Source organism: Anopheles gambiae, chromosome X (assembly GCF_943734735.2).
Source record: "Anopheles gambiae chromosome X, idAnoGambNW_F1_1, whole genome shotgun sequence".
NCBI classification, from domain to species: domain Eukaryota; kingdom Metazoa; phylum Arthropoda; class Insecta; order Diptera; family Culicidae; genus Anopheles; species Anopheles gambiae.
In genome coordinates this window covers 15,601,672-15,672,474 of record NC_064600.1, presented here as the reverse complement: position 1 = coordinate 15,672,474, position 70,803 = coordinate 15,601,672, and the positions used below count along the sequence as shown (strand labels likewise).

General features: G+C 44.5%; 5 protein-coding genes and 1 long non-coding RNA gene across 8 annotated transcripts; 3 read left to right on the top strand and 3 right to left on the bottom strand.

Moving 5' to 3' along the window:
* The first annotated feature begins 421 nt into the window (after positions 1-421).
* LOC11175941 (uncharacterized) lies at positions 422-8,172 on the top strand. Its single transcript, XM_061653574.1, has 3 exons — positions 422-1,530; positions 1,603-1,740; positions 5,323-8,172. Exons 1-3 carry the CDS (start codon positions 1,201-1,203, stop codon positions 6,082-6,084), a joined length of 1,230 nt encoding a protein of 409 aa, XP_061509558.1. The 5' UTR covers positions 422-1,200; the 3' UTR covers positions 6,085-8,172.
* An 11,760-nt stretch (positions 8,173-19,932) lies between these two features.
* On the bottom strand, positions 19,933-28,019 carry LOC133391986 (uncharacterized). The gene is made up of 2 exons (XR_009765407.1): positions 26,944-28,019; positions 19,933-20,429 (listed from the first exon to the last, which is right to left on the bottom strand). It is a non-coding gene; the product is annotated as an uncharacterized LOC133391986 (long non-coding RNA).
* On the top strand, positions 24,146-26,561 carry LOC133391985 (putative mediator of RNA polymerase II transcription subunit 26). The gene is made up of 4 exons (XM_061649546.1): positions 24,146-24,475; positions 24,613-26,167; positions 26,239-26,366; positions 26,438-26,561. The coding sequence occupies exons 1-3, from the start codon at positions 24,416-24,418 to the stop codon at positions 26,271-26,273; spliced, it is 1,650 nt and encodes a 549-aa protein (XP_061505530.1). The 5' UTR covers positions 24,146-24,415; the 3' UTR covers positions 26,274-26,366; positions 26,438-26,561.
* A 139-nt stretch (positions 28,020-28,158) lies between the features above and the next one.
* LOC1277350 (uncharacterized) lies at positions 28,159-38,988 on the top strand. Its single transcript, XM_061649539.1, has 12 exons — positions 28,159-28,360; positions 28,445-28,743; positions 29,180-29,409; positions 30,023-30,288; positions 30,373-30,792; positions 30,893-31,423; positions 31,491-31,874; positions 31,960-32,205; positions 32,298-32,542; positions 35,759-35,976; positions 36,075-38,781; positions 38,857-38,988. The coding sequence occupies exons 1-12, from the start codon at positions 28,258-28,260 to the stop codon at positions 38,887-38,889; spliced, it is 5,682 nt and encodes a 1,893-aa protein (XP_061505523.1). The 5' UTR covers positions 28,159-28,257; the 3' UTR covers positions 38,890-38,988.
* A 3,396-nt stretch (positions 38,989-42,384) lies between these two features.
* On the bottom strand, positions 42,385-47,087 carry LOC1277347 (protein ovarian tumor locus). Of its 2 annotated transcripts, none has more exons than XM_061649529.1 (9): positions 46,386-47,087; positions 46,209-46,306; positions 45,949-46,103; positions 45,384-45,886; positions 45,142-45,223; positions 44,725-45,068; positions 43,188-43,521; positions 42,972-43,107; positions 42,385-42,891 (listed from the first exon to the last, which is right to left on the bottom strand). In XM_061649529.1, the coding sequence occupies exons 1-8, from the start codon at positions 46,617-46,619 to the stop codon at positions 43,016-43,018; spliced, it is 1,842 nt and encodes a 613-aa protein (XP_061505513.1). In that variant the 5' UTR covers positions 46,620-47,087; the 3' UTR covers positions 42,385-42,891; positions 42,972-43,015. The 2 variants fall into 2 exon arrangements, with proteins under 2 accessions (XP_061505513.1, XP_061505515.1); XM_061649531.1 differs by having other exon boundaries at positions 45,142-45,220; positions 46,386-47,066.
* A 5,940-nt stretch (positions 47,088-53,027) lies between these two features.
* Positions 53,028-62,722, bottom strand: LOC1277346 (UNC93-like protein). Of its 2 annotated transcripts, none has more exons than XM_316802.6 (9): positions 62,495-62,722; positions 55,646-55,711; positions 55,451-55,576; positions 54,966-55,371; positions 54,635-54,881; positions 54,265-54,566; positions 54,048-54,179; positions 53,796-53,992; positions 53,028-53,719 (listed from the first exon to the last, which is right to left on the bottom strand). In XM_316802.6, the coding sequence occupies exons 2-9, from the start codon at positions 55,673-55,675 to the stop codon at positions 53,594-53,596; spliced, it is 1,566 nt and encodes a 521-aa protein (XP_316802.5). In that variant the 5' UTR covers positions 55,676-55,711; positions 62,495-62,722; the 3' UTR covers positions 53,028-53,593. The 2 variants fall into 2 exon arrangements, with proteins under 2 accessions (XP_316802.5, XP_003437115.1); XM_003437067.2 differs by having other exon boundaries at positions 55,451-55,573.
* Between the last annotated feature and the right edge of the window lie 8,081 nt (positions 62,723-70,803).

Below are 70,803 nucleotides of genomic sequence, written 5' to 3'. Positions count from 1 at the left end.
GGACGGACCCGCCGCACGGTGACGATCGACCCGAACGACGACGCATCGTCTATCGGCAAGCATGAGAAAGCGCGTCCGGTTTTGCGGAAGCGTCCGGTACAGAGCGAGACGGCACAGTCACGGACCGCGCCTAATGGGTGGGAGCGAGCGAAAGCCCTGTACTGGTGCGCGCACACTCACCCGGCCGCCGGACCGAGACGGAATTACTGTGCCGCTGCCCCGTACGGCCAGTGCCGGAGCGGACACGAGCGAGCGAGCGAGCGAGCCGGGGCGCGAATGGACGCTGCGGTGCGAGCGAGACTGTAGCGATATCCATGAGAGAGGCAGCAGCAGCAGCAGCAGCGAGCAAAAAAGGGACCCGGAGAACCCCCGAGGGAAGCGGTGGAACGGGCACGGTCCATCAAGGGGCAGGTACCCCGGAGCTGTTCTGTTTTCAAAATATAAACTTTTCGAGTCAGTCGAATTCTGAACGCCGTCCGAGGACGATCGCAATCCCACGAAATCGGTGAGAGTGCGTTTGTGTCATACATCTATCGGTATCGATACATAACGGAAAAGGGTTTTTTAGTGTTGTTGTTGGTGGTATCGATACTTAATTCTTTAACACCAAGTGTCGGACGGTTGCCTTCACGCAATTCCGGGTCGTGCAGCATTTTCGCACCCAGAGATACCGGACTCAGTGGTTTTGATCTGTGTGTTACTACGTCGGTTTCGCAACCGAAAGCCTCTCGGTTCCAAAAGGACTTCTGGCGACGGCCGGATCCGCTGCTTTAGGATCCTGTCCCTCAGTTTTTCTAAGGAGTTCGCAGATGTAGTCATAGACATCCGAACCACATCCGAATCGAAGTGCATCCCAGTGGTAGATCGTTGGTAGTGGAAGTGTGTTCCGTGTGGTCGTCCCTGATCGTCCGCCAGTGGTGCAGTGGCAAGCTCCCAAAAAAAACGGTGCATCTCGGTCCTTGTGATCCTCGGCGGATCCTCGCGTGGACCTAAGTGATTGCTGAGCGTTGTGCAGTGGAATTGTGTTTGGCGTGTTGTGACCCTAACGTTGTGTTTCCAAAGTGAGTGCCTGTGTCCCTTCGTGTTCGTGAGATTTTGTTTTTGTTTCTTCCGTGCCAACAAACACCAACTCAATCCACCAAAAAAAAAACAAAACAAAAATCGCACAAGCGAGAGCCCTATCCTATCAGCCATTGCCGGATGCCAACACAAAACGAACGAAACAGCCCCACATCCCTCACAATGCAGCCGACGAGGGCAGCAACACTCAACCGCCGGCAAACCGGCAATGTCCGGCAGCACCAGCGACGGTGGCGGCATCCGTTGCTGCTCCCGCTGCTGGTCACCATGTGCTGGTCACTGTTCGGGCTGGCAACGACTGCGCCGGCCAAGCGGGCCAGCTCGCCGTTCCCGTTCAACGTCACGCAAGCGCTGGCCCGGGCGAGCGAAACCTGGCAGAGGCCGTGCGGCTCGAACCTCCAGAGCACCAATGCCGAGGTCGATTCCAGCTTCAACCGGACCGCGAGCTATGTAAGTCCGTCCGGTCAGCCAACTGCCCGCCACACCGGTACTAATATACCCCTCTCCTTTCGGTTTGCGCAGATTAACATCCAGATCCAGGTGAACATGACGCTGCTCGATCTGGAAAATTGGCGGTATCGATCCGGCACCAACAGCAGCGCCACCACCTGGAACGACAGCCTTCGCAAGCGCCAGTTCAAATTTCTGCAACCCTTTGTGGTAAGTGGCAACCGCCTCGATTTGGCAGCCTTTCAGGGCTGCAGGATGATGTGCGTTCATCAATCGATATTTCGAAGCGCACACAAGGGGCGCAAGCTTTTTCGTGCGTTTTTTTTTAACGAGCCTCGTGCCAGCGCCGGGAGAGTTCGCACCGGCGGCCGGGGGGAGATGATTCACGCCCGGATCATTACCCGCGCGGCGCGCTTGCGGTGTGCGAGCGGGCGAGCGCGCGCGCCCGCACGGGCATAAAGATGGGAAGCAAATTTCCCCAAAGTGCAAAACCACTGATCCACATGTCCTCCCCATCCCTCCCCCCCCCCCACACCCCCGGATTGCGGCGTGCATTCCCGTTTTTCTCCCTCGTGTCCAGCGCGGGTATAAAAGCGTGGGAACCGCGAAATCGGTGCCCCGTTGCTTGTCTGCCTCTGCGCGGGCCATCCTTTCAACGCCTTCGGCGGCCAGTCCCTTGCGGAACACGACAGCCGAGATTTTGGAACCTTACTGCCCCCCCCCCCCCCCCTCACTCCCCCCCTCTCGTCCGTCCTTTGCCTCTCGGTCACGGTTGGCCATCGTCCAGCATCTCTTTAATGATCCGTGTGCACCGTGCATAAGGCGGCCGGGGGAAACACGGTGCAAGTATGGTGGGCTCCCCCCTCGCCTCCACTCATTTAGCGATCTGTCTATTATTATTGTTCTTTTTTTGTTTTGTTACGATGCGTTTCGTTTTATTGTTTTGTTTGTGCCGAAACCGTACACCGCCGCCGTCTCGGGCCTGTTGCAGTCGCTGCATCAGGGCGTGTGACGCTGTGATTGATTCATCTTCCGTCCCAATGTCTCCCCCCCCCCCCCCCCCCCCCCAGACCGCCAAGCAAAGTGTGATGCACCCAAGCAAAGGAGAGGATGGGGGGACACATTGACGAAATACGAGCAGCTTACGCTGCAGTTACTACACAGCTAGTTGCTGTGCTTTCGCCTCGCTGCTGAAAACACACGCTTAGATGGTGCTAGCGGCTTCAATTGTCCCGCTCTGCTGCCAGCTTCCCATCCTGGCGGGTTGGCAAAAGTTTGGTGTTTGAAAATGGAACGATGAAACGGCACCCTTGGTGGTTCGTTCGTTGGGGCTGGAGTTGGGCCGCGCGCTGCAGTACAGTGTTTGGATTTTGGTGGCCCCGTCGCATCCCGCCTCCTCGCCGACGGATGGGCATCATTTTCATCACGCCGAACTGCTGACGGGGGCACAAAATATGCGCGGGCTCCGTTCGCGACCAGCAGAACCAATAAAAACAAAATGAGAGGGCAACACACTGTTAGCTAACTTGTTGCCCATTTTGTATCGGAATTGTGGGAGCAAACATTATACCAGCAGCTTCTGGTATGCCTGTGGGTGAGCGTGTGTATGAGAGTGGCTCGATTCTAATCAGAATCCAAGATTAAACCAATAGCAGTTTTATTACCGAGAACAGAAACCGATAAGCTTCCGCTGCCGACACTTCTGTGCAGTGTGTGGGGAGTCTTACACCCTTTTTGCAATGTTAATCATCAGCAAGCACGTGTGTGTGTGTAACGCACACGATTTTTTAGCAGACAATCCGCTCCGGGCACTTAACCGAGATGAATCAGCGCCGAGGAATGTCTGAACGATTTAATAGTTTACATGGCCATTCCCCGTTACTTCCTACCGCTCCACAACCACACACACACATATATATGGACACTCTTTTGTGTACACGTGTTTCGGCGCCATGTCCTACTCGCCATGGAAAAAGATTCTCATAAGCGTTGAGCGAAACAAAAAATAATAATAATATACACACAAAGAACATTAAAAAAAACACACACACACACTATTTGTGGCGCCTGCAACAAAGAGAGAGCTTACCGGGCGAGCTAAGTAATCAGCGATTTGAAAAAAAAGAACAAAAAAATCGTTACTTTCTACCCCAAAAAACGGTTCGATGATGGTTCGGGATTTTTCAGCACTGCAACCCGATAGCAGTAAAATAGGACCCACAGACAACACATTAGACTGCCACTCGCTTAGCGAAAAAAAAAATGAAAATTATGCTACCCCACAGCAGGAAGCGAGCGACGGATGCGGCGGGGGATTTATTGTGAATAAATCAACGCACGCGTACCCATACGTCTCACAGGATATGTGCTCGCGTCGGTCCAAAAAGTTTGATCTTTCCGCAAAAAGATGCACACACACACACACGCGCGCGCGGACGTGCATCTTATGGAAGGACCAGGAGCCTTCCTCTCGGGCCAAGGGAAACGGGCGGGGATGGCGCGCGCGGCCCCAAATAAGCGGGTTGGTGCAGTGTTGTGCAAATTGCGACCGATTTGTTCCGTTTTCTGGTAGTTAAAAGGCCGGGGCCCGATTTTTGAACCGTTGTCCAATTTTGCTCGTGTGTCTGTGGCCTTTTTCTTCTCTCCTATCTTTCTCTCTCTCTCTCTCTCTCTCTCTATATTTCTCCCTCTCTCCCTCTGTTAGTGGTTGCTGTTGTGTTGTTGTTCCGGGGGAGGAAATGGAGGAAACCGCCGCTTTAGCCTTGCCGCGCGGGCTCGTAAAACAAAAAAAAGAAAATACCTTTTTTTAAATAAGGCAGCCGAAACAAGAAGCTAGCAAAAAAAAGGAACAGCATCCCGACGGTGCATACAAAAACGCAACCCCAACCAAACGATCTGCAGCACCCCCTCTCCTCCACCTCTCCGCCTCCTCCAACAACAACAGCAACAATAAAAAAGGGATCAATCAAAGGAGGTAAATTAATACTAATCCAAAATTTACGCAGATATAATCATAATACCCCGCGTGTGTGTGTGTGCACGCGTCTGTGTGTGATGATGATGCCGGGCTGACCGAAAGGCCAAAACGCAGCGCCGTTTAGCTTTGGAGCGCTTTGGTTTGATGAGTTATGATTTTAATTACAGATCCAGCGCCGGCCCAAAAATACCAGCAAAGCAGCATCGTCGCGCATAGCACGGCTTGCGCTGGGGCTAGTTGCAACTTTTTTGCCTTTTTTACTGCCCTAACGATTGGTGGACTCCCCCCTCCCATCCCCCCCCCCCTTTCTCTGTGTGTTTCTGTGTGCCAAAATGGATGATTCTGAGGCACCTCCAAGGATTTTAGCAGTGCAGCGGGACCACATTTTGGCACACATTCTCGGATAATGCTTCCTGAACTTAACTGTTGATGGACTTTGTGTGTGTTTTGTATGTGTATGTGTGAAAATTGTTCTTTTCCACGCTCATACCTGCGATATGTGCATGTCTATAGTGGAATCGTTGGTGAAATTGGGGAACATAATTTCCCCCATGTCTATTCCGGCACACCACGTGGAGACGACGCGATCGTCTAAGATCTGGCAGGGGCTACTAGATCTGGTTCGGCGGGGAACAACAATGGTGATTCGTTTTGCGCCGAATATTGAATAAAGGTGCTTAGGATTTTTGAAGAATTTTTAATTCTATAAATAATACATTTTTATTTATTTATCTTGTACTCCAAAATTAACGCTCTTCGTTACACGTATACTAACGTCCTCACCAAACGTCTTTCCTTTCTCTTCCACTGAACAGAAGAATGAGTCAACCTGGGAGCGAAGGCTGTCCGTCTACTGGGCCTACCTGAAGCTGCTGCGCACGTTCCACGACAACTACTCCGAGAGCACCAACATCAACCGGGAGGAGGCGGTGGCGCTCGAGAGCGTCAACGGGGCAAACCTGCAGCTGCTGTGCTTCGTGCAGGAGCACCGGACGATGGCCAGCCAGCCAGCGATCGGTGGCAAGGCAGCAACGGCCAACCAGTCAGCGACCAGCAAGGGCAAGGCACCGGCCGGCCAGCCGGCGACGAGCAAGAGCAGGACAACGGCCATCCAGCCATTGCTGCCCGCCAGGAACAAGACGATCGATGCCGCGCACATGGAGCGCATGATCAAGTTCAACATTCAGGACGCGAGCGAAATTAAGATCCACATCTGGTACATCATGTGCCGGCTGGACTGCTTCCTCACCAACATGCGCCAGCACCTGGGGCAGCTCATCCAGAACGGGGGCAAGCGGGTGCACAAAGGCAAGCCGGTCAACATGAGCTGCCAGAAGTGCCCGTACTGCTCGCAGTTCAACAAACGGTGCAAACCGCTCAAGAAGAAACACCGACAGCAGCAGCAGCAGCAGCAGCAGCGTCAGCAGCATCCGCAGCCAAACAAGCACAACCGAGCGGGACACAACGGTCAGCAGAAGCAATCGAAGCACCAGCAGCAGCAGCAAACCAGCAGGCAGCCGAAAGGCCGCAAAGGAACCCGAACGCCGAACAATCACGCGCGAAACAAGCAGGTTTAACTGGGCAAAACCGCATCCTTCGCCCGTATGCAGCAGAAAATTGAAGCCTACATTCCACCCGGCAGTCTCTCTACAAGTCGGTCGGCTGCAAGTGCCTTCCGCGAACGCCATGACACGACTTGCCAACACGACGCACGTGGTCTTGCCTGACGTTGCGTCCTTAGGAAAATCGAAGGGGTGAGCGAGTGTAAAGCGTTATCCCCGGACAGTTCCGCAAGCAACGAAAATACAGCGAACAACAGGATTTGAGCCGCGTACAATAATAGCTAGGTATAGTGTTTAGTGATACTAAAATGTGGTCCACTCTTTGCCAGCGCGTGTAAAGATTAGCTAACATACGTTCGTCTGCAAACAAACAAAAAAAAAAAACTCCCCCGGGTGCCTTTCAAACTTGAACTGTGCCTTGCGCGCCTGTGTTGCGAACGTTTTTGGAGCAGTGAGATGAGCAGCATGAGAGAAAGAGAAAGTGAGGATAGCATTAAGCGTGGACGCGCACTACTTGCCAGTAACTTACGGATAGTTATTTATACACTATTTATTGACGTACAAACACAATCGGGAGGATTGGTTAGGGGCCGGCAGCGTGTGGCCCAAAGCGACGCTCTTTGTGGGGCTTTTAATTGATTGCATTTCAGCAGTTGGGAATCGACGAAGCGGAACGGGCTTCTCAGCAAATCTCTGAGTAAATCTCTGCGATCTATTCCTTCTCCCTGTAGTAAACACTTAACACTTTGACGATCTCGGAACGCGCAGCTAGAGTATACGCAGGTTTCACATAGCTACAGAGGCGTCAGCGCCCCCAAGCGAAACAAGTACTTAATATCCCAGTTAGTTAAGCAGTTAGGATAAGCGAATCTGGCTCCCCGCCCTTTTGGGGGGCTTACTAGCGTTTAGTTGAGGAATATTGATGAATTTGTTCAACATGTTTCTAGTTTTCTGCACTTTTGTTTCAAGCGGGATAGAAGGGAAGTTGCAGTGTAGTGCCAGTGGACTGTGTTTTACATTCTTAACAATATAGGTTTTATGGGGAATTCAACATTCCAAGCAATGAGCTAACACTCTGCTCCTCCTGCAAGAGCAGCACAGAGTCTGTCATTAGTGCAAAGAAAAACAATCCCGACAAATCGGGCTCTGTCAAAATTTGCGTTTCGAATGCTCTGCCAACCCACGCGATGCACACGCTGGACGGATGGGGAAATTGTAAAGACAACTAGCAACTACTAGACAGTAACGCTGTGATAGAGAGGCCGACTATAAGACTCGCTTTAACGTACGGCTGTCGTGGACGCACACCACTACACGCGTTTGCATTCAAAGCGCATATGAACAAACACATACACACATATAGACTTGGAATGACCCAAAAGTGACAGCAACAAACGAAACGGATTAGCCTTGCGCACTGCTCTTCCCAGTGTGGATTAGACGGATTGTAAATTGAAACAGCAGAAAACCAAAATACGCACAGTATTATAACGCAGCTTCGGCGATTTTTTTTTTGTTAGCATAAGCGAAAGCGAGAGGCATGACCGTACAGCATCAGACACTTTTATGGAGTTGCTGTTGTTAGGAACATAGGGAATATAGGTGGTAAAACTGTGAGTTTTGGTCGTCTTGAGGCAGAGCTACATTTGGTAATTAGAAACATGCGCTAAGCAGGGCGGCACCTGATATGGGAGGCTTGTTGGTTTGAAACTAGCACAAAATTACACTCCGGCATGCTCCTATAGGGAGATGTAAGGGGGTTGAAGAGATTGGGACAAGAGAGGGCGTGCAGCTTAACGTGACCCCCGTGCCTGTGTACTGGTGGTATAGTTTTTAGTATTTTATTTGCCAACGCACTATTTATTGTAATTAATTTCCTGTTTCAACTGTATCAATATTGTTCAGTAGTAAGTTATTTTATCGTTCCTATGTACAAAGATCACGTCTCATCCTTGCGTCATATTAGAGTATCTTTGCATCCCAGCGAAAGTGTGTGTGTGTGTGAGAGAGAGAGAGAAGTCGCTCAAAACAATGGCGGAAAAATTCGAATGAACGAGTGAATGGGAGAAAGAGTGGAAGTAAAAATCAGATAAATGACAAAAATCTAATGAAAACTGCACGTCTGTTCCATGAACTTGTATCACCACCGTCCGAAATCATTCGCCATCAATCAATCAATCAATCTTCTGTCGTCTGAAATGGTTGGTACCGTAATTTGTTCGGTAAGAAATGTTGCTGGTCCGCACACTACGGTAGTTCGCTGCGGGAAGGGTGAGTTTATGATATTTATTGTTGCATAACACATGATGTTTTCCATAGCGCAGATTCCATTGGAGCTTCACCAGAGCTCAGTGACAGATTAACGTTTTGAGTGCCAGGCCTTTGTTACGTTTATGTATCCCTAAGGGCCAAGCACGGTTTGTTTACATTTGTATATGGCTATCATATATGTGATAGCCATCGTCCCCAGGGAAGTGTAATTGAGTATAAACAAAGTAAAAAGTGGTGTAAAAGAAAGGTTTCTTATACTTTTTTAATTGTTTCCGTTTTCTCGTTTGATGTTCCGGTTTAATCATAAAATCGGGAACATAATAGATTTATGATGCGTATAGATTAGATTTCAACAAGATGTTTCATTGGAGAAAATGGAGATACGATCATGAAAAAAAAAACGTTGGATGACTATTTAGTAGACATTTTTGCTATACATTAGATGATTTGATAATATACAATATAACTAAAATACAGTATATAAATTTGACAGTTTCCGATTTGTTTATAATTAGTGATTGTCTTCACATATCAACACAACCGATACGTCAATCAAAAGCTAAGGTTGTATACTATCAGATAATTTTTTTCAATCGCACGAAAAATGTTTAACCTGCCGTTTTATCGAAACAGATCACGTGCATTGTGACCGCGCCAGAAGGCAGAAACCGTGACATCTTTGAGAAGATATTATTAATGAGAAGCAAACCTCCTTAAATATAAGGATTATCTCATCTTTTTTTTTTTTGAAGACATACATATTTTTATTCTACAATCCTTAGTTAAATCTGTACTGTAGCCATGGCATTCAAGGTGTTAATCGATTACGTTTACTATTTGAGATATAATCCATATATATATATATATAAGTAAATCCATTCAAATCCTTCTTTAGACACGTTTTAGTCATCCTGAAATGTGTCGAACGCTCAAAACATTCTTAATTCCTCAAATCTAAATGATATTCCATTTTATTAATTTTTTAGATGTACAATATTGAGACAAATAGAGATGTAGATCGACCAGGAATGAATGTTTCTTGCGTCGTGAGAGTTGATTGATTAATTCATTACAGATCTTTTGCGTTAGATTGTTATCGAAGTCTCTTTCAATCGTAACTCGTAACTTTCGTAACTCTTATCAGCGATTGCAATCCAGTAATTGTCTGAAAAGGTGCCACTTGCTCGCCACCATTTCATTACCAACCAAATCCGACCATAATGCCGACTAATTCTGTACGATAACCATACAGACTCAAAAGATACCGGCATCTTTTGGCATCCAGCCCGTGGGAAGATTGACTATGTGCTCTCCTCAACCAAACCTCAACACAAATACACCAAATATTTTGATCGCCCGTTGTCTAGCACGCACTGGCCAACACATTCCATCCGCATCATCCATTCTCAAACAAACCGCATCGTCGCGGCTGCATTGCATTGCGTTGCGTCTTATCCCACAATGCTCCACAGCGTCTCCCACCCCCTTCCCACTTTCGGTTTTTGTTACTTTCAAAGCGCAGGAAGCATCGATGCCATTCTCTCCCGACCACCAAAAACGTCACTTCCGGTTACGATCCACAAGGGCACTAGCGCCGTCAGTCGCACGTTGGCTGCATTAGTCCAAACCAGAGAGAAAAAAAGGGATCGCTTTCGGAAAATATTTGCCTTTTCCACACGCCATGTACACACCCTCTCCTACCAAATGAATCCTCCGGCTGATGCTGAAAAGCCGACCCACCCCACCATTCCCGGCACTACCTGGAGCCTGGTATGTATGTGTATGCTCTCTACGAAAGAAAAAAAGTAACGGCCGAAGGTTTGCGACGAGGCTATGGATGCTCACGCAGTAGGAACAGAGTGACGGGTTCACTCTTCCCGCGTTCCGCGTCCCAAAACGGCGACCGGCAGCCAGCCCGACCGCGCTGTACGATTTCTGTGCCGTATGCGTGCGTGTATTTTTTATTGTTTCCTTCCATAAAGTTATTGTTTTCTTCTGCATCTTGAACGAGGGCTTTATTTTTGTGGTTGTTGAAACTTCAGGATATTTACTTTTCGATTTCACCCCTTCTCCGCTACCGCTGTGTCAACTGCGTTCCGTCGTTCAGGGGTGCATGCTTTAAAAAAAACACGATCTTAATACTGGCAAGAGCTGTTGATTTTTATCTAAGTTGATTTATTTAGGAGCGTTCAGCACCGTTAAACTCGCAACAAGACAATCGTTCATCTCGTTAGCGATACCTTTTTTTTAAACTAACCCACATGGTTACGTGTGCATCGATCCCTTTTCCCCTCTATTCCTCTCTCACTCTATCTCTCTCTCTCTCTCTCTCTTTGTATATGTTTTTCTTTCTATCTGTCGCCTGCGTCCTGTATCAGGGTCAACCTACAGCAAAGTGCTCTTAGGCGCACCCCTAGAACCTGCTGTGATTTAACTGCGATAGAGTGTCGATGCCACCCGAGAGTTCCGTTCTGAACCAGAGCCACACTAAAGCTATAGGATTGAGATAACTGAGACAACTGAGACAAGTGGGGTGCCCTATAAATGGTAGCAATTTGTACAAAAACTAAAACTAGCTACTGGTCACCAGTAGCACATTAGATGCATCTATCTTCTTCTATTTGGCGTAAAATCGTACGCGGACATGCCGGCCCATACAGGTCTGCTTCTTCTTCTTTGCCACAGCAACCGTTGTCGGTCAAGACCTGCATTTACTACTAGTGGGCTTGGCTTTCAGTGACTTATTGATTACCCACAGCACGATAGTCAGTCCTACGTATGGGGGCACGGTCCATTCGGTGCTTGATCCCACGACGGACTTGTTGGTAAGTCGCACGAGTTGACGATTGTACTACAAGACCGGCCGCCTGTACAGAACATGCCGGCTTATTTTAAAAGTTTTCGTTGGCAATCGCTGTTTAGTGAAAGCATAGTGTTGATGCTCGGGTCCAGTTGGCATCTGGTTTTGAGTTCCGCAGTATATCCATAGCATTCGATAAAGATGTGAAACTGCATTGTAATTGGCCTTATTTTTGCGATAAAAAGGTGTAGAAGAGTCGGGAATGTCCTATCCGCAAACGTGCTGGCCCTCTCCGATGTTATTTTGTTTCCCTGAATACCTGTGTGACCACGAATCCAACAGAACGTATTGAGTAGGAGTCGGTGATGGAGAGCCTATGTTAACCTTCTAGAGGTTTCGAATCTGCCAACCACTGCCAGCTACACCATTGCCAATAGAACTACCATCTTCAGTTAGTCGACATCAACTAATACACTACCTCCGAATAGATTCCTTTGGCAGACCGTACCTCCCACAAGCAAGTTTTTTTTCTACGACGAATTGATTATTAAAACAATTATTATTTCATCACGTTTGAGTCTGATTGACACACCTTCGCTGTCGTCCTCATGTTGTCTTCATATCATTCTCGAAACTACGAAATGGAAGAGACCAGTAGTATATCATACATCCAGTAAAAGGTAATAATCCTGAGGTTGTTGTTAGCTGAAATACGCTTCTAATAGTAATAGTACTTACTTACTTACTTATGCAGCACTACAACCGCTTTGCAGCCTTGGCCTGCCTCAGGAGTGTCCGAAACAACTCACGTTCTCGCGCCTTCGTCCACGCCGTCTTGCCACCTCAATTTGGGCCTACCACGCCTCCTCTGTTGTTGTGGACGGCCTAAAAAGACTTTACGGGCTGGGTCGTCCTGTTCCATGCGTACAACATGGCCAGCCCACCGGAGCCTGGCGAGCTTTTCTTGTAGAGCTACGAGGTCCATACTCAGTGTGGCTAGGGCATCATCAAGTTTTATCAAGGCTCCGGCTTCGCTTAGAGTGCGTACGTTCCATGAGCCCAATTTAATCGTAGTCCTGGGGCATTGTGTAGGGTCGGGATTGTTGAATCCGTTTCGAGAATTCCTATGGCTTTCTGTAGTCGATTGAATACATGGGACTGTGTGACTGGCCCCGCGCCGTTTTGTTTAGCTTCGGGTTGCCATGTTGTTTTTCAGGAGATGACTAGCAAGGCCTCTTCTCTAACCACCAGTCTCGTCGTATAACCTACACCCACTAGCTGTTTAGAGTTCTGCAGCGATGCAAAGTAACTGTCGTAGCCGTTCGGCAAGGGACACATCCTGGGGAAAGCTGCTCTTCAAATCAATAAAAACCTGCTACCAAGTAGAGTCATCGTTTTATTCACTGAACAATTAGGATTTAAAAATTCACTCCAAAATTGTTTGCATACATTTTGTTTGGCTTGGATTTTACAGATCGCGCTCCGCACTCTGGTAAATGAAATGTGCACCATTCCTCATAAAAACAACCTACAACCTTTGATCGAATTGCGGCGTATTACAATACGTTACTTGAGTGCCCCAGGAAGCTACCAGAATTCATCACCAGGAGAATCACATATCCTCTGCCGCAGGACTAGAACACAACAAATCCAGCCAAATATAAGATAATTATCGCTCTAGCTTATAATAAATGTTATGGTGAAAACGTAGAATGTACAAGAACATTATATCTGCCAATTAACTGATACTTCAATTAATTTATTTATTGAAGATAATTGCGTGGCGCGCGCAGGGGCCTTTGCAATATTAAAATAAAGTAATACTTAAAATAACCTTACTTGCTATATATTTGAAAACAGACATGAACATTTAAACGTGGCAACTGTAATGTTGAAGTCAAAAAAGCAGTAGAACTTATTGAAAGCTTTACACATTGAAATAATTGGATCATGAGCTCCTCTGGAAGTACGGGCCCGGTCTATTTTGATCAGAAAATTTCGAGGACGTAGCGCGTGGTCAGGGGCGTACAAATTTATTTTAAGAAGAAGCTCGGGAGCATCAATTTCGCCTTTTATTAATTTTGCTACAAAAACTGCTTGTGCTACCTCCCTACGTCTCTCTAAGGACTGCAATCCTAGAAGAAGCCGTCTAGTTTGATAGGTTAGAGGCTGGTCCATGTTCCACCGTAAGGTTCTTATAGCTATTTTTGTTAATTTTTTCTGAATTCGCTCAATTCGTGTGGACCAGTTGTTAGTGTGCGGAGACCATGTTACAACATTAAATTCAAGTACGGACCGAACTGACGCGACAAACAGTTGTTTTAAACAGAAAGGGTCATTAAAATCAGATGTCAGACGATGAATAAAACTAAGCTGCCGATATGCTTTGTCGATGACGTACGAATATTGTTGACGGAAGGAGAGTGATGAGTCAAGAATAGTGCCGAGGTCCTTAGTTTCTATGTTACGTGGGATTATACACGAGTCAAGATTATAGTCTCGCTTGATAGGGTCTTTTTTACGAGTAAAACTAATCACGCAACACTTATTGACACACAAGGATAGCGAGTTCGCAGAGCACCAATTGCTAAATACGTCTAGGCTGTGCTGGAGAGTCGAGCTGTCCGAATCATTTCTAATGGTCGCATAAATCTTGATATCGTCCGCATACATAAGCAAACATTGATTTGGGAGCGCAAATACAACATCATTAATAAATAGGATAAACAATACTGGGCCAATGTTACTTCCCTGTGGGACACCGGACGAACTAACGAACACGTTGGACAAGCACTTATTGATTTTAACACAGTATGATCTTTGGTTTAAATATGATTTTAACCATATGACTAGATTATTATGAAAGCCAAGCCGGCTCAGTTTCGCAAGGAGTATATCATGGTTAATCCGATCAAATGCTGACATGAAATCAGTATAAATTGCATCAATCTGTGACTTGCCGTCCATTGCCGTAAGGCATTCAGACACGAATTGAACGAGATTGGTCGACACCGATCGTTTGGGAACAAATCCGTGCTGGCTTGGACTGATATAATTCAAGCCACCCCTGACTAACGCTTCCTGGACAAGAATTTCGAGTATTTTTGCTGATGCACATAGGGAAGTTACGCCACGATAATTAGATATAACATGTCTCGGACCTTTTTTATGAACGGGTGTCATCCACGAAGACTTCCACATAGTAGGATATGTAGAACTGTGCAGAGAAAGCTTAAACAGATGAACCAGTGGCTCTGAAAGATAAGTTGAGCACTTCTGTAAGACTATTGCTGGGATCCCGTCCGGACCCGGGATAAATGAGGGTTTAATTTGTTTGATTGCATTTTCTACCGATTCATTTGTGATGACAATATCATTTATAGACATATCTAGAACATCCGCGGGTGTGTGCTGCAGGGCAGTTGCAATATTAATTGGTGACGAAGATTGAAGGTCGAAAACTGAACTAAATTTTTTGGCAAAGAGCTGACTGATTTCAAGTTCACTTGTGGCTTTCTCGGTGTCTAGTGACATTACTGACGGGATTTTTGCATTTTTCCTCTTACGGTTAACGAAAGAAAATATTTTAGTCGGATCGTTGGATATACTTCGTAGAAGTTTGTTGATATAGATTCTATACAGATGCCTGTTGAATCTTCTATAGTTGCCACTAACAGTGTTAAACAATAGTCTGTCGGAGTGAAGATTAGACTTTATGAGACAATGTAAAGCTCTATTTTCGCAGATTTAAGTCTTTTTAACTCTCTATTGCCCCACGGGGGACCGGAAGCTGCGCGCTCTTGTAAAGTAGGGCAGCATTTTTGAAGGACTAGACCAACCTTAATTTGAAAGGAGTCGATTGCCGAATCGATTGATAAGGTGGGATTGCTATCATAATTAAGGAATGACCAGTCAGTATTGGCAAAAGCGTCAATCATTTTTGGGAAATCAGCTTTTCTAAAATCGAGATGTCTTAAGCTGTTCGATCCAGTGACTTCCGTAGCAGTCTGGGTTGTTGATGGAAGTGTAATATTGACCAGCAAGCTCGGATGATATCGGTCTTCCTCAGTTAAACAATCTATGGAACGGAAAGTTCTCATACCATTCTCAATTATACGCGGGCTCACGAATATAAGATCAAGTAAAGACCCATGATTGGTTACATTATTATTGACCTGAGATAGTCCCACAAAGCTGAGAGTATCAAGCAGTTGGGAGCAGGCTGGGGATACACGGGATCTCTGAATGTTGACATGTAGAGAACCGTGAGTGTCACATAGCCAAGAAAGGCCTGGTTGATTGAAGTCTCCCAACACGAGGATCGTGTCTTGTGGATATTTCTCAGAAATTTCCATAAGTGATGAACAGTAAGCGGCAACATATTCGGTATTATTACTAAGAATCGGTGGAACGTAAACGGTACCGATTATTATGAATGAAGTGCCAACACGCATGCGGATCCAGATACTTTCGGTTGATGAGCTCGCAACAGTGATTACTGAGGGACGATGCATGGTTTTAGTCGCAATCAGTACCCCTCCCCCTCGGGTTTTCTGGCTATTTGAGGAGTTACGGTCCATTCGGAAAACATCATATCGGTCATCGAAGAGTGCAGACGAGACAATGTCATCCTTGAGCCAGGTTTCTGTGATCGCGATGATATCAAAAGAACAGCTTGAAGATGCACTGAAGAAACTCGAGAGTTTTGTCCGTAGACCTCGGGTGTTTTGGTAATACACGGTGTTTAATTATGACACCAACAAAGTGATGACCGAAGAACAGAAAGGAAAAACACTCAAGGTTGAACAGACCATCATTGATGGTGTAGAATAGCTGTGTTAAACTCATTTCATCAGAGGGCCGCAAGTACAAATTTTCAGTGATTCGCGGGCCGCAAAGTTAATAATAAAAAATACACCCCAATATTTATATAAAATACTGTTTAAGATCATTATTGTTAAAAAAATTGACTTTTTGTGCTCCTCAGATAAATTTGGAATGGTTTGTTATTTACAAATTTGCGTTGTTTTCTATGTTTTCTATTCACACGGGAGTTCTGCTAGAAAATATCTGTCAAACACATTTTTTCACTGAATACAAAAAATATTTGTCTGTATTCTTTCGACAGATCAAAAGCAAAATTGCAATAAATCGTGTTTAAACATTAGTTTTCGCTAATTTCCAAGTCCCAAGTGTTCTGGTGGTTTATTCATTTCTAGTAGCAAGAATCCGTATGTTAGAAATAATTTTGTTAAATTACGATAATTTTATCCGACGAAGATTCTCGGAGTGTGAACGCAAAAATATTGGGGAATCTTTTTTTGACACTTGAAGGCAGTGGCGGATTTAGGGTGTTGGGGGCCCTAAGCGTTAAAAGGAGTGAAGGCCCCCCGATTGGTGTCGAGCGTTAGGTTTTGTTGCATTAGGTTTCGAATCAAACACACTTTAATGGTTTGCTGGTGGGGGGGGGGGAGAGAGTGCTCAGGATCCCTCTACTGGACCGCTATAGTTTATGATTCCCTTCATCCATCGGGCCCCTATCTATCACAGAAGCTCTTGCTGAGACTACTGTACACACTGTTCTATATGCTGGAATTACCATACATGGGGCCCCAATATTGACGGGGCCTCCCGCGGCCGCTCAGTCCGCGTACCGTTAAATCCGCCACTGCTTGATGGGGAATGATTCGCGAATTAAGGTATGGACTGTGTGAGCTAATCTATTAATAAGCTATGTATTACATGGCTTCGGTATTTCAAATGTAGATCCGTTTGGAGCATTTCGGAGCCGACCTATTCTCGGCAGTCGGAGGCATTGAGATTGTCAAAATCGGTGGAACCGACCGGAGCCATTTCTGACTGCAGACTAGCCGCCCCGTGCGACAACCGACGACCCCAACGTTTTCGAATGACTCTAGACGGCTTTGTATGCTTCGGAAGGCACCGAGCGGAACTTTTGCTTTGATTTGGCCGGAATCGGAGTCGGAGTAGCTCCATAGGTGTCTAGTGTAACAGATTTCGTCGATGGTACAACATATATCAATATTCTAAGTGCTTTTGATAAACTTCCATTTTCATCAATAGAAAGTCATTTTTTTAATATACTGTTTATTACCACTGTACTGTATTTGTGTTCCTATGTATGCATGTATGCTGTAACATGTATTCTGCTATTCTAGCCTAACTTTATTATTAAATATAATTAAGGGAACCTGTGACACATTACCTTTCGTTACAGATAAACAAATACAATTATTTTATGGACCAGGGACCGGCAATCTCTGCGACCAAAAGAACCATATTCTACAAAAATGATTACAAAGCTCTACGTAAAAAGCCAAATAGATAACCAAAAAGTTAAAATATTTGAATGTTCTATTAAATATACGAACGGCAATATCCCGTCATTAACCCATGCCGGGCGTGTTATTGACTCGTTCGAGTTGACGACTTTATCACGGGACCGCCCAACTCTAATCCTTAAAGCAGTTCAATATCAGTAATTAAACGTATTGGAGCTAAGAACATATTTAACATTACAACGAATGTAAAAAATTTGATTTAAGCTATCATTGAAACAAATGCTGCCTCTACTGATTCTGCTGCTGTTCGGACAGATGCAAAACCAAGAACATCAGTGGGGCCCTTTCCGTTTGAATTTCGTAGGTTGAAATTTCAGCCTGTCAGCTGTTTGCATTGTATAGCAATTTTCGAGCAGCTATCTAATTCAGTATAATATACAGGTGGGCTTATCCCAAGGTGTATGAATTTAGAAGGCTGATTTTTATCGCTTCTGCTTCTGAATGAAGATTGTAAGAGTGCTTTGAGTATTCGTCAAGCCTCCAGAAAGCTCGTTGGAGCAAAAGTTTTCACTCGTTCTGTCAAAAAGTGATTTTTGGTTTTTTCAAATTTGGTTTGAAAAACATGCTATGAGACCACCTGGACTACATACACTTTGATTCTAAATTCCAGCACCTGATCTCTTTAATGCACCTTGGGATAAATGTAAACAATACCGTGTTTTCGAGCAGGTACTCGAATCTAATTCTAGCTTTGTGGCTAGAATAAACTATACTGAAAATTGCAGGCTACTTTTTTGTGTTGTTTTGTTTGGAGTGTTTACATGATTTCAGCCTCCAACTGTCAAACTCCATACAAAAAACTAACTAGAATCGTGAAGGCCCCCAGTATTATAGTTTTAATACACACTAGTGATGGGAAAAATGAAGTTTTTGTCGGAATCGATTCCGGCTAGCTCCGCAGTTTTCTGGAATCGATTCCGGATAGTAGGTCCGGAATCAGTTTCCGGAATCGACTCCGGAATCGGCTCCGAAATAGGAATCGGTTCCGGAATCGACTCCGGAATCGGCTCCGGAATAAGAATCGATTCCAGAATCGACTCCGGAATCGGCTCCGGAATCGGCTCCGGAATCGGCTCCGGAATCGACTCCGGAATCGGCTCCGGGATCGGAATCGATTCCAGCATCGGAATCGGCTCCGTAATTGGCTCCAGAATCGGCTCCGGAATTGGCTCGGGAATCGGCTCCGGAATCGACTCCGGAATCAGCTCCGGAATCGGCTCCGGAATCGGCTCCGGAATCGGCTCCGGAATCGGCTCCGGAATCGGCTCCGGAATCGGCTCCGGAATCGGCTCCGGAATCGGCTCCGGAATTGACTCCGGAATCGGCTCCGGAATCGGAATCGATTCCAGCATCGGAATCAGCTCCGGAATTGATTCCGTACACGGAATCGGAATTGGGTTTAAATTTAAATCCATTACAACACAGCGGTACCACTACAAATTGCACCACTATTGGTACATTTACCCTAACTGTTCTATCTATCTCTTCCGAATTTTCCGCAAATCGCGAAATAAAACTGAACATATAGCTATGGCAGGCGCTATATAATAAACAAGAGATATAGGTGCTAAATAATAAACAAGAGATTTTTTGTTGTAGTGGGAGTTGAATATATAGATATTCATTTAAATTATTTTTTTATTCAGGAGTTATGGTACGAAAAGAATGTATTGCTTAATGAATTAAGTATTAAAAGTTAATGAACAAATATCTTCTTCTTCTTCTTCTATTTGGCGTAACGTCCTACGCGGACATGCCGGCCTTTACAGTCTTTTAAGACTTAATTACCACGCAGCCGGATAGTCAATCCTTGCTACGGGAGGACGGTCCTTTCTAGGCTTGAACCCAGGACGGGCATGTTATTGAGTCGTTCGAATTGACGACTGTCCAATGGGACCGTCCCTGAACAAATAGAACAACCATAAATAATCATAAATTCAATATACAGTACTAAAGTATCGACCAACATGTCAACGCCTGCTTCCGAAGAATTCAATATCTCGCTGAAAGTCAGTTATACGCTCGAACAAACCAACAACACGCTGAACATGTCAATATTATCCTTGAAAACCTGTAATATCCTAAGTCTATAAGATCCTTAAGATTTGAAGTTCAGAAAAGCAAGGAGAATAATGAATTACGAAAGGTGAAATCGAAATATGGAAATTTCCCTCCAACACATTGATAAGTTAAAGCTTTTTTAAAATCATCTCTTTTTTTCAATCTACTGTCAATACAAAAATGTTCGTTTTCAAAGTCATTCTCTCTCTTTTCTTCTTCATAAGCTTTCTCCAATCAATCCGAGATAAAAGCTTCGTAAATTTGTAATGTTCGTAAAATTGAGAAAGAATAAAACCATTGGTACCCAGAAATTTGATCACTTTTTCGGCATCACACCGCTATAAAAAATCAAATTAAAAATTGAATGCCTTTTAAGGACAGGTTCCTAACAATAACCTCTTTATGATAAGCTTTTATTGTTTTACTTTCCGAGTGTTTCAACTTTCAATGCAAAAAAATAGTTCATGTTCATAGGTAGGACCTATGCTATAGTGCCCAACGTTACTCAACGAGTTACAATGCATTTTACAAGGTTTTTACTTTTACAATTTTTTTCAAATTCTTCTTTCCTGGATGGCTATTCAAACTACCTTCGCCATCTCAGACACCCAAATCCCAAGCTCTTTCAACGCATTCCATACTTGACTGCATTGTGTATGACGTGAACTGGTAATGGTCCTGTCCAACATCCTATTCAACGAGGTGTCTCTTTGACGAATCAGCTTGATGTGTTTTTAGCGCTCCATGCTTTGGTTGTCTTGCGGGCCATCCTTGCTTATCATGACAAGGTGGTCTAAAGGAAGTTTATCAGCTTTCAGCCATTCGAGCATATGCATTCCCCATATGCATAGAAGTTGTTGCTTTGCCTAGGAAAGTAGAATTCAGATGGAGGAAAATGAGTTTTGTTAGATTTTGAATGCTCTTTTTTCTCGAGCAATTTGATTTCAGAGATTTTCATCTTAGGAAAAATAAATCAATGTGTTGCTATGGCGTATCCCTATCATCAAAGAAATATGGCCTTCTTTGACCGTAAAATTAAATATTTCTATAAACTATACCCACGGTCTATGAAAGAGAACAGGCGAATGATGCGTTTAGAGCAAATTAACAGAAAGCAGTGTGAAGATTTTGAAAGTTAAATTAAACATTGTTTATGTTTATGCAATGGACGTTGGTTTGAAGCAAATTTTGGACTCATGTCCTACTTCTAAATAGAGTATATATAACTCATCGGTGGGTTACATGCAAAGGATGGAATACATTTTGTGCCTATGAGTGCCGATTCGATGTTTCATTCTACACTCAGTGTTCAATATCCAGTTGGAACGTAATATGCGCTGTCTTATGCCTGTTAAACTTTTGGTTCCTCCAGCAAGACCGTTGCATACTGAACGGTACTGATTCGTGGTCACGGAATAGTAAACAATGAAAATGGTTATCAATGTTTCTGAATACAGATTAAACTTCAATTACCTCAATTCTTTTCTTCATGAGTGATTAGTTCATGAGTGCGTAGGAAATTCAAGCATTGGAAACTTCCCAATAGTAGCTATTATTAGATTGCTATTATCAGTTTGCTTGTGAACACTTTTCATGACATTGTCAAAAGTGAGCTCAAAATAGAAAGCAATAGCAACGGGCTTTGTATCTTTGTTAAGATAATCTAGTTAGTCATATCGCATATGCAGTTTAGCGAAATTTACTTTAAGGAAGCATTCATTTTAAAAAGACAAAAAATATATGAAACATGGTGGGGGTGATTTGTATATGTAGTTGTATATTTATTAAAATGATCGACGGACCTCATAAGCCCACTCGATATATGTAAGGGTACAATAGGAATATAACATAAATAGTCACACGCTTTACACAACAATAACAAGGACGCTAAAGATTCTGGCGAGAGGCGCGAAGTAAATTAATGCGACTCAACACATTTGCTATCGTCATGCCGGGCTCATCAGTTGCTGCATTCAGAGCAAGACATATACGCAAAAACGGGTCTCGGGATGATGAAGATGAAGACGGTCCTTGTCTCTGGGATGGCCAGCATCGCCCGAGGGCGGAGGGTTCTTGCAGGCACGTATAGCTGTATCGACGAGAGCAAAACCGGACAATCGATGCTACCGTTGAGAAGCCCGACGATAAACGCCAGCCTAGCATTTCGTATTCGGTCGTCGAGTTGGGGTAACCCTAGCAACAAGCACCTTGTTGTGTAGTCGTTGTTGCTGCCTCACGTACGGAGCGCGAAACGGGAGGCCCTACGCTGGATGGACTCCAAGCACGCAACCCCCCGAGCAGAGGAGGGCTACCACACAACGCTGCCATACCGAATAAGAGCACAATAAAGAGTTTTGGTGCAGAATGGGTCAGAGAGCTCGCGAGTTATTTTAATGACTAAACCTAACAATTGACTGCATCTTGTCACAACGTGATCAAGTTGTTGCTTAAACGTGAGTTTCGCGTCGACGAAAACACCCAAGTCCTTGACACAATCGACTCTCTGCAAAGTTTGCCCAATTAGCGTGTAGTCGAAATACACTGGAGAGCGCGAACGGCGGATGGTGATGGTAACACACTTATCAACACAAATGGTTAAGGAGTTTCGCGTGCACTAGTTATCGAATTCTTCTAGTGAAGCCTGGAGTATGCGATGGTCGTCTGGTCCCTGGATTTGCCGAAAGATGTTAGTGTCGTCCGCGTAGAGCAGGTGATTATCGGTAGGAAGGATTGTGGAAACATTATTTATATAAAGGACAAATAGTAAAGGTCCTAGATTGCTGCCTTGAGGGACGCCAGAAGAAGCACGGAGGGATCTAGATAAATGGAACCCCATCCTAACGGAATAAGTACGGCCCATTAGGTATAATCTCAGCCAAGCAACTAGAGGATCTGGAAGGCCAAGTCTGTCGAGTTTTGCTAGTAATATGACGTGAGATATCCTGTCGAAGGCGGCTTTTAGATCGATGTAAATGACATCTACTTGAAAGCGAGCATCAATGGATTTATGGCAGCTACTGACGAATTGCATAAGGTGGAATATATATTGGGTGATTGTGGTTTAAACAATGACGATTTTGTACGGTATCTATTTGCGTAACGCAAAATGGGCACTAGCTGTAACAGCCCTGCAATTACCTTGGATACCGGTGTCGAAGGTCTACACAACGAAGACTAACGTAATCTTTACAGCACAAGTGTCCTTCAGGTACTTAAATCTGGGTCCATTTGTGATACGAACATCCAACAACGCTGCAATATACCGGATTTACCACCAGTCACCTTCTGCTGGATCCATGGTCATTAACGGATCCGAAATAGCAGATCGATTAGCCAATGCAGGACGTAAGTAACTTCGTCTTCTCTTCGTCTTCTTCGAAAAATCTAGCCCACAACTTCACAATTTTCATTATCAATTACCAATTCAATTCAATCAAAACAAAATTTTCAAGTCAGAAATTAAAACAAATTGAAATATCAGAGTTAAAGTGGCGAATCAACAAATCTATTTTTTATCTATTTTATTTGCTGTGGCAACACATTAAAAAATCAGAAAAACATACTGGCTGTACTTTATTGCACTTCAAAAGCAATTACCACAAGAATAGAAATATAAAAATAACGAGACGTTCAGAATCAAAAACTGATTGCGCCATCTATCGGCGGGAACCATGACACCATTAGAGCTTTCATCGCTTTGAACCGTCTTCTCATTAATTTCAGTACTGCCTGGAATCGATAATTTGATAATTTGAATCGAACATTTTGATGATATATCGAGTTTTTCTTTGTTAGAAAAGAGAACGGCGTAATTGATATTTTTCATTTATTGTTTTCCTTGTAGTATAAATTACCTCCAAATAATTAAACTTGTCCAACTAGGTATGAAATTTGTTACCTACTGTAATGTCACTTTTCTATATCCTGATCGATTCCCCCCCCCTCCCCCACCCCCACACAAATTCCATCTCTGATTCTTGGGAGCAAACTCATCAAGCTCTCTCGCTTTGTTTACCAAGTAATCAAACGTAACAAGAACGAGAAAACATGCTAAGTTTGCTTCCGGGGAAAAAATACACTACAGGTAGTCCCCGAGATACGCAGTACCTCTTCTACGCAGATACGGAGATACATAGTTTTCTTAAATTGACAATTATTCGAGCAAATTATACTGATTGTAAAGTCATTTGTAAAGTGCTAAATAATTTTCCATTTCATCGCATTTTAATAATCTTTCAAAAAGACTCAACTTTGTAATCTTCAGTCAGAATCGTAATGAATTATTACTTTAGCCATTACAACCACCCACTAAAATGCAAAATTACACGAAAATTTGCTGTATTTTGGCAGGAAACCGTGAGTTTCGACTTGCACGGAAATTCGACATTACGCGATTTTTACTCGGTCCGCATCAATAGCGTATCTCGGGGACAGCTTGTACACCATTTGTAAGGCAGCGCTCTAGCAGCAATCGAACACGACATCGAACATGAAAAATATATGGGATTTGACATGTTCGATTTCATAAACAACAAATCGAACATGTCAAATCCCATACATTTTTCATGTTCGATGTCTTGTTCGATTGCTGCTAGAGCGCCGGGTAAGCAGTAACGGCGAACTGCTATAGTTCCGTCTCTTTCGCTCTCCTCGGCTGGACATTACTCGTTTTAGTTAAACTCGACTGGACGTTACTTCCTCTTTCTTCCCATTTTCTGTGCGGCACGCCACCTAACAAGCTCCTGGGCGCCATTTTTTGTGTAGCTTCTGTGTGCGGTGTCTAGTGACGCTAAACTTTCCCTAAGTGATTTACGCATTTTTTTTGTGCAGTGATTAATCAAACGTTTGTGTAATGGATTCCATACCGAATCAATCGAACCGTACGAGTAATGACGAGACGCCATTACTGCAGGTAAAATAATGAATTTTTCACTTGATCAATCCTTTCGCTGCTACCACACTGGTGCGGTGTGGAGCAGCAGATCTACAGATCTACCGCCATTGGAGTTTTATCTCTTGCATTTTTTTATATTTTTTGTGGTGTGTTAGTCTTCTGGTAATGCTGTGGATGAAGTGCGCCAGCTGCCGGCACAAGAAAAGCCACATCTGATGGCAGTGAACAATGTGCAACAGCAAGTGCCCGGACATCCGATGCCATTGTCCCATATCGGGTCAGATTTGCCGCAAAGGCAGCAGCAACAGGTGAAGATAGCTGACCTTTCGGAGCTCGCTGATTCTACCCCGAATACAGGGCTTCCGGGAGGAAAGCAACCGAATCCGTTCGGTGCGATCGGTACTCCCTGTCCGCCGCAGCAGCGCCATCTACCGAGACCGTGGCAGTTTGTCAAGATGGACGTAGTTCTTCAATTGCCCAACGGGACCCATACACAAGTTACTGTTTTGCCGCTGCAACAAGTGTGTAACGAGTATATAATGTACGCGAATTGCCATATCAACCTTTCCAACCAAATGCCGCCGCCACAACAGCAGCACTACCATCAACAGCAACATAAGCAGGAAATGCCGCAACCACAACAGCTGCACTACCATAAACATATGCATCAACTGGCGCAGCTGCATCAACACTATCAACAGCAACATCAGCTGCAAATGCCGCAGCCGCAACAGCAACATCAGCAGCAAATGCCGCAGCCGCAACAGCAATATCAGCAGCAAATGCCGCAGCCGCAACAGCAACACTGCCATCAACAGCAACATCAGCTGCAAATGCCGCAGGAGCAACAGCAACATCAGCAGCAAATGCCGCAGGAGCAGCAGCAACATCAGCAGCAAATGCCGCAACCGCAGCCGCAACAGCAACACTGCCATCAACAGCAAAATCAGCTGCAAATGCCGCAGGAGCAACAGCAACATCAGCAGCAAATGCCGCAACAGCAACATCAGCTGCAAATGCCGCAGCCGCAACAGCAACACTGCCATCAACAGCAACATCAGCTGCAAATGCCGCAGGAGCAGCAGCAACATCAGCAGCAAATGCCGCAACCGCAACAGCAACATCAGCAGCAAATGCCGCAGCAGCAACAGCAGTGCTACAATCAACAGCAACATCAGCAGCAACAGCAGCACTACATTCAACTGCAATATCACCAGCAAATGCCACAGCCACAACAGCAACATCAGCAGCAAAAGCCGCAACCGCAGCCGCAACAGCAAATGCAGCAAATGCCGCAGCCACAACAGCAACATCAGCAGCAAATGCCGCAGCAGCACTCCATTCAACAGCATTACCAGCAGCCACTGCCGCAGCAGCACCATCATCAACAGCAACACCAGCAGCCACTGCCGCAACAGCACACCATTCAACAGCATCACCAGCAGCCACTGCCGCAGCACCACCACCATCAAGAGCAACGCCAGCAGCTACTGCCGCAACAGCAGCCACTGCCGCAACAACAGCCACTGCCGCAACAGCAGCCACTGCCGCAACAGCAGCCACTGCCGCAACAGCAGCACTACCATCAACAACAACACCAGCAGCAAATAGACCAAAGGAAGCCAAAACTACAACTAAATGATTCGGGGCAGTGGTGCACATCGAGTGCTTGTCGTGGATGGCCGCCCGTGCGTGTAATCCTTAACAACAGTAAGTTACATACGTAAGAAGAAGCTTTGCCTCTTAGGAGTAATGAGCTCTTAACACAATTTCCCACGCAGATGGTCAATCAATGTCAATGGCGTTTAATTGTTGATTACCATGAAATCCTACTGATGATGGTGAAGTTCGCTGCTGCACTTAAACTAATTTTCTTTATTTTGAGCTAGTTTGTTTTGTACTTTTACCGGTAAGTTTATCCTTCTTGGAAAGGAAAATGCATATACCTTGTTTTGATAATTTTCAAATTTTCATTCACAGTCTTATTTTTATCTCTGATGCTTAAACCTAACTATTTATGTTACGTTTATGTTACATTTGCTTGAACTTTCTGCACCATTAATTACTAACATTATCGTTCAACATGCGCAACCTACAAATTCACTCAGCGGTGTAATTCAATAGAGGATGCTGATCCGAGAGCGACTGCTGATTCCCGCATATTTGGCAAACTATAAACCATTTGGCAAGTGTCTTAGCGTAAAGGCACCATTGATTGTAATACTTCACTAAAACGATTGCAAATTAATGTAAATGAACTCGAAATCAATAAACACAGGTTTGCACATTACATCGCTCAGTTTCATTACTCGTAGGAAGTTCCGCATGATATATTGGCTAAGAGTGTACACCGAAATGCGTTGCGAAATTTAAATACTACGAATAGGAATTCTCACACGACCAGTGAACGAAACAGCTCACTGTTTTCGACCGTCCTAAATTTTATACAGATGCTCTTACCTTAAACCTTACCTTAATTAGCTTACCTTAAACCATGATACCGGAAACGAGTTTACTTAGAATCACAATCCAAAAAACCCCAAAGACGCACCTATGATGCCACTATTGGAGGGACATTTTGGCATACTGCTGCAATTTGCTGGAGGAAAAGCGACCACTTAGCACGAGCACTACCGGTACACTGTGGCATGGTGCGATTCAGGTGAGCAGGTGAGATGGTCTTATTCCGGCGGTATGCTAATAGTGGTGGTGTTTAAGCACAAGATACGTATGCTAACGAATACACAGGCAAGGTTTGCTGAATGTACTTCTGCTATATCGATTGCTGTATGCGTTTGTCGGCCGAGCTGGGTAAGTGTGTGGGAGTGTTATCGAAATTATCGCACTGCTTTGAGAGAAAAAGTAAAAAAAAATACGGTGTCATTGTACTACAGTTCAACCTGGCTGGGTGAATCTGCACAAGGACACATTCGACAGGGCGATTAGCAAACGTTTTATCACGATATTGATGTATCTGTTTACGAGATCTCGATCTCTCAACTAAAGCGTAATGAAGAAGTAGTAAAATTGTAAAAGTGGCCGGAGTCGGGTTTTCTCCAATACGATACATCAAAAATCTTATTGATAATCCAAAAAAAACCATCATTGTTCAAATCAAATCCACTTGACACGGTAAACTTGATGAGCCCCTTTACGGAGCCACCCATCGGTGCAACAGTTTACCGGTGATTATAATTTATTTTAAATTCGAAAAATCTAAATTATATGAATCGCCTATAGAAGGCCTTAGAGGGTATGTAAATATGCTTTGTAAAAAGCAGGTTGACTGTGCAAAAGCAAAATTCATATTCTTTTGCACTATTACACGTTACTTTTGGTATAGAAATGTCTTATCGACAATACGATATGACTGTAATATTCTTCACAAAAAAGGAAGCAGTGTGCGTAGCGGAACCTTGCAAAATTCGCTGACCACATGTGTCTTCTATTATGCGGGTGTAACAAATGTTTTGCCATTATATTATATTTCAACCTGAGCAGATTATTGAACCCACATTTCGGTTCACTCCAGCACACTTGCCCATCTCGTCCGCCAAAGGATCGAGCAAAAACGTCTACTCACAAACACGCATCTGTACTTTCATTGCCATACGGCTTCACCTATCGCACACATTGCGCAATGCGCTTAAGTACACTAACACCACCGAAAGCTTCACAGTCGCAGCCCGACGTGGCCGTTCCTTCCAGTTCTGTATCATTGTATCGGAGTGGCTTGCGCTGAGCGGTCGTTATCCCCCAGCAGCGTCGGCGCGTGCAAAGCGCGAGAAGTGAAAAAAAAAATGGTGCCCCACCGGTGGTGCCGTCGTGCGTCGATTTTCTGTTCGGTGTTTGTGATGCTAAGCTGCGTTTGCTTCCCGCCCGTCCACACTATCATCGTTCCGGGTAAGTGCGGAATGCTCTAAGCTCAACGCAGCTTTGCAAGAAATTGGAAATGTGATGAACACGCCAAATCGATCCACTTTCCAGTTGAACCCGTGACTACCGTCCCTACAGTGGTCAACACCACCATTAGCCCTAACGCTACCGCTAGCCGCTTGCCGCAGCCAAGGGCGGCCGAACAGCCGCAGTCGGCCGCGGTCGCGTACCAGTTGCCTTGTTCGGCCGAGAAGCCATTTGTGTTCGAACGGTCGTCCAAGGGTTTGCAGCTGTATCTTCTCGACGGAACCGGGCTGTATCGCATCGAGGATGGGGACTCATCCGGCGGTATGGTCAAATCGCTCATCAGCACCCTGCCCAAGCGCTACGTCGAAGCGCGGAAGCTACAGGTAAGGGTTTCAGGATTCTGATAGGAGAAGCGCAGAAGAACTTTCCGGCCAACGTGAAAGGTATACGATTACTTGGCAGTGGTAATAGTAGTAGCAGGTATGATAGTGTTAGTAACACGCCACACTAGAAGCCTTCAGTGATTTGTACAATTTACTGAAAAGAAGTGAGGCAACGGTGAGGAAAAAAAAGATTTAAATTTTCCTAAAAATAGTGTCAATTTTGATAAAAAAAAATAATGACACCCTTTACAGAACTAAAAAAAACTTTTGAGAAACAGTTAGTGCGTAATTAAATGAAAAATTGGAACACATTGTACGTAATGTGTTCAACCGATTTAAAATTGAGTGACGTGCTCTAGTGAGTGCTACACTAATTGGGCAATGGGACGCGCCTACAGGAAAAAAACACCCCCACAAACAACTTGTTTCATCCTAGGTTCTGGATATTAAATTGGGCGACTCGGATCACTTATTGTTCGTGGTCACCACAGACCAGTGGCACAACGTGTTTCTGGCCGATCTGGATCCCGCCATCGGTGCGACAAGTGCGCAACCGATCCAGCGCATCAAGTACTCGGGCAACTTCTCGAAAGCTCACCTGCTGGAATGTAACGACAGCATCTACATGGTCACGATCGTCACGTACGCCAACACTGGCAAGATTCGGTAAGCTTTTTCCTGTGGATATGTGTATGTGTGTAACACGCAAAACAAACAAGTGATGGGTAAAGTGGGCACAAATCGACTCCGACTCGACTCCGATAATTTCGCGACAGACTCCGGAAAATAGGTCCGCCCAGCATTATCTGCAGTCGTTCGGAATCATCAGAAATTGCCCGGAGTCTTCCGGAGTCGTTTGGAGTCGTAGTCGTCTGGAGTAATCCGGAATCATCCAGAGTCATCCAGAGTCAACCGAAGTCGTTGTCGCTGGGAGTCAGAATCGTCCGAAATCAGTTAGAGCCTGTATATGCAGTGCACGCACAAATACAAAAAACACAACGAAATGAAATGCACATTGCTCCTGTTGACTCCGACCGACCCCGATTCCGGATGACTCCGACCCACTTCACTTCCGGTTGACTCTGGAAGACTCCGAACAACTCCGGGCTACTCCGGACAACTCTGGACGACTCCGGACGACTCCGACGCTCCGTACGCTCCGACGTACGCTCCAAAGAGCACATAAAAAATAACCCCCCCCCCCCCCCCCCCCCCACTCTCCACCTACTTTCAACGATCTTTCTCTGTTGTTCTATTCGCACCACACCACCTGCGCTAGCGTTTACCGATGGCAGCAATCGTACTTTTCGCTGGAGAGCACCAAGGAAGTTCCCTCGATCGATGACGTACGGTGCCACTGTCCCAGCACGCTGCTACTGCTGGCGCTGGACTATGCACAGCTGCCGGAGCGCTCCCTGGCCCACGTGCTGCTGCTGGACAGTACCGAACGTCCGGTGAAGGTGCAGGAAATGTTCTTCCTGTACGGGCCACTAGCATCGTTTACATTAAACGGCGAGCTGTATCTAATGCGACACGTTAGCAAAGGTGATGCAAAGCAGCAACTGAGAGCAAGTAGTCAGTCTCGCCTATTTGTTCGAATGCAGACTTTCTTTTTATTCTTTTTTCCAGACAAATCCTATCTTTATCAGTGGAGTGCCGAGGGAAGGTTCGTACGCACGCGCAAACTGTCCCAGCAGTTCCAGCACATCACAACCCTGACCCGGTGGAAGGACACGCTTGCCGTTGCGTTCGAGGACACCGTCCGGCTGTATGGAGGTAGCGGTAGCAGCGGCAAGCATGATCTGCTCGAGACGGAAATTCCCTTCACGTTGCCAGGCACAAACGCGTCCGAATCAAGGACACAATTAACACCGGCCTCCGCTGGAGAGAGGCTAAGAAGGCTGTACGGGCTTCGAGCGACCGCTGCCGGGGAGGTCCTGCTAGCGACCGAGTTCTATTGCCCTGGGCCGGGCGAAAATCCCACCAATGCTTCGACTGCACTGCATGTTTACAAACTGTCCGTTATGAGCGTTGCACGATCGGCAGAAGGTAAAATGCGTTGCCGCGCATCGTTTTTTTTTAATTCTAAACACTTTAAAGACATTGTTTCTTTACACACGTGCACGTACTCTCTCTCTCTCTGTTGCAGGAGACGCACAAGCGAGCGGCTTCCAAGCACTGAACAGCTGTCTGCACCGGCTGAAACAGGAGCTGAACGAGCGCAAAAAGTGGATCGACGTCATCCGGGTGCAGCTATCGCGCAAAAACCTGGTGCTGGACGCAATCGCGCAGGGTGGCCCGGCTCGATCCACACTCCTGCACCCGACGGTGCAGCTGAGCAGTGTGGTGCTGCCGCACGATAACCCCCATCTGCTACCGCCGTCCCGTACCATGCTGAATGGACAGTCGCTGCTACTGCGCCACTACCGCATGGCCACCGATCTCAACCAGGTGCTGTTGCGCAATCGCGCGCGCACCAAAATCCAGGGCGATCTGCACGTGGCCGGCAATGTGCACACGCGCTGCTCCAGGATACGCGCCGTCCGAGCGCAGGACAGTAGCGGCACGGAGCAGCAGCGCACGAGGCACGAGCGCTCGACCACGCGCGTGACGATGGGCTCCTCATACTACCGCGTGCTGAAGGCGAAGGAAATCGTTACCGACTCGGCACTGAGCAAACGTAAGTCGTCGTCGTCCGCCTCGTAGCCCCGGCACTGCTTAACCTGATTGCGTTTGCGTTTTGGCAGGATTTTTGCTGCGCTCGAAAATGAACGTACTGCCCGGCACTATGCAGCTGGACGAGCTGACTGCCGGCTCGATTCGGGTGGAGCACGGGCACATTAATCAGATCCCTATACCGACGCGAACGGTGCTGCAGGATGCGGCGACCCACGGCTACCGGGGACATAAGGTGTTCCGCACCGTCAAGTCCTTCCGGCTGAATGCGGACCACCTGAACGGGCAACCGCTGTCGACGGAAATCATCGAGTCGGGCCTGCGGTACGCTAGCGACGGTATCACCATCAAGACGGATCTGTGCCGCACGCGTAACCTCATCCTGCGCAACACGCTGAACGGTTTCCGGCTAAGGCAACTCGTTTCCTCGTACCAGCGAACCGTTCAGGTTAAAGGTGCGCAGTTGCGCTATGCGCCAAACTTCCCCCGCACAAAACCCATAACCTCGTCCACTAATCTTTGGTCCCCTCGCGCACACAGGTAACCTTGTGTTAGCGGGACAGCCGTGCATTAAAAATCTACAGTTCGCCAGCACGCTGAACGGCATCCGGAGCGGAGAACTGCTGGACAGACTCTCCAACCAAACGATCACTGGGCCCGTATTCGTGAGCAAAGGATTCACCCACAACCTACAGTTGCACCAAGTAAACGGGGATCTGCTGTCGAATTACGCCACCACCGTACAGCCGAATCGGAACGGAGCACACCAAAGCCTCCAAATCAATGGTTGGTATTGGGAAGAAATGTGTTTTCGTTTGCCTGTGCGCATCCACGCAGGTTTGATACTATTTAACCCTGGGGTGTTTGATTTGTTGCAGCACCCGTACGAGCGGAGAAGATGGTTATTCTTGGCGATCTGATTGCCAACCACGAGCAACAACAGTTCACCCCGCACATTGGTACGCGGCCGGGCGATTTCCGACAGCTTTACACCGGCAAGCTGTTGCTGAACGGCTCGTTGCGGCTGAAGGTGGCTAGCATAAATGCAGCCAACATTACGCTCATGGGACAGTCGGTGACGAGCAAGCCGTACGACCAGTACCTGCTACGCACGGAACGCCAGGTAGGTGTAGGCAATTATTATCCCTTCGAAATTATGCTGCTATCAACAACTGAAGGTTTGAGTTCAAAAATAGTGAAATATTCATACCAAATTGTAGACAATGTTCCTTTTCTACCTTTTTGAACATTTCACAGCTTGAAGCACGGATGTCTTAAAAATGTGTCATACGAATAGCTTGATAAATAGTTGTCTTGCTGGCTCATTTTAATATTTAAATCGATTTGAGACAAATAGGTTGGTTCAATCGAAGTTTGAATTTATATTTTGTTTTGAAAATCGAATCTCAAGACCGGTCGAGAAAATTGAATATGCTTACAAGTTTGCTGCGCAATCTAAAATGACACAGGGTTTCGAATAAAATAATGGGACACGTGGGCCACTCGTTGGAAAGTTTCCAAACATTAAAGGAAAATTGCAACGCTGCTATGGAGGATGTGCTTCATGAAACCATACATTATTTGCTTGTACCATTAATTTGATTTGTTAGGTTGAACTAATAGACAAGTATTTTGGTAAAATTAGGCTTTTTGGGCCGAAAAGTTATTAAAAACTATTGATGTAAAGGATTAGTTCAAACACTCACGGGCCTATGAACAAAATGCCTATGAGGTTATGCTGAGATGTTTTTTTAACTAAACTTCAACATATTTGTGTAGAAGTACCAATTTTGGATTATGCTGAGGACCTCTCACGATTGCCATCTACTTGGAAAACATATTTGCTATCGGAGCTAAGCACCAAAGCCTTACGTTATTAATTTTAACGAACTCTTTAGCCACAGCAGTCTTATGGGATGCTACATTGTCAATAAGAATGATCGGCTGCGGAACAAATCCATCGTTTCATCCAAATACAGTCAGAATTCAATAGTTGAACGTTTTTTTCAGTTGGAATGTTTTTTTAGTTGAACGATCCATAGTTGTTTGGCAATTCAATTAAAAAGCATGAGTGAGTATGGAAACCCCAGTAACTAAAAAGCATATATTTAATAGTTAGCACAGGCAATCGTAGTTCAACCAATGAGTTCAGACTGTAGCTAAAATATAATCTTCAGTTGAAAGCGTACCGTTTGCTGATATATAAATGACGATTCCATTATTTATCTTTCTTTTACAAAATATAATACTGCGCCTTCTAATACTCGGTACCACTTGAGTTGTAGGATGTCCAGCAAGTTATCATTCTGCTGTGTTTCTCAGGGATACTTTAAATCCAATTTCATTGACCAACATTAAATTCGCTGCTTAGCAGATTTTGTAATGTTCACTTTCTTTGATTCTCGAATTATCGCGCACTTTCCAACCTGTTTTATTGGTAAGAAACATACTCTTACAACAAGTTGAATGTTTAGTTTCATAATCAAGTGACCTATATCCCTCATAGAATATCGTTCTAAATCTAGCTGTTCGACATTTTACTTATCGTACAAAGATTTTGTTTTTCTTCTTGGCATTTTCATTCGAAAATCTGTTTCGACGAACCGGACAATGTCTTATTAACGTTTTTGAAATATAATTTACGATTTTTTCAATGGAATAATTAAACTTGCACTAAACTTGCTGTTGCGAACAGTCGGGGCCCCTTCGATCATCAGTCACAGGCTCTAAAATTTTTTCCTAAGGGGGGGGGGGGGGGGCGAGTGTGGGGTGCAAATGATTCGCCAGCCTTGGGGCCTAACGGCCATCCTTCCGGGGGCCCTTGTCGCTAGTACTCTGTCCATAGTACATACTATAGAATGGCAATCTACGGGGCCCCTAAATCGGCGGGGCCCCAGGCGACCGCCTAGTCCGCCTACCGTTAGATCCGCCACTGACTGCACCAATATAAGTATGTAACAACCACCATAAAATACGTAAAATTAACAGTATCAAATATATCCGTTTTCTATCACTGGTTGTATTCATAGCCACACTCAATTAATCGCACAATTGATGGGGCTAATCCTTCAAAAAAAAAAAAAATTCTTACACATTTCTGATTACACCGTGCTTGGACACACTTCATATCACCTGACTATCCTTCATATCACCTGAAAGGGATACCGAAGCATGCTACCGATTCAGCGCGATACGAAGAGGAGCACAAATCAGGGTGGTCTGTGTGAATTTGGATGAATTAAGAACCGTAGCCATAGTCCAACTATCTTCTGGCCAAGATAATACTGGTCATGACTAGCCCTAACTATCGATCAGGGAAGAACAAGAGCGCATTTGGCAATAAGGCGACTCGAGCGGCTTAAGATTTCGCTTTCTTCGTATGAAAGTCATTCGAGACTGCTTTATTTTCATGAAACTGATTCGATTTTATAATCCTTTACAAATAAATGATGCTTAAAACACATATTCACATTTTAGATTGCAAAACTTATAACGAAAAACCCGATCTGTTCATTTGTTAACTACGCACTACGACCAAAACGACAGTTGTGATCAAAGCATCCATACTGCGATATTTGGTACACCGATGTTCACTTGTACCAATTGTGGTCATACGCAAAAAAGCACATTTTCGATAAAATGATGGTAAATTTTGATTTTGTTGATTTTGTCCCAAAATGATGAGTTTGAGACAAAACGATGGTTAGTTACTTCAAAATCACTAATATTCTGCAGTCCTGCTCTTAGCAAAATGGTAAGAGATGCAAAACAACATAGCAACGTATTTTAAAAGGCTGATATTTCACAAATGGAAGTGGCCAGCACGGAACTAATGATGCACAAATGTGTTAAAATGTTCACATTTGAAATGGAAAATCCTTCCGTGGTTTTAGAATGCAAATAAACTATTTCAGAGCGAAAATAGTGTTCGTTATAGCCATAATTGGTACACTTACCCTAACTATAATTAAAATTTGAATCCAGTAATTTAAATTTGCTTCAAATTGAGCTGTCCTAATGGAAAAGTCCTGAAGTAATTTAATTTGGTGCTAAGACAACGCAAACTGTGAGCAGTTTGTGGAAAAATTCCATAGCTCTTATTTTTTTAATTTCTAAAAAATAATTTTCTTTATCGTTAGAACTATATTCCCCTACGTGATAGACACACCACCTTCATAGCAATGCTTTCGACTTTCCCCAACCGATTAATCGACATTTCCCAAATTGGCCGGTCCCATGAAAATATGGAAAAAATAATCAGCTCGTGAAAATTAAACGCCAATTAATATTAACATCTTTTCTCGCACTACTTGGCACGCTCTCGTCCAACGACCGACAGGTAATAAACCACCCGCTTGCGTACCATGCGGCCCAGTTCCAGTACCTGTTTGCGAACACGCTGAACAGCGTCGCGCTGTGGCAGTTTAGCTTGACGCATCGCAACTGGCAGAACAGCTTCTACCTCCAGGACGCGACAGTGCTGGGTCATGTACAGCCAGCACGCATCGCGAAACGGTTACACTCGATGCAGCAAAACCGCATCGACGTCGGTGCGCAGTAAGTCACACAATTCGGGCGATCGATTTTTGCCCGCGAGCATTTTTGAATCAAATGTCTAACTAAATTACTTTTTTCCTATGCCCCCGCCTTGCCAGTGTTCGTGTGTGTGATGTGAAGGAGTTTACCGGCACGCTGCGTATGACGCACCTGCGTACTGGTTCGATCGACGGTACGCTCAGCCCGGACGCCCTCTGGCGCAAGGACGAACAGCAGACGCACGGGAGGGCGGCTGCCGCACCCAAAGCACTGTACGGTCGTACCGAGCTGCGACAGAGCGCGGTCGTGATGCGTGGCCCGCTGCAAACCGCCGGCTTCAACGGCAGGACGGCGTACGAGCTGGCCGAGCTGGCGAAACCACCGCGCCGGCGGTACCAGCAGCTTCAGCTGGCCGCCGTCAACGCCACTACCGCTAGCGTGCGGCAGCTTGCCGACCTGTCGCTCGACGAAGTGCTGCAGCGCTTTGTCGCTTCCGTGCACCACCAGCACCCCGATGCGGCCGTCGGCGGGAAGGTTCCGTCCTTTGCGAAGATCATCGCGCCGGCCGACCCGCAGCGCATTGCGGCCGCATCGGTCGGGCACATCAACTTTTGTCCCGTTCAGCGGCTGCTCCAGGAGACGGTACCGAGCAGGGGCGCACGGCCCGGCCGCCCGATCGCGGGCCACAAGCGCGTCCTGGGACCGGTCCAGATCCGGCAGCGGCTCGCCGTCGACCGCATCAATGGGCACGAAACGGGGCAGCTGGGGCGCATCGTAACGCGCGGTACGGACGCGATACCGCAGAGCATCGAAGCCCGGTGGCACTTTGGCACGCTCGATACCGGCTACCTCACCGCGAAGCTCATCAACCGGACGCCGCTCGCCCGGCTCGCCCTACGCTCCGACGAGACGCTCCCGCTGCAAAGCGAGCTGCTGATCGATCGGCTAGAGGTCAGCGTGCTGCAACTCCCGAAGCTGCCGCCCTGGATGTTCGAGCCGAACGTCGCCGGTTCGCCGCCGGTCCGCATACCACACAGCGTGACGCGCCTGCGTTGCCACGGCAGCATCCACGGGCACGTGCGCGATCCGACCCATCCGCTGCACCAGCTGCTGCTGGCACCCTCGCTCGACCAAACGCGGCTCGTTACCGGCGGGCTCGTCTTTGCCGGGCAGAGCGTTCACTTCGGCAACTGTTCCACCCAGGCCGGCGGTTCGATCAAGCGGGTCGAGCGGGCGGCCCGTGGGTGCCTGCTACGCGACCCAGCATCCTCCGCCGGACGACCGCCGAGCGTGTTCCAGCACGAGCAGGCACTGCTGCCGGCTGGGCCCGATCCGGTATCGATACGGGGCAGCTTGCTGGTGGCGGACACCGGCTTCCTCACAGCGCGCACCATCGCTGGCGTGCACGTTGCCGACCGTCTCGGACCGAACGCGGACCTTTACCGGGTCGCTGGCCACATCGGCCGTCTGCCTATTGTGGGCGAAAAGCGCTTCCCGACCGGGGCCAGCGTACACAATCTAACGCTTCTTCAGCCCGGTGGTGGCGGTACCGGCGACAATGACAGCTTCTGGTCCCGGCTGGCCTTCTGCGGCCATCCGTCACAACATGCCTGTCCCGCCGCACTGCACTTTGACCGATCGATCGTGGTGAGCGGACTGCTGGCAGCCGGCCAGCTAAACACCGTACCGCTGGAAGGCTTTTTCCACGCCTTTGCGAAGCGCCAATCGACGCTGATGCAGCAGTCGAAGCTGCACCACATCCAGGACTTCCCCGGCTCGCTGACCGTGTCCGAGCTGCGGCTCACCGGTCCCGACACGATCCTGCACTACGTCAACGGCATACCGCTCGGCGAGCTGATCCTCCGGTCGACCGCCAACAATACGCACCAGATCGTGCCCGGCGCCAAGTCCTTCCGCGCGCTGCACATCGACGGACCGCTCGCACTGCAGCAGCTGAACGGTCGGCCATTGGCGCAGACGAAGCGCAGCTCCATCACGCCGGAAGAGGGTCAGCCTCAGCACGAGGCGATCGTGTTCAACCGACCGGTGCTGCTGGCCGACCTGCAGACACGCGCCCTGTACCACCTGCGGACTGCTTCGGCGCGGCTTGCAACAGCCGCCCGGACCGCCACCGTCCAGCTGCCGTCCGAGCTGCAGCTGCACGCCGGACAGCGCCATCCACTGGCACTGCTGCAGCAGCGCACCCTGCACGGTGCCCGCTCGCGGACGGCACTCGGACGGACGAGCCAACCTGCCAGTGCCGATTCCCCGGGCCATGTAACACTCGACAGTGGAGACACTGTTCGCGTCCACTGCTCCCCGGACGAACGGTCGCTGCGGGTGGAATTGCGCCGCTACCCTACGAACCGTACCAACGAGCAACGGCTGCACGAGCTGCCGCCAGCAGCAGGCTGCTCGCAGCCGACCGACACATACGCTCTGAACCGTACGACGGTGCTGATTCTACTTCGCCATGGTACCGCCACTGACACCCTCTACCAGTACGATGTCGGGCGCGGGCATCTCGTACCGCTCCGGCTGCCGGCGCCCAGCACCGGCTGCCAGCACGTGCGCCTTCTCCGCCCGAACCACGACACGCTGATGCTCGCTACGGCCGGATGCGCCAACGCTTCGCCCCACTCCGGTGGCATCCAAATCTACCATCTCGATGGTAGTGCGGCGGCTCTGCCGGTGCGCTTACGCCACTTCCAAACGATCGATCTGGTCGCACCGGTGACGGGAATGGTTTCGGCGGACGCTGGTGCTACGCTGGTGGTGCGCGACGACGCCACCCGCTGGCATCGGTACAAGTACAGCTCCGTGCGGGTAAGGGCCATTGGTTGGAATTTGTTTCCCATGACGTTTGCTAATCTGATTGTTTTCTTCCTACCTCTCTTGCAGGGCTGGACCCAGGACGATAGTTTGCTGCCTTAGGAACCTTCACTTCCTATTCGTATTTAGTGTGACACTCTAGGTAGGAAGTGCCCCCTCGGGACACAAAAACGCCCGCAAATGAGCGATTTTGATTATATGTTAAATTATTTTTGTTTAATAAATGCTTACTACGCCTGCTTAGCGTAAGTAATTCCGTAGAAAAAAGGCTATCTCTGAGTATGCTTGAAATGTCAATATGTTGATGTAAGATGACGCACAGTCTCCGAAGCCACTAAGGTAAATGTACCAATAGTGGTGCGGTAGTGTTCCGGCAATGGTACAATGGTGTTATGGTTCCTATAGTGGTCGTAATGTATCCCTATAGTGGTGGTAAACAAAGATGCTTCAAAAACTGTGTATAATATCAATGGAGCTTGCAAAATATCGAATTCTTATGCAATTTAATCGTAAGATTAATGTATTAATCATTAATGTATGATTTTGATTTATTAAAATATTCTCCAACGTACTGTATATAACCGTACTGTCGTCAACCCACACCCGGAATAGTGTGTGCTTCTCTCAAAGACGATTTTCCTCTCAGCCAAATATGCAAATGTTGGCCTTTGTTTGGTAATTTACCTACAGAAAACTCATTTCTGTTGCTTATTTAAGTGAAAACAGTACGACTTGCCAAAAATATCCCGGAAAGAAATCTAAAAGGCCCTGTTTTTACTGATTGTATGACTATAACCACTATAGGAACATGCCTGTTTTGTGTGCCTATTACGGGACTATAGTATAAAATACTTAAAAATCCAAAAATAAAGTCATAGGGCAATGCATTTTAGGACAGTCTTTCCCCGAGTTACGCGACACTCAAGTTACGCAAATTTAAGACACGCGAATTTTTATTTTTGTCAATTTAGATGTCAAATCAATACATTTTTTCTATCAATTGTCAAATGAAAAATAAATGCAAAAATAATGGATATTTCGGTCACTAAGTAACGGAATGGCCCCATTTAACTTTTAAACCCTTTGTCAAAGACCAGAGAACATGTCACCATAACAAAAATAATTTTGTTATGCGCATTTTAGTGCAAACCCTCCAATATTGGTACTACCACCACTATAGGTACGTGTTTACCCTACACACAATCCTAACGATTACACATTTCCATTCATTTCGGTTTCGCATTGTATCCAAAATTCAAATTGAAAGTAAGAAATCTTTTAGAAATGCTAAACCGAATTTTATTTTCTTTGTCAGCCTGGAGAGGTTCAACAAAGTCTGTTATATACCTAGTAAATTGTATGTTTAAAATGGTAAATGAAAAAAAGAAATCTCACAATAACCCTATCATCATTAATGTACGTACTGTAGGTAATGTAGGTTTGAGAACATTTTCGGCGTGATATCATGCTTCTTCTTCTTTGGCTCAACAACCGATGTCGGTCAACGCCTGCCTGTACCCACTTGTGGGCTTGGCTTTCAGTGACTAATTGATTCCCCCCCATAGCAGGATAGTCAGTCCTACGTATGGCGGCGCGGTCTATTTGGGGATTGAATCCATGACGGGCATGTTGTTAAGTCGTACGAGTTGACGACTGTACTACGAGACCGGCTTAAATATCATATCATATCATGATATCATGCAAAATTAGTTAAATTCATGAACAAATCAAAATTTCAATCGTACGCATCCTTGTGGATCTAATTTGACTACTAAGGATCTCAAGTTCTATTTAACTTGCATTTAATTGTATTTCCGGCAGTTTTAACAAATGAGCGAGTTGTCGTGATAATTAAGTTAAAAACTGGTGAATGAAGGTAAATGAAAGCAATACAAAGTTTTGTTTTGTAGTGGTAAAGCCTGACATCTGACGATAATGTGGGAAAGACGGACAGTCTGTCGTAGGGAAAGGTAGACCTTAACGTTTTCCTCTTATATCAATAGGAATTTCATTTACAGACGTCATCAAATACCTTAAGTAAGCGTAATGGGAAGACATAAACCATCCAGTAACTAAAGCATTGAAGTCCGTTTATTGCGTTAATTTACAAGTTAATAACCTATTTACATAACTGTGAAATGTTCTCTGGTCTTTTACGAAGGGATTAAAAGTTAAATGGTACCATTATTTTACATAACGACTGTTAATCATTTTGAAATATTTTCTGTCTTTTGGCCATATTTTTTCATTGTCGAGTGTTTTTTTTTATCTAAGTGCCATTATAGGTACATTAAATAGGCATGTTCCTATTGTGGTTATAGTCATAAAATGAGTAAAACCAGGACATTTTAGATTTCTTGTTTATGATATTTTTTATATGTTGGACTGTTTCCTCTAAGATAAGCAACGAAAATAAGTTTCCTGAAAGCAATTTACTAAATAAAGGTCAAAACTACCATATCAAAACTTCACTAGCTAGCTGAGTGAAAAGTCGACTTCAAATCAAGCACACCATTACCAGTGTTGGTTGTTCACAGTCTTTAACAGTACTTTAGTCAATATTTTCATTAATATTATATTGATTATTAATTACGATTACATTACTCAATAATTCGATGTTATGGCATTAATCCACGCTATTCATATAAAGCTGCTTCACAATTACGTTAACAGTTTTTGTGGTTTTTGTAACTACCACCACTATAGGAATACAATACAACTGAACCATGCCACCCATTATAGGTAAAACAGAGCATTCACATCTTTTTGATTTTTTTTTTTTGTAAATTTTGTTGTGTTAGATGGTAAAAACGTTTGTGATTGAGAATATAAAGCTTATTTCAATTGCTATGTGTTAAAATATTCAGAAATTTACCTTCTTCAAACCTTAAATCTATCAAAACAAATCTGTACTACTACTAATTGTACCACTGGTACATTATCCCTATAGGAAACCACTTTAATTTTTAACGTTTGGCCCAAGTGTCCATTTTTCCCATATTAGGTGTGTTAACTATGTTTTTAACTGCTAAAAAACTAAATTTAAAAAAACTAATGACAAAAACAGAAAATGTGATAGAAACTTCAAAGTTGCAATACATTTTCCTAAATAATATGAGTGTAACATAAGGTCTGCACATACGCATGGTCACTGTATTTATATATCTCTAGATTTAAACATTTTCCCTAACATGTCTCTCTTTATTTACCTTATCCGAAATAAAAAAAAACTATCGAATCGATTCAAGTAGCACTCTTATAAGCTTTTTCATTTCCAACTAGTAGGATAAGCCTTCTTTGATGGCACTTGCCCAGGGGCAATCGGGCAGACGTACGAAGTGTCCGTTTACATACTGTTCTCCATAAGCCATTTGGATTCGGTTGGTCGTTAGCTAACCCCCGCAATTGAAAAAGGAGATGTGAATAACTTACCATTTTTTAACTGCGAAAAAACAGAACTGAGCACGCTGCCATCATGACCCTGCTGGCTTCCGTAGAATCGAGTTGTTTGTATGTATGCTTCGCAATGAAAAACCAAACACTACAGTATCATTTTAAGCGACATAATTTACACAGTAATGGAACACTAAAAGCGGCTTTGTTTGCATACAGTTTATTGATCTGGAATTCATTTTTCATTTTAATGCATTCGTAATCGTACAATGAAATATTGTAAAATAGTAACTTTTACTGTGCACCATGTGCGCCAAGAGGGAACGCACAATGTTCCCTTCGCTGGTGAGCAAAAACGTGTGAAAAAATAAATCAAATTTTGTTAAATCCATTTTCAAGCAATCGATGCTTTTACACTTCCGTGGTTAGTGTATGTGAAACGAGTTAATAAAAAGTAGTTATAACACGATGAGTCATAAAAAATAATATGATGAAGTATAAAAAATGAGTACAGTGGATTTTCCACTCCAATGCGCGACTATCGAAGTCAAGTACCACTGGATGCACATGCGTCGTGAATATCAACTGCTAATGCAAATATGCCAAAAAATAAATGTCTTCAAAATCGCCAAAAAATCAACGAAGAGCATTTCATATCTTAAAAAAAGGTGCATGATAGAATGTCAAACACCAAAACATAATAGAGTAAATCTGTAAAAAAAAATGTTTCGAAACGATTAGCAAACCCTGCCATGAGATTTATCCAAACCACTGCCCACCAAAACACTTACCGAAAGGAGGGAGAGGTCAAGGAAGCACCAGCAGACACAATAGTTCAAATGTTGGGCCAGTATGGATTACCGCCAACCGGTGGTGGCGAATTGTACGGATTGCTCGTATCGTACGGAATCGCTAACGTGCCAGGATCTGGAATAGCGTGAAGAATTTAGTGTGCACTGCATGCTCTAAGTAGGAAAGCAATTGCCCATCCCCAGTACGGTACTTACTGTTGGCATCAGCCCCATTCTGTACGCAGTGATAGAAGCACCCATGTATGTACGGCGCATGACCAGCAATTGGTGCGTACGGGGTGATCTGCTGCGGTTGTGATTGCGAGTCTGATTGCTGTTGCTGCTGCTGCTGCTGCAGCAGCTGTTGTTGATAGAGATCGTACAGTAGCAAAAAATCGTTTGTCATTTGATGCATCGCGGAGCTTGCCACAAAGGGCAGTTGTTGCTGTGGTGGCTGTTCTGTTGTTGCCAGCTGCTGATCGTTGTTTGCAATCATGGATGGCGGCGGAGGCGGCTGCTGCTGACTCAATCCGGGCGGAGCAGTGAAATTCTAAAAAATTAAAAGCAACTTTTTGTATGTGTTGTGCTTGCCGACAGTGCTGCAAAATGTCATTAGCATCACGAGATGTTCATCAACGAAAACAATAAACATATCCGTGGTAGCTTGATGCTCATTGCTGATATTCAATGAATGTGCGTAATAACTAGCCGACCACGACGTGCGAGTGCTTGAGTCCAACGCGATACTCTGACTGGCAAGCTGAGCTTAATGCTGGCGCAAGCATAATCAGGATATTTTTCTGGCAGTGAATAGTGCTGCCAAATACCACTGGTTTCAGTTACTAACACTCATAACTGAAACGAAGCTCAAATCAGCTCACGTAAACAACTGAGATGATCAAAGGTGAGACTAAAACAGTTGGTCCAATTACATGCTCGATGACATTTTGTTTAGCACCCAACTCTTGATCACTCACTTGGTCACGACACTTTTTGTCGGTGATAATCACGACATTCTTGGAATATACTTGGCATGTTGTGCTAAGCAACAAAATGGGCATTCTGTCTGGTTTGATGGTCTGTCGGGTCAGAGCGAGAAACATTGCTCATTTTGTTTCTTGGAACCACTCGCACGCACCGCATATTCGGGATGATCACCATTACTATTGGGATGATCACCGACATATGTCGCGACCAAGTGACAGACCAAGAGTTGGTTGCACATAATGTCACCAAGCATGTGATGGTCGCAACAACTATTTGAGTCTCGCCTCTGATGGTCGCAACAACTATTTGAGTCTCGCACAATAGAGCTCGTGACGCTGACATTATTTTGTTTCATGACTAAGTCAGTAACATTTTTCAGAACTGATCAGAGTAAAAAAAATGTCATGAAATAGTGACTGACCAAGCGTTGGTCACAAAAATGTCACGAAGCATTGGTTACACCAATCGCCTCGCCAGTATCACCTCTGATTATCAATATTGAGTACGTGATGCTGACATGGATTTTGTTTCAGTCATATTGTTTTATGACATTGACAGTGACATTTTGCAGCACTGCTTGCCAAGTCTCTCAAGACATACTCTAGATTTACAAGACATATGACTCGAGACAGTCAAAGTCTATAAAAGAGAGAGTAACCTCTGAATATGCTGATTCAAACAAGCGTTTGAACAACATAGAAGGATACATCCCCTCTCGTCAAATAGAAGATAGAAGAAGAAGAAGTCTCTCACTTCACACACATACCAGTGGAGTGGTCGCAGTAGGGTAGACTGGATGAAACACGCAACCCCCCAGCCTGGGCGATGGCTGCTGTCCGTTGGTGTCGCCGTAAGCCAGTTGCGCCTGGTCACAGGCCACCACACTAACCGTGTTGATGCTGCCGTACTGGTCCGGCGACGGGAGATAGTACTGGGGCATAGGATACGGTGCGAGCGTCAGGTGCGGGTCGGCTACACCGAACGGATGCACATGCTGTGCCGAGGGGTCCTGTTCCGACACGATCCCGGTGACGTCCTTCACCACTGTCGATTCTATGAATGGGTGTTGGGTGTTGGCGAATCGAACACGCTCGCCTCCTCTACGATAGCCTGATACAAAAAAAAGCAAATGCATCAATCTTTTTCATTCAAATCCTATGGCGATCCTAGACTGTGTGCCTACCTTCGTGCATAATTTCGCCGGACGGCATGATTTGTTTCATGTCTTGGATGCTTTTAGCGCCATCTTCTTTGTTTCCCATCTGCTAAGGAAGAAAAAAAAGTACAAGTTAACGTGAAAAATCACAAATTCTACTCCGTGCCACCGTTTGCGATCGAACCATAAATTGATAATTTGTACAACACCAGTATTGCGCAAAAGAAAATAAATCAACCTGTCCGAAAAAGAAAAAGCAGCACACATACCTCCAAAAAGAAAGCACTCCACTTCTCCGCCCGTATTTCGTACCACACGTCGAACTCCACGTTCCGGTAGATGTTGCGATCGAGTGCTTTGGCTACCTTGTACGGGAACGGCGTGATGCACATGTCCAGCAGCTGCCGGACGCAGGAAAGCTTCGCGTCCGCCAGCAGCGGGTTCGACCTCTTCGCGCCGCGGCGCACGTGCGGCCCAATGTACACCCGGTACCCCTCGTCCGAACCGTACACGGCGAAGAACCGCTGGATCGCGTCGAAGCTGGTGCTGTTGTGAAAGTGGCACAGGTGCGAATAGATCAGCACGCACTTGGTTTCGTGCGGCTGGCTCAGCACCAGCTGGCGGCCGTCCTCGGTGGTGGCGATCTGGCGACCCTCTTCATCCTCGCTGTACGTAGTCTTCGTGTCGTCGGGATCGTGCAGCATCCGCTCGACGGCGTACTGCACGTCCGGCACGCCCAGCACCTTGGTGTACAGTATGTCGTACACTATCGCTACGGGAAGGGAAGAGAGAAATCAGTGCGGGAAGGCCGGACGGAACAGACAGACTACTTACATTGACACTCAGCCATATTGATCATGTATTCCGTGGTGTAAATTGAATCGAAATGATTGTCTCGGCCGTAGAAAACTCGCCAAACCGTATCGTTGGCCGCGCTGTGCAGGAACCACTTAGCCTCGGCGAACGGTTCGAATAGGAGTACATTGGCGCTGGGAATCACAGGAAAAGAAAAGCATACATAGGTTGTGTTGTCCAATTGTCAACCGGTTCGGCCGGCGGGAGATATGATCGAAATCGATAATTGCGCTACTTACTTGTAAAGCAGCGCCAAGGCCTTCAGCTCCAGCAGGGTGCCGTGTGTGCGCATCCGGCTCATATTGTTCATGTATGCTTCGAATCCCCACTTTATGTCCTAAAGAGCAAAAGAAAAGCTGGATCACTTTTTCGACCGGGTGTGAGGTTAGGGCGACGTGTTTGCCACACAAACGCACCTTTACGAATTGTGCCTTGTGGCTGCGCATGTACATTACGCAGTCCTTGCGAACTTTCTCATGGTATTTCTGGATGCCGTGCTGCTGCTCGGAAACGACGCGAAACAGCGAGGACGTATCCAACGCCGTGTGCTTGCGGTAGTATCCGAGCTCCTGGAGAAATTTGTCATAAATGTCGGGCGTCTCCCGGCACCCGAAGCCGAATCCACGCTTGGGCGGTTTGTTGTCACCCATCCTGGCAGCCGGTCACGGTCACGGTTCAGCAGTTCAATTAGTTTGAGACGAGCAGCGTAATTCGGGCGCAAGTCTAATGCGAAAACATTCCGAATACCACCGGCAAATCAATGTTCAAAATGGCGCCCAAAGGTGACGATGTGCAAGAAAAAAAAAAGAAACAGCATCTAGCTGTGGAAAAGGACCATCAAACGAGAAAGAGTGAAAGGGCATGTAGCTTTTTTTCTCCCTGAGATAGTTGCGTGCCACACTGAGCTGAGACTAGCTTCTAGCCAAAGCGAGAGACACGTATGATGACGTATAACACGTTACGAACTAGAAAGACAGAGATAGCGCGATTATCATTACACAGGACGCCAACCTAACGGCAGTTGGTAACACTTTCTATTGTTGGTGTACAGTGTGTGTGTATGTATGGGGGAGGCCGGGATGTGATCGATCAACAAACAAACAGGAAGGAAGAAATCTGACGTTACAGTCGGTACCGCACTGTATGTTACGGCATGTTGCTCGATTATTCAATTTGGGTAATTTTTGACAGATGATATTCATTCAAGTCAATAAGCGAAAGGCCACGGGAGTGACAAAATGCTGACAAATTTTTCAAAATGTGAGCTTTTGTCAAAATTTTGTGACTTGGAGCAGCCAGGAAAAAAGTTGACAAAAGTTGACAAAATTTGACGTTCGTGAAAAAGCGTAAACAAACAGCTATTTGGCGCAGTTGTGACCCATTGTTATGATAATAATGCTAAAATGCATGATTCTAATTGATTTATGTACCTAGTTAGTGCTTCTTAAACAAAACATCGAAGATATTCATATGTTGGAGCTTTTTGTCGCTCTTGTGTATGTTTTTGGTGCGGCCACGAGAAAAGCTGTTTTTGCAGTTGACAAGCAATTTTGACAAAGTTGAAATTTTTTTCAACATTTTTTCAGCTCCGTGGCCACGCGCTAAATGACTAAAATTACATCTCCGGCGCTCTCGGGTCGGCCCATTCATGTTGTGTATCTTTTTTGAAGGTAAAAATCGGTATAACATATATTTTGAACGTCTGCTTCATTCAAGCAATCATTTTAAACATCAAACTGTTTAAATAGGCGGTGGGTATTTCAATCGCTTATTCTACTGTCAGAGCTATTTTAAAAGCAAAATTTAATGAACCAGTATTCATCCCAAATAGCCAGCTCGTACTTTATAGCTGATTTGGGGCTGTTTTACGAAAAATCGGGCCGATGTCGTACTTTCCCAAGTGCCACAAATCCACTAAACGACCACTAAACGGCTTCTAAACGACTCAAGTTCTCTACCTAAACGGAATATAGAAAGACTTCGTTTAGCAGACGGCAAACGACTCATGCATTCTAAAAATAGCGAAAAAGCTGGTGGCGCTCTCTGTTGGTGGGATACCCCAACCAGTTGAGCTTGATCTTCATCGCTTGGAGGAGAGCTTTCTCATTTCCTCTGTACTGTTGTATGGTTTCGCATTGAAGTTATGCATCGCTAGAACTAGAACGGCGATACGATTTTTTAAATACAGTAGAACGTTGATTATCCGGGGACGGATTAACCGGTGGGCGGATTAACCGTGCGCATAAATCTGACAGCCGTTCATACGTACGGCGAAAGTTTGCTGCGATAATCAATTGGGTAACCAGTTTCTTGTGCAGCTCGGTAGTGTCTAGGGGTATTTTCGAAATTCATTTTTGTTCATGAACAGTTGTTAAACATACAGTTATTGATTAAAATAATATTCTACTAACGATTCATCGATTGATTCTAGGTGAATTAATAATAAAACTAGTGAATTTGATATGTTTTATATGCGTTTGACATTTCTTGGACCATTATCCGTGCAAATCGATTAACCGGCAACCGTCCGGTCCAAGGATAATGTATTTAGAAGGTTGATTTTTATCGCTTTTGCTGGGCGACATTGTGGGGGACATCTGTCACTCTCTGCATACAAATTTCATTACCCCGCACCATCCCTCCCCGATTTTTATACCGGAGCCCCCGGAAGAGAAATGTCAAGTCGAGAAATGTCATTTTGCTCTGAACAACTTCACCTTGTCATTTATAACACCTTGGTCCGGTCCCGAGCTGCCCGGATAATTGACGCTCTACTGTACTAAACTCCAATTGGAAACCATCAGCACTGAAGCAAGTGAGATTTGAGTGATGGTCGTTGGTGTTGATACCCACGTATCTGACCACACGACCATTCATATAGATTTTTGCTCAGGAAGTTAGAAGGCTATATAGGTCATGATAAGATGAAACTTGTCGAAACACATCCCAAATAGCCAGAATTGCTTAAGCAGCTCATTTTGGCACGCTAAAGATCGCTGCCCTAATTCGCCTTTTGCAGTAGATAAACAGCATCAAAGTTCTATGTGGGTCTTTCAAACAGCGCCTAAGCAGCTTCCTTATGCCACGATGCCAGGGATTATTTTTCTTTGTGTTTTATTTTCAAGCAAGCGTCATCGATGAAATAAACAACAAGATTTGTTTCGTTTAAACACATATGTATATTTCTAAATCTTTTGTATTGATGAATTACACAAAATTTTACACAATTTACTGATAATTCACAATCACTTCACTCAATATTCATTCTTCAATTAACGAATAGCTAGCTTGTGCAGCAGCAGATGATTGCCGGCGTCCGTCTTTGACACTTTGACAAGAGCCACCTTGAACCGATGTCATGCATTAAAAAGCTATAAAGTTCCACCAAGTTCAGTACCCTTTCTTAACAAGCCTTCAAGTTCTATTATGAACCCTACACATAGTGCTAATCAGCCGCAAAGTTCCAAAGAGTACCATGTGCCTGTTAAAAAGCTCCATAGTTCCGCAAAGTGCCGTCTATCTCTTAATCAGCCACAAAGTACGACATTGGAACGATTTTTCGTTAAACAGCCTTAAATCAGCTATAAAGTACGAGCTGGCTATTTGGGATTGCAACAAAAGGATAGCAATATAATGATTAGTTGTAATACGCCACCTATTGATCAAACCAATGAAGCTGTGGAGCTTTCATTTTTTTTTTCTATGGATATTCAATTTTCCAGTCGTTTAAGCTTAATCTGTGGCACTTGGGTTCCCAAGTGCCACAAATCCACTAAACGACCACTAAACGGCTTCTAAACGACTCAAGTTCTCTACCTAAACGGAATATAGAAAGACTTCGTTTAGCAGACGGCAAACGACTCATGCATTCTAAAAATAGCGAAAAAGCTGGTGGCGCTATCTGTTGGTGGGATATCCCAACCAGTTGAGCTTCATCGCTTGGAGGAGAGCTTTCTCATTTCCTCTGTACTGTTGTATGGTTTCGCATTGAAGTTATGCATCGCTAGAACTAGAACGGCGATACGATTGTTTAAATACTAAACTCCAAAGGAAACCACCAGCACTGAAACAAGTGAGATTTGAGTAATGGTCGTTGGTGTTGATACCCACATATCTGACCACACGACCATTCATATAGATTTTTGCTCAGAAAGTTAGAAGGCTATATAGGTCATGATAAGATGAAACTTGTCGAAACACATTGTAAGAAAAGGATGGCAATATAATGATGAGTTGTAATACGCCATCTATTGATCAAACCAATGAAGCTGTGGAGCTTTCATTTTTTTCTATGGATATTTAATTTTCCAGTCGTTTAAGCTTAATCTGTGGCGCTTGGGTTGTGGCTGATTAAGAGATGAAACGGTACTTGGTGGAACCATAAAGCTTTTTAACAAGCACCTGGTACTCTTTGCAACTTTGCGGCTGATTAACACTATGTGTAGGGTTCATGACGGAACTTTAAGGCTTGTTAAGAACGTGTACCGAACTTGGTGGAACTTCATAGCTTTTTAATGCATGACATCGGTACAAGGTGGGTCTTGTCAAAGTGTCAAAGACGGACGCCGCCAATCATCTCATTGCTGCTGTACATGTAAGATAAGTTAATTGAAGAAGGAATATTGAGTGATGTGATTGTTATTGTACATTAAATTGTGATACGTTTCGTGTAATTTATGAATATTAAGGGTTTAAAAATATACACATGTACACAAACAAAACAAATCCTGTTGTTTATTTCATCGATGACGCTTGCTTGAAAATAAAACACAAAGAAAAATAATCCCCAGCACCGTAGCTTAAGGAAGCTGCTTAGGCGCTATTTAGAAGGACCGCCTGGAACTTTGATGCTGTTTAGCTACTGCAAAAGGCGAATTAGAGCAGCGATCCTTAGCGTGCCAAAATGAGCTGCTTAAGCAATTCTGGCTATTTGGGATATTATGCAATGTTGAATATAATTTACCGTTCATTAACCGTTGTCTCAATGACCGAATTTACACCTTTTTTTTACTATCGTTTACTATTTTTAAATATTTTTTTAAATTTGACAACTCGCCTTTTAAATGGAAGTTTTTTCTGCTGTTCTGTGAAAGTACTTTTTCTATTTATTTTTCTGGTGATTTTTAATTGATTATTCTTTTTTTTATTGTTTACAGGGTTTTCCGCGATTTATTGGTTGGTTTCCATTGATTTTTGGACGTTTCCCAGATTTTCTTGGTTTATTTGTATTGATATCCAATTGGACGATACCAGTAAATTATGGGAACAAACCAAAAATCTATGGGATACGATCAAAAAATCATGGAAACGCACTAAAAAATCATGGGAACAGACCAATAAATCGTGGAAAGCCTGTTTATTGTTTATAATCTATATTATAAAAAATATGCTTGGTAATTACAATTTCATAAATATAGAATTACATCGAATACAAATGCACTTTTCTCTGTAGGTTTTATGTTTTATAATTGAAATATGATTAGAAGAGAGCACATTTTATGAAAAAGTAGAACATAATACATATTTTAATAATATATAAAGCATTTTATGTGTTTGACTTTTTATGAAATAAATAAAATTATTAAAAATTTGTTTGAAAAATATATTCGTATGAAGAGTTTCAGCTGTTCTATTCATATACAATCAAAATAATCAGAATCCTCCATGAAATAAATAATTAATAATGCATTTTATATGATGCACCATTGAATGCTGTTCATGAAAAAAATGGTTGTCATATATTGTGAAATATTAAAAAAATAGTAAATGAATCTCTAAGTAAATGAAATAGTAAATGAAGCCGGTCTCATGGTACAGTCGTCAACTCGTACGACTTAACAACATGCCCGTCATGGGTTCAAGCCCCAACTAGACCGTGCCGCCATACGTAGGACTGACTATTCTGCTATGGGGGGGGGGGGGGGGGGGGGGTAATCCAAAAGTCACTGAAAGCCAACCCCTCGGGTTCCCAAATTTTTTCAACGAGTTTAAGCAGGAATCTCCAAACTACGACGTGTAATACGGACGGCAGTGAATGTGTAAAGATTATTTTAAATATTTTATTATTTTCTCTACATTGATCAACATTTTGAATAATAGTTTTGAAAGTTGATAATTTTACTAAATTCAGTTAATATGTTGTTATAAAAATGTGATTTGAACTATAACTCATATGCTCAAGGTATCGTCAAAAAATTGATCTCAAAAACTTTTTTTTTGCAAATGCATGTGACCAACGAACTAAAAAATTTGGAGAACCCTAAGTTATCCGCTTGATCATGGTAGTCGAACGGTAGTCGAATGGAACAGAATGCTCCGAATCGAACAGTAAAATATTGGAATCATGCCAACCAATTCGAATCAATTGTTCCGACGTTTAGAAGCTGTTTTACAATGGTACATACATCAAAATTTGAAAAATTAAATTAACTACGTTCAATTTTCCATTTTACTTTCCGTTCGACCCTCCGTTCGAGTGTCGTGATTAAGTGGAAAAAGAATTGATTTCGCCGTTATTTTTGCTCTTTGCTAAAAATTAACACCACAAGCAGGAAGGAAGGAGGAAACCTGCAGTTCAAGCCAAAAAATTAGACTTTTGTATGGATGTTCCAGCTGAATAACAATGAGTCGTGTCACAATAGACGTCCACGTGTTGCTATGCGTACGTGATATCATTTTGAGCGACTAATTTTGGCAATCTATTGATCAATTGTGATCATTTGCTTGTAATCTCAGCAGCAACGGGCGAAGCAGAAACATCGAATCGATGAAAGCTCCGCTAACATTGCAACTCCCACCAACAGATGGCGCTGTATGGTATTTTCATATATTTTGACCGTTTTAGCGGTTTAACTGCACGACGCTTTGGACGCTTGGAACAGAGTAAGCTTTGGTCGTATTGCTTGGGATTTTCTAAATTTAGCTATAATTTCAAATACCTAATAAAAAAAACTGCAACAATGCCCGTTGGTTTCTAGGCCACGCTTACCTTTGCCACCTCTGCCTCTGCAAACAAAATTGTCTTAATTAGCGCCAGAATGGTAATGAAACGCAAACACTGTTGTAATAATCGTACTTCATTTATCTCGTAAGTATTTTATCGAAACGTTGTACAATTCATCTAGAACCTTTTAGGAAACATTAACAAATACGCTGCACTGACGGGCAAGGTCGAGGAATTACACAAAGTCGAGACCGCTGCACTGATGCACGATCCTACTGGTGAAACTTATACCGCGAGCAGCTGGTCTTAACATACACACAACACATCGACCGAAGCCATTTGCATTCGCATGCGTCTCTATCATTTATACTAAACCTGCTTGCTATCTTAAACTGAATGCATTCATCTTGCTCTGCTCTAGTACTGCTGTGGAATTGATCTGAGCTTTTCTCGTATGTGGCATATGTGTATTGTTGCGAGAGTTTATGTGTGAGTGTGTGTGTGTATAGCATAGTTGATGTGAACGGTGTTGCTAAGACTCTTGGTACGACAATTTAACGGCTAACATTCTATACGAACATGATAACTCATTCATAAGTGGTAACAATCGGGAGCGAACGAAGCAGGCAAACAGTGCTGACTGTAAAAAGACGATAACAGAGCCGATCCGGGCTGAATCCATCAAAGATGGGTAACCACAATGTCTTCCTCCAGCTCGTCCTTTTCGTCGTCCTCTTCGATGACCTTCCGGTCCGCTTCCGTTTGCTGCTGTTTCGGGATTTCTTCCAGCTTCTTGAGATGCTTCTCCTGGAATAGGAAATCAACACAACGCATAGTAACCAAAGAGCCGAACAGTGCGAAACAACGCCGCGGCAACGCCTACCTTCTTCAGCTGCCGTATCTCGACGATCGTGTAGCCAACCATGCCGCACACGAGCACGCCAAACAGCAGGTACAGCTTCATGCGGGCGCACAGATTCGTAGAGTAGGCGTAGGCGACGACGAACCCAACCGACTCCCACAGCCGGTAGTTGGAGAAGGCGGCCTCCTTGTTGCGCCGGAACAGGGCACCGTAAAGTCCTGCGGAATGGATGGAGGTTAGCACAAATTCGTCGCCTCGCTAGCGTCTACTTGCCATTGATCTGGGTCTGCCACACGGCATCACCGATGCCCCACAGGCCGGAAAGGATGAAGAATACTATCTGATGGTCGGGATGAGGCCGCCAGTACAAAAGGTAGATTATGCATGCTCCATGAACGATCGCGCCTGCAAAAAGCGGTCAAACATAGCATCAGCGTGTTTTGCATTGCTGGGGTCTTTTCGCCCTCCCCATGACTCACTGCTCACCGACCTAGGATAATGATAACGACGCGTCCGATGTACTTCATGGCGGAACCGAAAATGATGGAGCAGATGGCGTTAACCACGCCGAAGCAGATCATCACGTAGCCGATCTGGTGAATGCCGAGCGCGCACGACACGTACGCCTGCGTGAAGTCCGCACCGATGAATGCCTGCTCCATGCCGATAAACACGGTAATCGGAATCAGCAGCTGCTGGTTGGCCTTCTTCAGCTGCTTGAACGTGGCCGACAGCAGCTGCATGCCGGATATTTCCGTCGCCGAGATGGACCCGCGCCGCCGCTCGCCGTACCTGCAATGGAGCGCGAAAAATAGCGTCAGACCGCGGTTCAGCCGGTAAAAACCGGCCGCAAGGCTTACCGTGAAAGTGGATCCAGAAACACGGCAATGATCACCACGGCGGCCACGATGCAGGACAGATAGATGGCAGAGATTTCAAAAATCTCCGAATCCGGAGGACGCTGCAGGTTGGCGTTGTTGGACGTTTCGACGACACAGAAGTTGGCGCCGCAGCTTTCCAGGTTCGAATCATCATGATGGGAGCCGCCCGTTCCATTGCCCATCTCGTCGGTGACCGAGGCCGCACCGTGCGCACCGCTGGACAGCACTGAAAGGCGGGCCAAAATCGGGTCCGGTCAGAGGTCTCGATGCAAGCGTTGCGGGCAGTGCCACGCGGAGCCCAAACACTTACCGAGGCTGGAGATCAGATTGCCCCACAGCTCAGCCGTTTGCCAGGCGAGAAAGAAGAACCCGAAGAACCGCACGATGATCGCCTCGACCGACTGGTCCGTCAGCTTGGCGTACACCTGGCCGAGCTGCGTCAGGTAGGTGGCCTTGCTGGCCCACATCGGGGCAGCGCCCAGGCCGAGTAGCACGCCCGCGGGCAGCAGGGTGTAGAACCGTGGATAGAACTGCGAGGCAATGTACGGGGCGTAGCAGAGCATGCTCACGCACAGCGTCCACTTCACGGTGAGCTTGCGGATGACGAGCGTGGGCAGGAAGATGCAGGACACTACCAGCGCCGCGTAGACGACGCTGAGCGACACCGTGCCGAGCCCGTCCTTTGCATTGATCGAGGATTGCAGATTTGCCGTGCCCTGGGTGAGAGGAGAAACAACGCACGTTAGAACATGGTTTCGCTAGTGCTCTTTTGTGGTAATGAGCGTAGCCCCATACCTGGAACGCGGTAAACTGCACCATAAACGCCACCGACACCGTGATGATGTTCTTCAGGATGCGCCATTTTTCTCCCCTTCGCAGCTGTACCTTCTCTCGCAGCGAGGCCGTATCGCCGCCGTTCTGCTGTGGGACAGTAAAGAGGAGTAAGCGTTTCGGTTGCTTGCTTGGACTGAAGCTCGCTGATCGCCTTACCTTGTCGGTGTCTACTCCTCCACCGTGCATGGTTGGCGCGTTTCCTTTGAAAGCAGCTTGCCTGTACTGTGCGAAGGGAAAATAGTGGACGTGAGCGACAGCGGATAATTATTGCAATGCAAGAAGCAAACGGTAGACACAGAGACGATGAGCATGACGCCGACTGACAAGCCCGCGCTGATACACTCAAACGTCAGACCAAACGTCAACGCCGTTAGTGCACTTCCGGTCCCGTGCAGCGGCAATCAACGGTGCACGGCTAAATAAACACGCTGACAGCTCGCGAGGAGTCTCATTAGTGTGCGTGCTGCTGGGTGTTTTATCTTTTTGTCTACGTGAAACGAAATTACCGTCAAAGCGTACAGATACGCGCAAATTGACCCACAAGAAAATTGGTCCCACCGAATGGGTGACACGCTGTAACTGTATCACGCAGCTACACGTAGTGTATCGTGCGCACTGGCCGCCCGGATTACATCTTCTGCTCGCCATTGTCTCGCTGTTAATTCGATTGCTAGGCTGCACCGCAGCTCTCAAATTGCAATGCGATGCAATGGTAATGGTATAATTGGCACCGATTATTTCTTTACAATAGCTTGACATAAAATCACTATTGGTCAACCAATACAATGTTTTTATAGGCCTTTAGAAGCGCTGCTTGGACAGATGAGGACGCTGACTTGATTAAGGGCACACAAACACACAAGGGCGCGTCGGGATGTCGCAAAATACCTATTTATATCAAAATCAGTGAATACTCATAAATATGCTCCCACACAATAAGCTTTGGTCGAATGTAAAGCGCCAACAACAAATCTGTGATCTCACCAATTTATTATCAAATCACATGCAAAAACAATGCTAGTACACAGTGAATGTGTTTTAGAGTTGGTTATCAATCTCAATAAACAAATCCTTTTAAATATTATAACAAATCGTTATAATATTTCGTTCGGCATAACGATTTTATTGCATTGCAAATTTTCATACTTTTTGTACAGCTAGATGTTGAGCATGTATCCAATCTAAAACTAAAACTCAAAGAAGATTCATTGTTAGATGCACCATGATACAACTAACATGACATTTCACGTCAGTCTCATATGGTTCTAATTAATCAATTCTAAACATCAAAACTCTCGCTTTCATGAGCAAGTAGTAAAAACAAATCGTTTAACATTTACTGATGGTCCTATTATTCCATTTTTAATTCTCATTTAACCGACTAATTTTCGTGATACGAATATCCATATCGCAAATATTGTTGCTCGTTATGCGAACTGCATTACAGTCTTTTTTGTTGCATTGCACTGCAATTTAATTTTACTATTATTGCTAGAGTTAAGTGTTGGGTAAATCTGATTCAGATTCATAATTCTGAATGAATCTCAAAGATTCTTGAATGACTAAAGATTCATTAATCTCAAAAGATTCATAAATCTCTTAAAAATTATAGCAACATTCACGAATTTCTAGGTATTCATAAATCTAAAGGGAATCCAAAGATTCACTGAGCTTGAGCTTCTTATTATTCTTCTTCTTGGCGTCACAATCTCCGAGGTCATTACAGCCTATGCAGGTTTTCGTGACATCTTGACATGTACCACGTAGCCGAATAGTTTGATTTGCTACAGGTCCATGAGAGGTTTGAGCCCACGACGGACATGTTGCTAAGCCAAGCGAATTAACCACTCTACCATGGGATTAATTAAATATTTTCAATATCATACATCTTTAATGATTCATTAATCCCTGTGGATGTGATGTTTTAATTCCCGGATTCCCTGGAATCTTTCGAGATTCATGAATCCTTGGGGATTCATGAAACTTTAGCGATTCATAAATCTTGAGATGCATTAATCTTTAAAGATTCATGATTTTATAGAGATTCGCGAATTCATATGAATGAATCTCAACGAAAGATTCATGAAACTCGGCACTACTAGAGTTAATATTATACATTCATGTAAACCAGAGATGTTAAACATACGCCCTTCGATGTATTTTGGCGTAGCCTGTGACCCGTTCACTTCATAATGTATTTTGCACTTTTGTTGTTTGATTTGTTTGTAATTATTATAGACATCAAGGAGTGTAGAGGATGTGTAAAACACAATTTCAGTAAAAAAGACTGAAAATTCCATACATATGCTTAGTAAACAATAATCATAAACGCTATCTAAGTTAGGAATGTGTTACAATAATCTTATATTTTAATTTAGGAATTTATAAAAAAGAATAAAATTCTGCTCTAAGGCGGTATTGATAACTGTAATGCATCTATTACTCCAGTCTCTTTTCCAGTACAAATTCATAGTAACAGCTACGAAGCAATTTTAATAAAATCAGGAAAAAACTTGGCGAGAGGTTCATATCAGTAATAATCTCATTCTGCGACGTGAAAATCCGAGCTTAATTTCAAATATTATACTTTTCGATATCACACATAATCGGAAAAAATAAGCCAATATTAAATATTTACAACAGCAGTACTCAGTTGATAGAAATTAAATTTATGTATTATTCTGCACCCTGAACATAGCATGACGTAATTCCACCTTATTCATATCATATCATATTCTCCTCATCAATATCAGGAATCACAATATTTTTTTCTGAAAAAAAAACTATCCAGTATCAATTAATCAGACAAAATATATCTAGGAGCCGTTTAGTATTTAGCATATAGATATTTGTGTAGTGTTTTTTTTTTATTTATTAGAATGGAAGCTTCAAATTTTTTTCTACAAGCCAATCTATTATGGTCCTAAAGCAGACATCAGATGCATCCTAAAGCTGCAATAAAATATCAGATCAGAATCAGATGTATTAGGATTCGAATCAAAAGAAGTGCAATTATAATGAATTCTTGTCGTCCTACGATAGTAAATCATTACATGTAAAAAGGCTAAATATTGTCTCAGATCGGTCTTTGGTGGCCCCGTATTTAAAGCAATGTTGGGAAATCTAGAATAGTTTCTAATTATAAGTTCTAATTAAAAAATAAATAACTAAAACTAAACAGTAACTTGACCACCACTGAACGTTATAGCTCTTGATACACAACCGTTATCGGCAACTACTTTCTAGCTGCTGCTTACAGCTAGTAAATCTCTTATAATCTCTTTACTGTCAACCTTTCGAATAAAATCCCCTACGCCAATTAGAGTGTGCTCATTCAGTTCACAGAACCTCTTCCCAGCTGTTTAAGACCTCAACACGCGTGGCACAGTTCGATTGATTGAAATTAATATTATTTAAAATAAAGATTAATGCTCTGTCGATGATTAGATGCGAGCTATATGTTTTATTTTTACATGATTTCTTACTCACACTCAACTCTTCTCTCTTTAACTCGCATTTCCAGTTCTCCAGAAGAAGCAATTTGTGGTGTAAAATAGGCAGTAAAGCACATCCCACCATCGTACAAAAAAATTCGTTCGACCTATAAACTGCACCCGGCAACTCCAGCGGTTGGCGTGGGGAACGAGGGCCAGGACAGGGAGCCTTGGGGGAGGGGGGCCTAGCGTCCAGCGCATCGGGCATCAAACGCGCGCGCAACACACTCCGCCCCGTTGCCATTGACAATGAAACAAAGTTGACAAAAGACATAATAATTTTCCATCATTTCGCTGCGACATGAGAGGTTTTCCACCGCATATACATATCATTGTTAAGGGCGGCCGGCCACCTTCACCCGCCGTACTGCGTCGCTACGCCGCACGCCGCGAAGATGCGAAGATGATGCTGATGCAAGATAAACCGGAGCGCTTTGCTGGCAGCGGCCGTGTACGGTGGGCAACAACAAAAAAGGGGTAGGTGTATGTGTAATTAGCATTTCCGGAAGCCAAACCACGTGGGGCTGCACTGACGCGTGGGTGAGCTGGCAGTGGGGTTGGGCAGGTAGAATTTAGGGTCGTTTGTCGTTCGAACATGCCCCTGCACGTGTGGGAAATTTTGTGCGGAAAGCAGAGCTACAGCTGCCGGCGCAGTGCAAGGGGAAGCGCATAAAAAAAGGTAGCATTTGAAGAATGCACTTTTGTTTTCCTCACTGCAAGTAAATTGCTACGGTAGTGTTTCGTTTGCGCCGTAAGGAGAGAGAGAGAGAGATTGCCCAGTGGGCGTTAAAGCAGAGAGAGAAGAGTAGGAGAAAGTTGAACACGAACTGAATGCTGCGGTAGTTCTATTGCCTCAGCAAATGCATTAACTTCGAACATCAAGAATCGGGAAATACCACCGGACAGTCTTGAGAGTGTCACGGCTGTTGTGGGGCAGGCTGAATGAAACCCACGCTACTGTATTAGAATGCACGAGATAAGACCTAACTCTTGATGCGAACGTCTCGGAGCGAACACTTGAACTAAAGACAGTAGGGACAGCTGATTAGCTACCAAGAGACGATGAGTGAAGCATGTATTTCACGCATTGCCCCGAGGAATGATACGTAACTACTGTATTATTATAATTTTTTCGGCAGCTTCACTTAACTCACTGCAGATCATTAGCCAGTGCCTGCTAATGCAGCTAGTAACACTCGCAGACTATCTTTATCATCTCACCATTCGCCACAGGTACTACTTAACCGAAGATGAGTAAATGCGTTGCAGCTGACAGCAGTAATAGCTGCTCTTCAACCACAACTATTGTTCTAATACGTCACAGCTTCTTCATTTCTAGAGCTGACACGTTTACATCCACCCTGCATCATCAGGCCTTTTTTGCCAGTGCCCCAGTGCCCCGTGTGTACACAATGCGATGGTATCTAATCTGCTGGAGAATAGGGCACCCAAAAAGACAAAGTCATGCGCGAAGATTACGGTGGGATTTAAATATATACAGCAGAAGCGTAGAGGACACTCAACAGCGTAGATCGGATGATGAAATCTCCTGTGCAGTCACTAGTAGAGTGTAAGCTGTGTGTGATGTATCATATTTGTTTCTATAGCGCGATAGAGGCTTTGATCTCTAATACAACAGTTTGTTCGGAATGAAAGGATCCTCATAAGATCTTTCCCATCATGCTATATCCACGTACGAGATATGATTTAAAAGCTTTACCCAACACGTCTAGGTTCTTGAATAGTCGTGTTCGAAAAGAACCATAAGTACATCGTACAGCATATCCCAAGCAGCAACCAGCGCATCTTGAAGTAAGTGGCACATTATAGCTCTGAAAGGAACTTCCAACCATTTTACAGAAGTTTGGGCACATTTGGTGATAAGATAATCGTTGTTTATCTAAAAGCATAAAGAGGCCAAAGAAGACTAGACAGATGTACACACACTTGACCTCAATCCTGGCGCTGTCTTCCTTAACCCAGGTCAGTTCGACACCTTGCCCGGACCCTTAACGTACATCAGGAGCAGCAACTGCAACAAAAAATACACAAATCCACGCAAACCATGCAATCGCCCAGCGTAGCCTCGCGCGTTTGCGGTGCAAGGACTGCGAAAACCTAAAGACATTGACCGTGTGACAAACTGCGCACGGATAGCTGTGCAGAATTGGGTGAAGGTCTGCGAACCGCCCGGCAGTTTAAAATTCACAGCAGTGTCTTTCCCCTGGCAGTGCGTCGTACACTCCCCGGGCGCATGACTTATTATTCTGACGCGCTCACCCAGCCAGCCAGTGCGTGTGATTCGTATCTGTGGACTGTTTTGGTTAATTTTGCGCACACCGCTTGGCCGGGCATGGGAAGGCCCGATCCGAACTAATCGAACCGACGGAATTCGTGGGAGGGCTTGAGGAAGAGAGAGAGAGAGAGAGAGGGAGTGAGTGACAGAGAGCAGGCGTACGGCATCATTTCGTATTCCAGCCAGCTTGTCATGTCCAGTTCAGACCGGACATGTGGCGCTGCTAACCTGCTGGATCGCATAATGGGTGCTTTCTTGTGGCCTAACCAAACCCACTGACAATGGCACGCGACTACAAGTGGGGCTCGCATGGGCTGCGGGCGCACGTGTCTCGTGCGCAAAATATTACCACCGGCTTACGCTGCGATTAGCAAAAGCCAATACCGAACCATCATCTTTTATGGCTTCCAATGGTGCTGCACACCTGTGGCAGTGTGGCAAGGGAATCTTGTAATTCCAATGATCCGAGCTTTTACGACCCACCAGCACTCAATGGCACGGTGGATGATGCAGGTTTTAATAACCATCCTGTGCAGCCGTGCCGGAGTGGAGAGTTGGAGTGGAGACGGATCTATTTTACATCGAAATCGGTGGCTCTATTTGCTGATGCACTGCAATTGCAAAAATAAAACCTTTCATTCAGGGGTTTACAGGGTTGCTCATAATTTTGAATTAAACTCTACGACCCCCTTTTTGGACAGACACATTGGAATTTGGTTTTGGATTCTAAATGAGCCTTCCCAAAAAGGACGCATTAGGGTCAACATTCCGTCACAAAAAGTTCACTTCCCAGAAGAAAATATCTCAAAATTATAAGAACTCCTGAAACCCATGTAAGGACCTTTGGTCTTGACCGACTGGCTGCAATCGGGTCAATAGCTGAGTGCAGGCATTTTTCAACTAGCACTGGCTTCTAGTTGGACTATGGTTGATAAAGGACGCGTTTGATTGTAAGGCGAAACAAGCGAAGTCGTTGAAGCTGCTGTGTGGGAAGCTGTTCCTTCCAGATTTCTGGTTTGCATGGCTGTTATCGCTTCGTGAATGTCCTAGCGTCGACTCATAGGCAAACTGCCACACACAGACACACGTGCACACACACACACTCACATAAATCGAATTACATACAATCACACAGACACACTAGTAGAACCGAATTTGTATACCGTGTTTTGTTGTTGTTGTTTTCTAAGTTTGTGTAAACGAACGACTACTTACGACGTGCCGCGCGCTAGGACGAGTGTACCGGTCTCACCGGGATAGTCGATTAGCGGGTCGGAACAGTGCGATGCCTTCGGTACCAGCAGCACACCACACGCGGTACGATCATTCAAACCAAAATGAGCACAAACACTTTCCACTGCTACTGGTGGAGCCAAACCCAAACCGCCTGCCGGTTGGAGCAACCAAGAATTTGCAAGTCTTTCTCCGGTGACTTCGCGCGAGCGACTGACTGCCTCTCGAGTGCCGGCCGTACCAGCTCGGGGAGACGCGTGATGATAGACCGTACCGTAGCCGCACACAGGCACACACAGCTGCTGCTCATCGTTCGGCGGGGTCATTTTTCAAACGCCCTCACACTCTGTACCGCGGCTGGGTTACCCTCCTTGCGCATACCGTGCAGCGCATGTTCGCGGCGCAAGCCTTGCGCGAGCCACCCAGTGCCCAGTGCCACTCACCGGAGATGACGACGTCCGGAGACGTCCGCGAGTTTGAGTTGTTTATTGGTACTACCGTTTGCTCGTTTTTTTGCTTTTTTTTTACTTTCGTTACTGTGTTTTGTTTGGTGCCCCATTCCTTCCCCCCACAGTGGTAGGTGTTTTAGATAGCGTGCAGCCTGATTCTGCCCCTTCATGCATGCAAGCGTCACTCGTGGATTCGCCATAAATATGGCTCAGTTTAGGATTTGGCTAAGCTATCGGCAAACAAGACGTCGGGGCAAGTATCGCGACAAGCAAGACGAAGGTGAGCCCCGAGACCATGTGATTTCGTCAGTTGACCTTTACGTCACGCAGGCTCACGAGGTTTGGACTGATGCTGGTTAGGGTTGCGGGAGTGCCAGCGTACAGAACGTGGAAGAAAATGGGTCTTCGTCCTTCAGCTTGGCATTCTGGATGCCGGCTGAAGAGAAGTTTAACAACCCAGTTGCCTAAGCGACTGTCGTAATGGAACTGTAACTGAAGATGCCGAGTTGTATTGCATATCTTTGAACATAGTTGAGGATCTCGTCCTTGCTAAGGTCGTTTCGACAGCTTTCAACTATTTTATTGAATTTATTAAGAACACGAGATAAGTCCTCAAATGATAAATGTTATGCAATTCCTTGAATTTAATTGCATAAATGTAATAGATCTTGTATCTATTAATTAACAACAACCGCAATCAAGGTCTGCCTAAGGTAACTATGGGTTTAGATATATCTGACTGATTGGTGTACCCATAGTAGGACAGCCAAGTCTAACCCATGGCAGGTTTTGCCCATAGGAGGTGCTACAACATAACAACTGTACCACGGAATCTTGGACTGGAATTCTTTAGATATAACATAGCAACGATCAAAATATTCCTAGATAGGAATCAATTTTGGAATGACTAGACAGTCTCAAAGTTTACTTTGAAAAACTATGCCATTCAGAATCAATATTAATATAAATAATATCCTGAAATCTTCAAGACGATAGATCATTTCTTCTTTCCAGTGAAACATCCCTTAGCACCAATTGGTTAAGTCCACAGTGAGTGTATATTCCAAGATCGTGACAGGCAGCATAGTGCATATTACAAGATCGTGTCGTAAGTACATCATCGTCCATGTGCTCTTCAATGGTAGAAAGCTCTTTGAATTTCGGTTAAGGTTGCCATCTCCCTTTCGTCATCTCCTCGCTTTTCGATCCACTCCTCATCACCGCTTATATCTAAACCGGTCCAATGTTGTTTCTACACACTCAGAGCGGATTTGGCCGGCGAATTCAAGATCCCTCACGGACGCCAAGAGATGGGTTGTGAGTGTGCGCGCGCGCGCGTGTGTGTGTGTGCTGTGATGCGCTGATATCTTTACTCCGCTGACTGTTATCAGTTGGCAGATTGGAAGCTGTGCGTACACCTATCCTGCGCACAGTGTAAGCGCCCCAGAAGCTTGCCATGAGGCACGTTTTCCTCTAGCGCCCATTGCTGCCCATTACGTTAGGAGCAAAACCATCCGAGGCCGAGAAAACAGGAGCCCTCAGCAGCACGAGATTTGCTCGCACGGTGCACGAAAGGAAAGCCACCGTGTGGTAAGTTTACCGGAGCTTAGGCTGTTTAATGGCACCCCCGTAACAGTGGCTGGTTACTCGCCTATCAAGGTTTGAGGTCTCTGTAAGCCCTGTCGAGATGTTAGTTAGCAGGAGCAGTGTTTTAGGTAGCGCTGCCCTAGCACGCAGCAAACAAACGGACAGCTCTCCAGGCGCATTCGTTGACAGACGGATTGTGGCACAGAGGCAACATTTTGATGTGCTCGTGTTAAGCTGCGCTAATAATAGATAATAATATCGCCACACTTTCCTATGCGACTTTATTGGTTTGTTACAAAAATAACACACAGCCAGATGCGAATTTTCAAGAACTCAGCGTACGAATTGCAAAACGTAATCGTTCGGTTCACGGAGAAAAGTTCTATATTGTCTCGGCTAGGCCAAGCCGATTGGCAAAACTGCGCCCCACGCTTGCTATAATCGCGAGCCTAATCTGCTACTACTTCGGCGAGGTGCCATTTTCTAACCCGACCTGCCATGTGTCTCTCGAAAACCCGCGCCTCGACCGAGCGCGAAAAAACGCCTTTTTACGCGCAGCAGCTGCTAGCAGCACGCGTTCGTCGCACATATTCGTACGGGAAATCGCGCGCGTTTGTGTCTGTGTGTGTGTATGTCTGTGTGTTTTCACAGTGAAGGTTGAACCTGATTTCCCGCCATTGTGGTTGTCGGGGTTTTTGCTGTTGCATCTCCTCCTTCTTAACATCAGCTAAATGACAATTACACGTCATATTATCTAACATTAGCGGGAATATATCTAGAACCCGCTCACCCGGTGCCCACCGTGCGACCGAGGGCCGAGGGTGGAGGCGATCCGAGCAGTAGCCAGCCGAGGCTATGACGATGTACGCACGCCGGTGCATTGTGCAGCAGCGCAGGCCGCTATTATCCGGGTTGCGCGGGTGCGGCTTTGAAGGCCTGCACAGCAACGACAAGAGCAACAAAAGCAAAATATGCTCACGATTGCTGGAGAGAAAAGAAATATTTAAACAAAACAAAAAACATACACAGCGAAGCTTCCTCCACATTCATACTGCTGCTCATTGTGGCATGGAAGAAAAGTGTGGGAGCTTCGCAGTTCAAAGTTTCGTCGCTGGATGTGCTTTCGCGTAGCGGAGCGCCATCTGTCGGATGATGATGCTTGAGGGCGATTGTTTGGCTAAAACCAACGGCTACCATTCCCGGACGGATATTCTCAATCAACTCTAATAAAACGAGATGTGTTAAAATTTATTTGTACAAAAAATGCTTTTAGCAACAACAACACAGTTGCGGCGGTTTGGCGGTTTTGCATACCTTAGTTCAATACTGTAAGTTCAGTAACCCAGGTAAAAAGTATGTGCTCGTTTTATTACATTTTATTACACCCTAAAACTTTAAGTTACTTCTGCAAAAACTCTAAAAGTTTTAAGATATTAAAAACCCATAACAGCTGTGTCTTTTTTAGCGAGAATACTAAGTAAAATAATGCTTTTTCTTCTTCTGATCTTCTTGTTCTAGTTTAATGTTGCACAGACCCAGTGTACAATTGTATATGCATATTTTAGAAATTGGAGAGATTATGAGATCCATCGTTTACGTAACGCTGGATAAAAAAGACAGAGAGAGAGAAACAGAAAAAGAAAAAAGAGAAAGAGAGAGAGAGAGAGAAATAATGAGAAAGAGAAAGATATATAAAGAGAGAAAGATATAGAAAGAGAAAGGGAGTGCAAGTAGTAAACGTATTAAATGTTTCTTACAAAACACCAGTTTTTTTACCTAGGGAGATTGTTGAACAAGTTTGTGTTACCAACGAGTTCAAATCGAGGCTAATCTTCGGCATATGGCTAAAGTCGGAGTGCATATGGCTAAAGAATTTTGTGCCATATTGTTTTGGGATAGGTCGAACCCCTCTTTAGGTATAGTTGCAGCTTAGATCATGTTACTTCTGCAAAACGTTTAGGAAACAGATGAAATCAGATGCCAGCACAAACACGTGTTACTTTTGATAGGCTGTTACAAACGATCTCAAGCTTTCCATGAGGCAGCCTGCCAAGATCAATGTGATTAGATAAAGCACAGGTGGGCTTATGGCGCTGTTTTTGATGGCCATAATTAATGAGGATTTCTATGGATATTAGCAGGAAGGGAGTAACGGTTACAAAGGACTCACATGAAAATCAAATGAAGATTTGTCCCAGTCTGGACTGGACTAGACGAACCGACCTGTAGTAATTTATGGAGCTTGGGCAGCATCAAAAGTAATAATTCACTGTTTTGACGTACGTAAATGCTGTTCACAATCATTATCAGCTCAAAATATTGATAATCAAAATGACACCAATATCAAGATAAAATTTACTTTTCTGTGTTGGATAAACCAACGTAGTTAGTTTTGATCTTTACCTACTGGATATTGATAGTTGGCACAAAACAATAAAAATAAAAAAAATCAGAAGTCTATGGCTAATTGAAATTAATCTGATATTTTTTTTTACTTTATTTTACATCAATGTTTAAACTAATGCAACGTAATTGTTATCCCAAATTGAAATGATCTGATAAGATCTGATTTTTGTATCATAATGTCATAAAAAAACTAAAGTGCAACCCGTGCTATTATTTGCAGTAGCATTTTGGCCCGCGGGGTCAAATGAGTTTGACATCGCTGGTGAAGACGATATTGTCAGCTATTTGTTTTCTAATATAACAAGAATGGGATTTTGCCAACTTTACAGCCATTCGTATTTTCATATTTATAAGAGACTGGATTTACAACAATGCTGCAAATCAAAACAAAATACCTAATTATATTGGACATTGAAGATGACATGCGTAATGGACTACAACTATACGAATCAAAATTTTCGTCAAAAACTGTAAAGTTCAGCCTTCACTATAGGTGATTTTGGATGCAAAAGAGTTTGTTTGAAAAAAAAATACTGTACGTAGAAAAAAAAATGAATTAGGATATGATGTGAAATTACGTGCGCATTAAAGCGGCAATAAGCAATAGGTTTATGCACAAATAAGCATAAGCAATTATATTGTTGAGGTCTTTGTGTCGCTTTTGTTTAATTTTGATCAGTTTTGAACCGTTACTCATGCGTTTTGATTTAAGCCTCTCATGGCCACCTTAAATTATTTTCTAAAAATCTTAAGATTTTTATTTTTAAGACAATCATCACTTGGTTAATATTTTTTATTTTTAAATTACAAAAATACAGTTTAAAATTTATTACTATAACACTTTTTTTTATTAATGGGAAACGGTCCAAAAAGGCCGTATTGCTTAATTATAACACTTATAAAACCTTTTAAAAAAAATTAAACACATTTTAAAACTCGTTAAAAATGTATTTCTGTTAAACCTTTCTAAAACAAGTTATTCGTATTTTTGGACGATTTTGATATGCATTAATTAGTACAAACAACTTATATTTCAAAGTATCTTTATAGTAATGATACGACCCTAAATTCGTTTTTGTTTGTAATACGTCATGTAATAATGGTCGTACATTTTGTTTTGTTTTTAAGTATACACAGATATGAAATAGCATTTCGCACAATTCATACACTCACTGTGTTTTATCTATCTCTTCCGGATGGTGAATGTCCTTATAGTTATGGTAGGCGGTGTACTTATTGAAACTATCAACCAGCGATGTGAATCGAAAAAAAAGGTATAATATAAAACAAACTATAATTAAATACAGGATCGTTTGATACACAATAATATTAGACTTATGATTTGGATCTTTAATTTAGAATGATTTAAGAAACGTTCTAGAAAATTCTTGTGTCATGATTCCGGATTTTGTTAAACGATTTGTCCTCTATGTCTATGTGGAGTGATATTGATAGCCCGTTACTTCATGGACAAAATACATCTAGTACACCTAATGTAAAATGTTTTAGAATTGTCATTTGAATGCAAATATGTAGCTTAGAAAACTAAATATCGAAAAAAAAAACAAATTGTTTACTTTTGTATGCCTATTCCAATGATTTATGTAAAGAGGCGAATGAGGCCAATTGGCTCAAAATAGAGAATAAAAGATTTATGTTTTTGATGAACCACCACTGATGTTCATATGCTTTAGATTTACACCTCATGAATTTAAATGCTGTTCTGCATTGAAAAGCAGATCAAACATTTTCAAACAACTCTTGTAAATCCGATAACCACTACGTTTACTGTATTGTTGCGGTTTCTATTATGGAGCATCAAATAAAATGTGTGTAAAAATCACCATGTATTTTTGCGTTTGTCTAAGATAAGATATTTAAAAAAAACAGAGACACAATTATATTTTCTAAATTATACTTCAAGTTTGACCATATCCATTTCTATTTTCTATGTTTGTGTTTATAGTCCATTTTATCGATATTGAATGTCAAAATGTTTTTGAAATTAGTAAGATGCATAAGACATATAAAAAAGAATAAAAATAAATGGAGTTGGAAACGAGCATTGATTAGGGATTTTCCACACATACAAACAAAGTACAGGGAAAAACTATTTTTTTTCAGCAAATCAAAAACAGTACAAACAGTATTCCTATTAGAAAAATCCAGAAAGTGGCCGTATAACTGATTAGTGGATTACTTGTCATATTATTGCTCTGCCTAGCGTCGCTTACATCTAAGTGTTCAAACAGGCTAAGCTCAAACAGGCTCATAAAACACTCCCCCTTGTAAGATAACGATTTAAAGATCTAGGTACAAGTCCAGGTCAACTACAATTACTGCTACCGCCTTTCCCTATCCGATCTCAACATCTTGAGTGATTGGTGTCCTGGCCAAAACGCATCTCCTACCTATCTCTGTCTGCCTTGTCTTGCTACTGTCAACCACTGCCCGATGTGTGGATTGCCAAAATATATAAACAACCGCGGGGCTTTCTAGACATCAGCTCGCCACCGCACGACGGCCCAGCACGATTGAGCGGTGCCGCAGGGTAAACAAACTTTCCGTTTCCGTATGCCGGCTGACCACACGGGCAAACGATATTTCATATCGCAAGCGACACACCACCACCACTGCTGGAGCAAATAGTCGGTAATAAGCGTTGGGTTAGCATAGGTTTTCGTTGGTAGCAACCGCCCAGCCGACAGGGCGACAGCAAAGGCAGCGTTAAAGCAGCTGCGAATTAAACTAGCCAGCGACGTACAGTACAACCTGCAAGACGCTATCCGGGTGAAATGTGTGCGACCGTTTGAAGTCGGTCGCTTGTGAGTAGCTTTTTCCATCGAGCATGGCCGCTGGCATTCCCATCAACAGGGATTAGATTTTGCACCTCATTACCGCACAGCATGGGCTACAGCCTCCCGCCATTGCTGGCCAGCGCTAGCAGTAGAGCCACGTGCTCGGTTTGGTACGAACCCAGATTGCGTTCCTCGGTAGGGAATGAGTTCACTTCGCTCAACTACATGCCTTAATGTGCAACATGTAGGGGTTTTTTGGCGTGAGCCATAATGTGAGTTCGTTTTTCGCTCGCCCAAACGTCCTGTTGATGACATGTGTGCGTTTGCAAATTTTATCAATGTAATACACTGTTTCCTTACACCGCCCATCGGTAATGACGGTGCGTCGCTAGGAAGGCGGGCAAATTATACGCCCACAATCAGCCACTTTGTGCTTTTCTTGCTTTCGGGGATTTTCTTTTCCTTTGCTACCTCTACTATAATACCGCCGGCATCATCATCGCACAAGGATCATTGGTCAAGCTTGGGTAGCGATTGTCCTGCACAGCAGAACCGATTACGACCGCTCTTTCCGTTGGTGGCACTCCATAGCTCGGATCATGCAATGGTCGAGAGCCCGGAGATCCTATGCACACACTACTCGGTGTGCTATTACGACGCACAAGAAAATGGATTTCCCCGACACAAACATTCAATAAAAAGGGTACGCAGAAGAGGCAAACAGTAACAAGCCCATTAACATGCGTGGTTCGAGAATGAATGACGATTGTTACAAGCTATGCACTTTTTGTTCCACTGCCCGTAGAATAATTTCATTTAAATATTCACTTCGTGTAGGATATCTCGAAGTGTTTGTCTAGTTTTTTTTATTTACCATAACTATATAGACAGTCGTTGTTCGTGATTAGCGGCAAATCCGGAAGAGAAGAGAAATGCTGTTTCACATCTTTGTATATTATTTTGTTCAAAGTTTTAGGAACATTATTTCATGACTTATTACAGCAAACACGAATTTAAGGTCGTACCATCCCAAGAAACGTTTCCTATACTG

Coding starts and splice junctions, on each gene's coding strand:
- LOC11175941 (XM_061653574.1), top strand. CDS start 1,201: ATGCCAACACAAAACGAACGAAACAGCCCCACATCCCTCACAATGCAG. Junction 1,531..1,602: donor TCAACCGGACCGCGAGCTAT/GTAAGTCCGTCC, acceptor CGGTTTGCGCAG/ATTAACATCCAGATCCAGGT. Junction 1,741..5,322: donor AATTTCTGCAACCCTTTGTG/GTAAGTGGCAAC, acceptor TCCACTGAACAG/AAGAATGAGTCAACCTGGGA.
- LOC133391985 (XM_061649546.1), top strand. CDS start 24,416: ATGGATTCCATACCGAATCAATCGAACCGTACGAGTAATGACGAGACG. Junction 24,476..24,612: donor ACGAGACGCCATTACTGCAG/GTAAAATAATGA, acceptor GTGGTGTGTTAG/TCTTCTGGTAATGCTGTGGA. Junction 26,168..26,238: donor GCGTGTAATCCTTAACAACA/GTAAGTTACATA, acceptor TTTCCCACGCAG/ATGGTCAATCAATGTCAATG.
- LOC1277350 (XM_061649539.1), top strand. CDS start 28,258: ATGGTGCCCCACCGGTGGTGCCGTCGTGCGTCGATTTTCTGTTCGGTG. Junction 29,410..30,022: donor GCCAACACTGGCAAGATTCG/GTAAGCTTTTTC, acceptor CACCTGCGCTAG/CGTTTACCGATGGCAGCAAT. Junction 32,206..32,297: donor CCAAAGCCTCCAAATCAATG/GTTGGTATTGGG, acceptor GATTTGTTGCAG/CACCCGTACGAGCGGAGAAG.
- LOC1277347 (XM_061649529.1), bottom strand. CDS start 46,619: ATGGGTGACAACAAACCGCCCAAGCGTGGATTCGGCTTCGGGTGCCGG. Junction 46,104..46,208: donor GCCTTGGCGCTGCTTTACAA/GTAAGTAGCGCA, acceptor TGTGATTCCCAG/CGCCAATGTACTCCTATTCG. Junction 45,224..45,383: donor GGAGTGCTTTCTTTTTGGAG/GTATGTGTGCTG, acceptor TTTCTTCCTTAG/CAGATGGGAAACAAAGAAGA.
- LOC1277346 (XM_316802.6), bottom strand. CDS start 55,675: ATGCACGGTGGAGGAGTAGACACCGACAAG. Junction 54,567..54,634: donor TTTCTGGATCCACTTTCACG/GTAAGCCTTGCG, acceptor GCTCCATTGCAG/GTACGGCGAGCGGCGGCGCG. Junction 53,720..53,795: donor AGATACGGCAGCTGAAGAAG/GTAGGCGTTGCC, acceptor TTCCTATTCCAG/GAGAAGCATCTCAAGAAGCT.